We start from the raw sequence: 59205 nt of genomic DNA on the forward strand, positions 1-59205 counted from the left end.
TTGTTAATATAACCATTATAACCTTAAATAACTCTCTCCACACCCCATTGTAATTCAAACGAGCTCTTCACCATACTTACTACTCCACGAACACTCCTACCACTCATGCTCTCAAATTTCTCCCCTCCCTCTGTTGTTCTCTTAGGTTAGTCTTGAGTCACCCACAAAATTGTTGTTATTCCCACCAAATTTTCACTTTAAGAATGGACTCATGTCTTTGGAAGCAACGTTCAAGATAAATTCTCCGCTAAAATCAAAATGATAACTTTGATTAGTGTTAAAAGTGACATGGAGTCGGCTTTAACACTCTTGCAATCAAATTATTATTCCGATGATGAACTTTACAACAATGTTGAAATTAGCTATCCCGATATGACCGAATCATTTACAACAATTGAGGTAATAATGTAATTTGAAAGCTTGTATTTTTATTTATTTTATCAATAACTTAGCAAAAACAATTTTCATCAATAGTATCTAAGATCAAGGGTTTACGCAGGTCTTGAAGATCGTCACTTGTTGATCCGATGGTGTTCGACCGGTTTGTATGATTTGTTGGAGTTGTGGTTGTGATATCAAGGTCCGATAATTAGGGACTTGAAGACCTAGAGTTTTCTTGAGTCACGAAAGGAGTGGAAAATTTAGACCATCCGTAAAAAGCCGAAAATATTGAACAAAAACCAAAGAATATAGGCAATCCGGTTCGAAGAAATGTGGTTGTCCATTTGTGTTGAAAGGGGAATTACTGAAACGAAGGTGGATGGATCTTGAGTGTTATGTGTGGAACTCATAATCATACTATTGGGGAACATCTTATAGGTCATGCATTAAAACCGGAAGGTTAAAAGTGAAGAAAAATTGATTGTTCAGGATTTGTCTTTGAGTGGTGTTAAACCTGCGTGAAATTTTACCCTCTTGAAGCGAGAGAGATGACAATAATTTGTCAAACAAAAGCACTTTATACAATTATCGTCCACAAGAATGGGTTGGTTCGGTTGAGTGGAAGAAACCAAATGCAAGAATTTCTAAGAAATTTAGAAGAATTTGGGTACACACCGAGTTTCATAGGGATAATCCGAAAGCAATGTGAATGTAGAAATTTGTTGTTTGCACATCCCTAATCAATTCATTTGGCAAAGTGTTTTCCCGAGGTCATTGTCATGGATTGCACGTACAAGAAGAATGTCTTCAAGATGCCATTGTTTGAAGTTGTTGGGTTCACATCCACGATGAAGACATTCTGTATTGCTTTTGGGTATTTGGAGATTGAGAAAGAAGGTTCTTACCTATGGGTTTTGAAGAGGTTGCGTGATATTCTGGACTACAAAGCTACTTCTGTAAAGATAATTACGACAGATTGTGAGTTGGCATTTATGAATGCGATAGCTATAGTGTTTCCTGAAGTTGCACACTTCTTGTGTCGAGTTCACATAAGGAGGAACATCGAGACAAAGGCCAAAAAAACATTTGAGAAATTTGTTGAGTATGAACAATTTATGTTTATGTTCGAAACAGTGATAACAGCTTGTACTGAAGTTGAGTACTTGGAACACCTACGTTGTTTTAAACTTGAGTACGGAGATCATTATGGTGTTGTGGAATACATAGAAGACCAGTGGCTTTCGAAGTACAAAGAAAGGTTTGTCTCGGCTTGGATAGATCTCCATATGCATTTTGGTATTTCGAGCAGTAACCGAATTGAAAGTATGCATTCCTCTTTGAAGAGGCATTTGCGTTCTAGAAATAATGGTAACGCGAAACTTTAATTTGATTAATAATCTCTCGACAAACCAAGTGTGAGAAATTGAAAGTTCTTTTAATAGGAGCTTGAATCTACGGGATCATCGTTACAAACAAAACACATATGTGCAACTTAGAGGGTACATTTCTAGAGATGCATTGGATTTGATAGCAAAAGAGCTAATAAGGTCTGTTAGAGTTGGGACGGATGAAATTCATTGTCGTTGTGTTTACAAGAGTATGTATGGGCTTCCTTGTGCGCATGAGTTATGTGAAATTGTTCTAATTGGTAGGGGAGCATCCCCTTATTTTTGATACACCCTAGGTGGAGCAAAACTTAGTAGCACTCGATTGATCTTCCTAATGGGTCCTTTGATATTCAGCCCGAGCTTTGCAGTTGAGGAAAAGAAGTTTGATTATTCTCGGATGAACAAAAGGTTTTGATCTTTGAAAAAGTGTGTAGAACTAGGTGATCCAAAGGCAACTTTCAGGTGAGAGCCTCTCGGTCAACACCAATGTGAGGGGTAGGCCACTTGGAATAAAAATTGGTGTGAAGACTTGTAAAGATAAAAGGGACAAAAAGAGGCCTTGACTTTCGAAAGTATGCACAAGCGGTTGAGGAACAAATTGTAACTCAAGAAAGCAAGAATAGTAAAACCAAGAAGTTGGTACCATGCAAAAGAAAACCAAGAAGAACTTCATATTCAGGTGTTTGTAGATTTACCGAAATTGGGTCTAAATGGGATGATGGGCTATGTGACTTAAATCCATTGATCTGAGACTTCATTGTGGATTGGCAAGATGTTGAACCGAATGGACATTATGGATTTAAGCGATTGCACGATGCTTAGGGTCTAATGGAGGTGATGCATGGATTATTGTGAGGGCTCTTATGTTGATAGAGTTGATTTCCCATGAGGCAAATTATACTTCAATGATGGGTGGAGAAGAGCGAAAAAGAAGCGATCAAGACAAATCTACGATGATGTACAGTTCCATATACGATGAACCCCAAAGAATGGTTTGAACTTCCTTTAATGGGATTTTTAGCCGCTAATACTTTTCAGTGTGTCATTGTCGTCATTGGAGAGAAAGAATGTATGTCATACTTTCCTTTGTGGACTGCTCCTCGATCCAACTTCGTGTCGGATAAGCGGCAATAGGCCACATTGGAGGAGGCACACATTTTGTGAAACTCGTGCTTGAAGATGATAGTCCTATTCCGCCACTTGCTCCAGGGTGGGAGTCATTTGCATGGATAGAAGCTTGGGATTGGGCAACTATAATGGAACCAAGGATCGTGAAGTGGTATAAAAGGGTTCCAAAAAATGTTATGGATTTAGACCTTTCGTAACTATCCTTGTACTGATAGGGTTTTTTGGCTTTAATATCTATTTTGTGTATGTGTGTATATACTGTCATAAATTGCAGAATGTATTAGAATATGTCAGAAATGGTATTAACTAGTTTTTGTTAAGTGCTCTGTAAATAGCATTAAAATGCAAGAATATGGTAAGTGCTTTGTCGGTTTAAAGTAGGAACCAAAGGCGTATCGAGCTTCAGGCCGATGAGCTTTATCACTTGTGTTGTGACAAAAGAACACCGGTACCTTCTGGCCACAAAGTGAAGCGAGGGACTGATGGGTTCTAGAACAAGCTATCTTAATTCGTAATAAATGTTCATACTCTTGTTGGACTATGAACATTCAATGTTCATACCATTGAATTATGAACAGTGAATGTTCATACTCTTGTTGGACTATGAACAATGAATGTTCATACTCTTGTCGGACTATGAACAACGAATGTTCATACTCTTGTTGGACACTTATACATTGTCATTATATAAACTTTCTTTGTTATATAGTGTTGTGCATAGCTTATTCAGTGTCGTCCATATAATGTCGTATATAAGCTCTGCGAGTAGATATGACACTATAATTGTCATACTTATATGTTATGTCACTTCTTACAAAACTGACGGGTCGGTATGTCACTTACTTTAAGTGACATACTTTATTAAGGTAAAAACTCCAATCGTTGACATCTCACTGCATATGTCGCATGCTTCCACAATGCCATTTCTAGTTGCATATATTTGGCATAAAGTATGATATACTTTATGTTTATAAAACTATCCTTAATTCTTATGTACCGGGTAGTAGACCACGTACTCTGTACTCTATGAAATTTTGCATAACATACTATACTATGTATGTTAATTAAAAGCAGATTTACAATTATTTTTACATAATACATTGCGTTGGGTATGTACTTTGTTATGTATGACGGTATGCTATGATATTTTCCATGACATACTATACTATGTATGTTATTTATAATCACATACATCGTTATTTTTACATAGTACCTTCGTAAGGTGTTACTTATGACATACTTTCTTGGCTATGGACTATTCGGATGACATACTATCATCAACATAATGATATAGACAATTATTTGTTTATACTAATTTTTAGTGAAGCGTTTTTAATGACATACTTTACTACGTATGAGCTAGGATTTTTGGTGAACACGGTTTACCTGTCGGTAAAGTTGCAGCTATTTTTAGTGGGGAAGAAGTTGGGTTAGCATTACAAATAAGGATTCTTTGGAACCATCATTATGGTTTGACTAGAAAGATGCCTAAAGAAGGTGATGCAACTGCCGTGCTTAAATATTTTATGCGAGAAGAGTGCGAGAATCCCCGGTTTTACTACGCTTATTGATCTAGATCAAAATGGGACTGCAGCGATAAACTTTTTCGGGTTGATGGGAGGTCTCGAGTGTGATATGAGTATTTCGGGGATGTTGTCTCTTTTGATACCACATAGCGTAATGAATGCATACTCTATGCCTTTTGCCCCTTTCTTGGAGTCAATCGGCATGCGGTCGATTCAGTTATTTGGTTCTTGTATTTGTTACTTGATGAGACGAAGATACATTCATATGGTTGTTTAAGGCACGGCTTGTAGCCATGGGTGGTCGTCGCCATTGCAATCATCACTTACCGGGATAGGCGATGATCGCAGCCATTGCAAAAGTGTTCCACGATACTTCGTTATCGATTCTTGTCTTTGGCATATTATGCAGAAATTTCAAGAGAAGCTATCCTTTACTAAAATTGAGACACGGTGGCGGCACGAATAACACTATTTCTCTCATCGTATTTTTTTTTGCTAAAGGGTAATTGTATTAGATAGCAAAGAAAAAATAGTATACATTTTGTGAGGGCCCTGGGTAGACCACTCCAACATACATTTCCTAAATTTTTAAGAAATAAATCTGAAATAAGTAGAGTGTTGATTCTCTAACCTATAAACAAAATTGGGTCTATTCTCCCACCATTGCTTCTGGCCTTTTGCTAGGGTCTCTCCTCGTATAAGATTCTTTGGTTTTGAAAGAAGATGGTGTACAATAATAGAGAAGAATGAGTTGTCACGCAAATCCTTGGTTGTTGAGAAATGTATAATATCGCGGGAGAAATGGGTTCCTTGTTATCTCTAAGTGACACATTTTTTTCTTTGGTATGCATACATTTGGGAGGAGTGAATCGATGAATTTCGTTATGACAAATTCATAAATTCGAGCACTATCTTTGATGGAGTTTGTACATGGTAATGAGAGATCTTTGGCTTTGATTGCTAGGAATGAAAGAGATCTTTGATTACCTTGACCGAGCATAGTTCACGAATTGTGGCTAAAGATGCTTTCCTCCTTATGCATCTTTGCGAAGGTCTATCGATTAATGCATTCAATATATTTAAGGAGCAATTAGAGAAGGCAAAGATGGAGTACAAAATTGATGGGGGCGAGATTGTCAACAATGGAACCGGAAGCTACATGGTGAAATCGAGAGACCCATGAGAAGAAGTCCGTTTGGAAAGTGAGTTTCAATAGAGGAACCTTAGAGGGAGACTGTGAATGTAAGTATTTTCAGTTTATGGGGTTACTTTGTGGTCACATGTTAAAGATTTTTCAAGCGTTCTGAAATCGAAGAGATTCAAGGCATTTTCTTTTGAAGCGGTGGATGCAAAAGGCACACGCATATAAGCGGAGTTTCATACATTGGATTAGTGGCCGGCCATGAAAACCATGAACTTTTGAGAGTGGCTCATTGTATCAAGGTTGCTTCTCAAGTGGCTTACGATGCGGGGAGTAGTGTTGAGGCTTATTCATATTTTATAGAAAAGATGGATGAAATGGCTAAGCATGTCTCAACGTTGAATATAGCTTCAAACGAAGGAGACGAAGATAATGAAGTTGAAGAGTCTTTCTTTGATACCTCAGCTCACAGGTTATGATTGTGATATTAATGTTTAATTTGATATAGGTTTAGTGTTTAATGTTATTTGATTTATTATAATGTTTAATTTGATAAAAATATATATATAATATATATTTTGACTTCCAAATCTTTATTTCAGATATTGATTTTGAATCCCAACATTTCTCAAACAAAAGGGAGGAAGAAGAAAGCAGAGAGATGGAAATCCCCGGAGAAATAGCCCTAAACAATCCGGGGAAGAATGTGTAGAAGCTGTGGAAAATAAGACTTCGAGAAATTGTCCAAGAGAAAAATAAGGCGTAATTTGTGAAATGTAAGTATTTTTGGTTGCTAGGTTGCTTGGTTTGTAGGTTAATACATAATCTATGATATGTGTTAGAAGGGTGCACATGCTTTGTGCATTTTGGTATTTTTTGACCCTCTACTTGATATATATGAAAGTGATTATCTTTGTGGTTGTTCATACCTATTTGGGGTATGAACAATCAATTATTCAAACCCCAATATGAGCTATGAACACTCATTGTTCATATCTTAACATGACCTATGAACATTCATTGTTCATGTGAACAACCATTGATGATGCATTAGCCAATGCATATGTCATTGAACTTGGCATATGTGATGCGATCTGAGGTTGCCAATGCATATGTCAATGAACTTGGCATATGTCAATGAAGCTGGAAAAGCGGGCAACAAAGTCGGAAAAGACATGGACGCGGCCATATTTGATCGAAGCGTCAAAATAAGCATAACCCATGCTGCTTTGCCGTGGGCACCACCCTCGGGCCTTAAATCCATCGTTTAGGCATTCAAAATCACGTTTTTGCCATTTTAGGAAAGTTTGTTTTTTGCTATATCTTTTTGATAGGAGAGTCCGTTTTTATTTGGCCATTTGTGTTAGTTATATTTTGATTAGTAGTTTCTTAATATGTGGTTATCCCAAAACTTTCCATTTTTGAAAATTTTCAAGTTTTGTGGTAATCGAGGGTATTTCGCCTATATAAAAATTTTGGTAGTGCGTATTAGAGTTTTCAGTTTTGGTTTTGAGTTAATCATATTAAGAGTTACCCATTGGAATTGGACTATGAACAGTTGATATTAAGAGTTAATCATATTATGAGCTATGAACATTCTTTGTTCATATCACAATTGGACTATGAGCAGTGATTGATCATAGTTGGTGTGTGACAGTATTACTCTTATTTATAAGCCCATATAAACTACAGACAATTAAGATCTAACAATTAATTATCCTCTTAATTATCGCTCCATTAATTATTTTTACATAATACATTCATACCGCGTTGGGTATGTAGATACTATGTATGTTCTTTATAATCACATATAGCGTTATGAAACATAGTACCTTGAGGAAGGTGTTACTTATGACATACTTTCTTGGATGACTATTCGGATGACATACTATCATGTATGTCAAACAGAATGATATATATACATTTGCATTGTCTATACTAATTTTTAGTGAATTTTAATCACATACTTTACTACATTATAATGCTTTGTGAGTTTTGAGATTTTTGCGGCTCCCTTGGAGCCTTGGAGAATGAATGAATGTTGCAGCGTCAATGAATGGTGCGAGTTAGGAAAATTTTCTAGTAGGGTGGAGTCAATACAATAGCTAACACAATAGCATTTTGGATAGTGATGGATAAATATGATGATCTATTTTTGGATGATACTTAGGCACCTAGCTTTTTAGGATAAGTGTGTAACTTGAGAACTTATAAATAACTATAAATAATTCCAAAATATAGTATTTGGTTGAATATGGATTTTGTTAGTTGGTTCAAATTTTAGTTTCATATGATTCTTAGGAAATTGAAGAAAAAGAGTGGAATCAAAAAAAAGAGAAGCAATGAAATCTCATGTAATGGCATCTAATTTAAGAGAGAGAGAGAGAGAGAGAGAGAGAGAGAGAGAGAGAGAGAGAGAGAGAGAGAGAAAAGTGAAAAAATGACTTTTTAGTTTTGTGAGAGAGTTAGATATGACATTTTCTTTCCTTTTGTGAGAGAGTTAGAAAACTTTTAGATGGTTTCTTTGAGGTCTTTTGAGAGAGAACATAACAACAAGAAGTACCAAATCCAAAATAAATTCTAACTTCATTAAGTCATGAGTATCTCCCAATAATTACATAGTCATAAAAACCAAAGCACCTAATGAGTAATGAAATCCTCATGAAATTATCCTTAACAAAATTGACATTTTCAGCAACATGGACAAAATGGATCATCACTCTTGTCCCCACATTCTAAAATCTAAAGTATTTGTTACTTACGGACCCCAATTTGTGTTGGGCAGACTCCCACAAAAAAACTATTATTACAAGTGTGCCATTGGTCTCAAAAAATCTAAAAAAAAAACAATTATTACAAGTATGCCATTGGTCCCAAAAAAGTTGAATTCGAAAACCCCAAACTTAAAAGCGACCGGATAGGTCGTTTGGGAATCGATACAAAGCGACTTGCCCAAGTCGTTTTGGGACTTAATACAAAAAGCGACTTGGCCAAGTCATTTGAGACTTAGTACAAGCGACCGGCGGTCGTTTGGACTAAAGTCCCAAACAACAATGGCCAAGTCGTTTGAGACTTAGTACAAACGATCCGGATAGGTCGTTTTTGGACTAAGTCCAAAACGACTTGGCCACACCGTTTGGGACTTAGTCCAAACGACCCGACCACACCGGTCAAGAACCAAAAAAAATAGAACTTTAAATTTTTTTTCAAAGTTCAAATCCCAAAACGACATGGCCATACCGTATGCGAATTTGAGTCCAAAGCGATGTGGCCATGTTGTTTGGGATTTGAACTTAAAAAAAAAAAATGGCCCTGTTTGGGACTTAGAAAAATCCCCAACGATATGGCCACACCGTTTGGACTAAGTCTCAAGCGATATGGCCACACCATTTGGACTTAGTCCAAAAAATGATGTGGCCATGTCATTTGGGATTTGAACTTTGAAAAAATATAAAGTTCTGTTTTTGGGCTCTTAACCGGTGTGTGGCGGGTCGTTTGGACTAAGTCCCAAGCGGTGTGGTCAAGTCGTTTGGGACTTAGTCCAAACGACCTAAGCCGGGTCGTTTAAGTTTGGGGTTTGAAATTAAATTTTTGGGGACCAATGGCATACTTGTAATAATTGTTTTTTAGATTTTTTTGAAACCAATGGCACACTAATAATAATTGTTTTTTGTGGGAGTCTGCCCAAACACAAATTGGGGTCCGCTGTTCATCTAAATGGGACTCATAAACAACCAAAGCAACTAATGATCGAACAAAATATACATTTTCAGCACCATATACAATGGATAATCACATTAGCATCCAGTATCCACATTCTAAATTTATAGGCAAAAAACTAACTAAAGCACCGAATGACCCCTGAAAAGATATGCAGTTTCAGCAACAAACACAAAATGGATCACCACTTTAGTTCCCACATTCCAAATCATTTTTTGGCTAGATGATATAGCAACCATTCCCTCGCCTCTCGGCCTTAACACCATGAACACCCTTGCTTTTTTGTCATCATCAAGGAGCTCTAAAGCTTTAATGAAAGTAATGCTATCTAGGTCAGGCACATTTTCTAATTCAGCAATGATCTTTGCTTCTTCTGTATGTTCAACACTAGAACCAGTAATTTGTTTCTTCATATTACGACCCCTTTTCAGAAACTGCAGCGAGTTTCCATGCCATGAATTGCCTCTTCCATACCCTCTCGGTGATTTTTCGCGGTTTCCTAGCATTGGATTGATTGCTTGATCGCGCGTTGATCGATTCCTCTTAGCATTAGTTGATGGGACTTGAACATTGTTCATCACCTTTTGCCGCCGTTCTAAATAAAAGACATATTTACTTAATCGATCGGTTGATAACCTTAATACGGCGGTGATGCGACATAGAAAATGGCGCCAACAATACATGTGTTTACCAAGTTACCAACTAAGTGCGTGTATAGTTCATTTATCCTATTCATAATCCATAAACCAAAATGACAACTGAAAAGGGGTGACCATTTTGATCCTTACCATGGCCCAAAGCAGCTAATTCTTCATCTACTAAGTTGATCAACTGCTGCATTTGGGGGAGGAATCCACGATGGCTCTGCTTCATTTCGGGCAGCTCTTCTTTGCCCTATCGATATATTGATTCAAGAAGAATCTGCGCCTCATTACCTAGACTGCCTAGAGCGGCGATGATCACGATCGTTGATTTCTTTCTTGAAAGTTCGGACCATTTCCGCCGATTTATGCGAGCCATATTAAACTGAAATAAAAAGTTTTTATAACTCTCGAGGTACCAATCAACCACCCTACCTCTACTAAAAAAATGCGGTTAAATCGCTACTAAGCGAAGAAGCGAGAGTAGTGTGTAAAATATGTCGATCGGGGATTAATTGGATGATTTTTCATAACACTACATTTCTTTACAAATAATTATTAAATATATTTAACTTTGAAATACCAACATAATGAAGCCAATTAAGAACCCAATCAATCAATAAACAATTAAAACACTCAATCAACTAAAATAAATATGATTAAAGTGTAGAACTTTTCTGAGAATCGAGGGTTGGTCGAATCAGCAAAATGTTGAGTTCAATGTTTAACATTGAAATAGTGAACACAATTACTTTCGACTAATCGGGCCCTAATCGGCCGAGTACTTGGGGAGTTTTGAGCCCGATTGTGATCGGGGGATTAAATTGTTAGTCGAATCGGCTAAGCGTGAGTAGCGAGTACTCGCGATTACTTTCGGGGAGTACTCAGCGATTTAATAGCCCGGACTAAAGCTCTATAAAGATGTACAAATGCTCCAAAATAAAATGATTTCCAAAATGATATATTACTTAAGTTTGGTGGCGTGGTGGATTTGGAGAGAGAGAGGAGTGAAATTTCGGTGATTTGAGGGGAAGGAAAATTTTCTTGAAATTATCGTGTCGGAGGGTGGTGGGGAAATCTGCGTTGGTTAATGGAAGAAAATTTACGGAATTTTTGATTCTTGATTTAATCGGGGAGTTAGGAAGATCTAAAATTATTGTGAATATATACTGCTTTGGTTCCTCCTCGTAGGATGAGGACTTGCACGATTAGTACCAATGGCAAAAGGCGATGAAGCCTCACCTCCACTCTGAACCCTAACATCTTCATCACTCAAAGTTCTCTCAATCCAGCGATCAACATAAACTTCCCCACTCAAACTATCGGTCGGTGATTGACATTGCAAAATAAAAAAAGAAGAAGAAAGATCAAATTTTTATTAAAAAGCACGCTTTTGATAGCAAAGGATGGAAAAAATTTCTTTCTTTCTAGCTCGCCTTTCCTTTGATTGAAGAATGAAGGGCGAAAACCTTTCACAAACCGAAAAGGCAAAAACCCTTACCTGCACAAAACCTCGGCCCGACAAAACCTTTCGCATTCCCATGACAATGATGATAACTTCGCCCACAAAACGTCCAACCGTGTTCCAAAACTTTATTTTGGCTTTATTTTTAGGCTAAATCTATGTGAGATGTATCGATGCGCCCTCACATCTGGGCCACTCACACACAAGGGGTGGCGTGTATTGCATCCGCAATCTTGCATCTATGGTCTCTAAGATGTATCGTCTTGAGGATGTGAGGGGCCTTTGGATCGATGCCGTGATGCAATACACACTGACCCACGTGGATGAGTGGCCCGGATGTGGGGTACCATACATCTCGCCGCCGAGATTTAGCCCTAAAATAAAGGGAGCTTGTGTAAACTCTCCGTTCTACACCCAGTACACGTGTCCACACATCAGGTCGTGTTCCACCAGTTCGTACCAAGTCATCAGGTCGTTGTCCCCTAAACACCAAACCTGTACAATTGATTAGGCTATTTCATTATGACTGCTATTTGATTAGGACTGCTACAAACAAACAAATTGATTATGTTCTCGTTTAATTGCAGTATAACCGTACTACATTGGCGTATAACGAAGCTACATTGTTTATTTAAAGAACAAGCATAAGAAACCAGAATCGATAATAAACTAGAAAGATTGATGTCTGACATGAATGGGAGAATGGAGTGATTGCCGATGGTTGGGATTCTTTTGACAAATAACAACTTCTCTTCACTGAAATCGTACCCAAGGATACTGTCGTTGCATTCAAAAACTGCAATATTTTTACGTGGGAAGGTCGGCGAAAAATGGGTGATGGTAATGTAGTGAATAGTGAATACAATTTGTCCAAGCGAATCGTCCTCGGTTCCTCCACAACCTGTTGTAAGTAATCATGTAAAACCCTAAATTCTAATTTCTCGGTAGCATTGTTCTCCTCACCCGAGAACACGAACATAATAGCAATAGTACCATTAAACTGAAGCGGTTTTATGCGACTTTGGTGGGGATTTAGTCTGCGGTAGCCCAATCCTCGTCCAAGATTCGAGGGCAATGTTAAATACCAATATGCCTTCCTCATAAAGAGACCAGTGAAGATATCCTTTTGCAGCCACCGCGGGCTGCTTCCTGATGCGTTCATCATAAAATGCCAAGTCCAAGTCGTTCAACCTTCTCCATTCCAAACTTTGGGAATCAAACAATTCAACATACTTGATCTTGAGATAGCCGTTTTATCTGCTCGGGTAGGCCTTACAGAGTTGAATTTGGGATCTGACAGTCGAAACATAATGGTTCCATTGAATTCACCAACATTCCATGGGATTTTATAAAGAATCTAACCCTAGGAGTATGATTTGATACTCATGACATACTTTCTTGGATATGACTATTCATATGACATACTATCATGTATGTCAAACATATTGATATAGACAATTATTTGTATATACTAATTTTTAGTGAAGCGTTTTTAATGGCATACTTTACTACATTATAATGCTTTGTGAGTTTTGAGTGTTAATGAAGTGAGCTAGGATTTTGCAGCTTCCATGGAGCCTTGGAGGAATGAATGTTGCACGACACACATAATGAATGATAGTGCGAGTTAGGAAAATTTTCTAGTAGGGTGGAGTCAATAGCTACACAATAGCATTTTGGATAGTGATGGACAAATATGATCTATCTTTTTAGATGATACTTAGGCACCAAGCTTTTTGGATAAGTGTGTAACCCGGAACATAAATAATTCCAAAATATAGTATTTGGTTGAATATGGATTTTGTTAGTTGGTTCAAATTTTAGTTTCATATGATTCTTAGGAAATTGAAGAAAATAGTGGAATCGAAAAAAGAAGCAATGAAATCCCAAGTAATGGCATCTAATCTCGAGTCAAGTAAACAATTAGTAGTTAATCTTACTTATCGATTTTGTTTACAATCATTATCTCACTTGTTTTTATTGCTCTACCTATCACTAGTGCGCAGCGTTTTGCAACATATTAATTCTTGAACATGAACTAAGTAAAATACTTTACTCGGGTAACTAATTGAAGTCATAACCATGGAAATTCCTACGAAGAGTCTTGAGCTAGACCTAATGCCCTAGTAGGTCTACGGTTTAGCAAATCAACATTTAGAAGAACATATGAAATGTGCATGTTTAGAATCAATAGTAAGAGCTCACCTGACACGATGCAAAGACAATAGTGTTAAGGTATTACAAATCTAAAGGCTACATTCTATTGACTTGTTCAATAACCCTAGAAACCTAATACAAATATATACATACCCCAAATATATGCCCTTGAGTTGATTACAATACCCTTACGGAATGACCTAAATATCCTTATTATCGTAACAAAGGTAATGCAAGGAAAGATGCAAGCAATAAGCATTTCAAGTTTTTCTGATTCCATAGAGATGGAGGTAATCGATTACAATGCTATGATGCAAAGAACACTTTCGTGCAAGCAATTAAATTACGTTGAGGCGGTAAATGGGAAAGGCTTAGTCAAATGCGGTGTTAAGAGATCGACCTCTTATTTTCTTATAGTTAACTAAAGCTGCAAGAAATCTGAGCACCCTGACAAGCTCAACAGCTTGTTTAAGAAGTGTGAATGCAGTAAATGTAATGTTTTTGTTCTTTTTGTTATGAAAAGGTTAGGGGTTAGGTGACCCAAAACTGCATTCAATGAGTTGTATCCCAAGGCAGTCTTTTTCCCAACAATACTTTGTAGGCTTTCATTCAGTGGAGAGTAGGTACAAAATTTCATTGGTGGCATACTCAAATACATTACAAATTGAAAAAGAGATGAGCGATATGGAAGATAATCAAATACATTTTTACAAATTGGGACAAAACCAACTTGGTTGGAAATCAATCTGTCGATATTTTTTTCTCTTTCTCCTGGAAGATCTCTATTTATCACCCAATTCTCTCTCTCTCTTCTCCACAGCTCCGCTCCTCCCCCTTACCCCTTTGCATTTTAAGCAATATTGAGTATTTGATAGTTTAGAGCATGACAATAGAGCATTAAAGCTTATTATTTTTTTAATACCCATTTTCTACCAATGTAGAATCACTTGCCTTTAGTTAGAGCTATACCAAGCAAAAGCCCGACCTAGCATTGTTCCCAAAACACTATCCTCAATATCATCAATTTACCTTTTTAAGTCTGTTTGAAACCACTAACTACTCTAGTAAGTTAGCCACATATCCCAAATGATGGGTATGAGATACTAGGAACTGCCCAAGGATTAAAAAGAAAAGAAAAAGGTAACTTAAGTTAAAGAGAATGTACATCAAAATCAAGAAATTTAGATACAATTCAAACAAATGGGGATATTATATCCAACCATAATTGGGTTGACCATCAGGTCTGTCTCAATTGCTCCGTCTCCCACATTCTTTTCTTTTCTCTCAAAGAGACAACTCACTAACAAGACAAGTAAACAAACCTAATCTCACCTTCACAAACTTGAGGCGTGGCTATATGCAATGCAACACATCCCGTGCACCTAGTATAAAATGTTTGGTGCGCGAGAGTGGTATTGTATCGACATGGATATAACACCATGACATAACCGATGTGTACCGATCCGGTCAACATATGGGGATTTGGGTCAGCTGTAGCAATGAAATCACATAACATGGAACAATCTATTTATTTTCCATGACTCTTAAGCCTAAGCAATTTATGCATCATTTATATAGAAAAAGTTATCGGGGTCCCCTTTGGGGCATCTTGGTTATTGGGCACTTTTGTGGTGACTTCGATGTGCGAGTCCTCGAACAAGCCAAGTTGCCACCCACAAGGCCACAACACAAAAGATAACACAAGTCGCGAAAGCTTTGTAACAAAACTAAACACCACTGCTTCATCGTGTGGTGCCATTTACCTAAAGTTAATATATATAACAAACTTAAAGAAACTACAAATTGTCCAAAATACATGATGAACAACAACAAAATTATACGACCCAGGAATATTTAATGTAGTCCTACTCTAATTCACGAGAAGTATGGTGGGACCACAGAATGAACACCTAAGTGTAAACACACTAAGCAAACATAGATGACCAAGTGAAGTAGTCCTAGTCTGCATCGGACTCGTCCTGCATATATATAGCGTTTTTTTTAATTATTGGCTAAATATTGTAGATATTTTTGGTAGTACCCTATGCGGGTTGCATATTTATTTTTGCTATGTATACTTTGGACAAATTTATCTAGTTTTCTTGGAATTTAAACCTTTGTACCATATATGTAGAATGTATATGACATGATTTGGTCAGATGGTGAATTTTAACTAACTTAAATACCTGACACATTTTAATATAGCTATACATTTTCTTTACCATGGGTTGCAAGTGAATAAGTATTTGGTTCTACTATCTTGAGGCCTCGTTCTTGTGAGTGAATAGGTCCGTTCAGTACCAATGCTCCAAAGTGGGGCGGCTTGAGGAATGACGAGAAACCAACCAAACTCCCTTTTTTGTCAGCGTAACCCGTAACCCCGGCCTAGATCGTTACGTCCGCTCACTTGAAAATCGTCCAATTTACTCAAGAAACAAGACTTTTTTTTCGCTCTATTATTTTTTAGAGTTTATGCGGAAATTGAAACACCCCATAATTTCAAACGAAATAAAATCATTGTGAAGTAAACACCCTTGAACCAACCAAAATTATAACAGTATGAAGATACTAATTTCAAACAAATAAGATAAAAATAAAGTATCTTCAAACCAAGCAAAACCGGAACAGTATCGATATATTAAATTCACATCAATAACTAACAAAATATAAAACATCCTCGTAAAACATACCTTTGAAGCAAGAAAATCAAAGCAGAATCAATGCAAGCAAAATCTAAGCAACAGAAACGAAAAACCATAAATTAAGAGAGAGATGAAAAACAATTTGTTAACAATTAATGGAGAGATGAGTGGAGTATTCTACTTACCCTAGCTAGTTTAGAATATCGCGTGCAGTTAAAAGAGTGTGTACTAGCCGGTGGTGAGTGAGAGAGGAGAGGAGGAGAGAAGGGAGGTTTTGTTTCCTCATATATGGCGATTGGCGGGGATATTGAGGGTTTCAAAAGGATTCAAAATAATGATAGAGCGGGATTTTTTGGTTTCCAAATTTTGCCAAATTTTCGGGTTGCTTTGGTTTCCCTCTTTTGCAAAATTTTGAAATTTGCATTGACCAGTATGACCCTATGAAATTTGAGTATCAGAAGTCAGAACCGATGGAAATTTGACTAAATTTCGTCAACCTTACCCGATTTGGGTCAAAGTCAGAACTGGTTTTTTGACCGGATCAGGTTAGACCACTAGTTCAAATAAAACCGAGGCGGTTCTTTGTTAGAAAAAAAGCGCCATTAGTTTTGGTACAGCCGCACCACGACACATCGTAGATTTAGCGATATGATTATATAACCTGTAATTATAATGGCTCAATTATAATTGAGGCAACTAAAGGAAGTATTTGGTTGAATCAACACGGCCAGGTTAATTGAAAACTCCAAAGTTAAACACATTTTTTAACATTTGAACAACCGAGTTGACCGGTTCACCAGTTCATAACTTGAATCGGGCAGTTCAAACTTCAAACCATAGTACAAAATATCAGGATATGAGTGTTTATCGATACTCAATTTCTTGATATGTATCGTGGATATATCCCCATCTTTGGGGACATTTTACATTGTTTGATGGGAGGGGTTCAAGGTACATATCTTATCTTAACACTTAAACAAACTCAAAATTGTTAGGGCATTTATAAGTTTTGGATTAGGCTAATTTTTTGTGGATATGATTTTCTAACTATTTTAAACATTGTCACAAATATTTAAAAAAAATATATATATTATAAACTTGCTAAATACAATATCAACAATGGTGAAAATGAACGGTCTACAATTAGCCAAATTTTGTAAATTGTTAACTACATTAAACAAGTTTTGAATTTTTGGATTTTTTTATTATTTGTGAGAATGTTTAGAATAGTTAGGAGATCATATCAACAAAAATTAGCCTAATTCAAAACTTATAAATGCCCTAACGATTTTGAGTTTGTTTTCGTGTTAAGCTAAAATATGTCCCTAGAACCCCTCCCTTGTTTGATATGCAAATATAAGTAGATATATCTAAAAGCAATCTACTATCTATATACTAAAAGCGAGAGACCTATTGTATTTTCTATCCTACAATCCCCATTACATGGGATCTCTTTGGAAGGTTTGAGTATATTTCCAATTCTTATATTTGGAGAGTTTGAGTGTATTTCCAATTCTTATCTATTTGATTAAAAAAAAAAAAATACTAGAAAATATGTGATTTGTAGAAGGTAATTTCCTATTCTGAATCAAACACTTTTAGTGTTCAATTCTTATATATTTGATCAAATAAAAAAAACTATAAATTAGGTGATTTGTAGAAACTAATTCCCTATTACAAATCATACAATTTTAATGTCTATGATAAAAGCACCGACATATTTTGAATATATCCTTAACATGGCCTCAAAACATAGTTATTATACAAAAATAACATCACAAAATAACAGCAAAACAATAATGACAAATATTTTAAAATATGTATTCTAAATGAAACTAACGTCAAAAAACAATTAATGGGGAATCGAAAACTGGATGCAAATGTATCGAACTAACCTCAAATAATATTTAATGATGGGAATTGGGCTGGATGCAAATGCAAGCATTAAACTAATCTTAAAAAGTAATTAATATAAAATCGGAATATGGATACAACTACATTAAACTAACCTCAAAGAATAATTAACATGAAATCAAAACTTGGATGGAAATACATCAAACTAACATGAAAAAATAATTGTTGGAAAATCGAAAATTGGATGCAAATGCATTGAGCTAACTGCTAACCCTCGAAGATTAAATTCTTGGGAAATGGAGGCTGGTTGCAACTGCATTGAACTAACCTCAAAAGAAAAATTAATTATAAATTGGAAACATATAATGCAAATGTGTGGAACTAATCTTATAAAATAAGAGTTAGTCTTGGTCATCTTTGTATGGTATGCATGCAGTATGGGCCTTTGGATCGATACTTCTTTGATGAAATACACCCACCCTGTGTGTGTGTGATCGAGTGGCCGAGATGTATCTCAGCACGATACATCTGGCGCACCATAGATTTAGCCATAAAATAATTGCGGGGAAATCAGAAACCCGGATGCAAGCTGCCTTGAACTAATCTAAAAAAATACAGTGGATGCAAAACCTCAAGAAGTAATTAATTAATGGGAAATCGAGGCTGTTTGCAAATTAATTGAACTAACCTCAAACAATAACTAACCTCAAATAATAATTTACATTTATTGAATTTGGATTAATACAATAATTATCTGGATGCAAATGCATGGACTGACCTCGAAGAACAATTAACATGAAATTGAAAATTGGATGCAAATGTATTAAACTAACCGAAAAAGAATAATTAACGAGAAATCATAAATTTGATGCAACTGCATTGAACTGCTCTCAAAAAAAAATAAATACGGGAATTGGAAATTGGATGCAACTGCATTGAACTAACATCAAAATATAAATAACGGAAAATCAGAAACTGGATGCAAATACATTGAACTAACCTCAAAACATAGTTGGGTTATATGTTGTGGGAATATCTCGATAAGTATAGTTTTGCATTTAAAATGGTGTTTATCTTATCTCTTTCCGTATGATTGGGATATCCTTGCTATTCAAGTAGCTTCAATATATATGAACTTCGCCTTATTAGGTAATCTCACAAAACTTCAATCAAACTTCTATTATTAAACAACAAAATGAAGTTGAGGGGTTTTATCAAAGGTGAGTTATTTTTTTTTAATGGAAGTGAGATTTTCCGTTATAAGAAATTTGGTTGAGTAATCAATATAATATTAATATATAATAGTTATGCATATTTGCAAATATTTTTTAGAATAATTAATATAACAACACCCGTTTGTAGATAATATTTGAAGATTCCACATAGCGAGCCATGCATAATTTAAAGAATAATTGCGGAAAATGGGGAGGCTGGATAATCTTGATGATCCCACATAGTAAATTAAGCATAATTTAATTTTTATGTCATGTTTGCAAGGGCATGCACTACAAATGGATTAGTAGAAGTTGGTATTACACACCACATTGGATAATTATAAGAAAATCGGGCTTCGATTCAAATACATAACTAAGCTCAAAAGTAGTAATTAATGGGAAATCGGAAACTTTATGCAAATGCAATAAACTAAACTCAAAAAGTAATTAACTAGAAATCGGAAGCTGGATGCAATTGCATTAAACTAACGTCAGAGAATAACTAGCGGAAATCATAAATTGGATGCAAATCCTTGAAAAATATTTAGCGGGAAATCGGGAAGCGGTATGCAAATACATCAAACAAACTTCAAATAATAATTAATGGGAAACCGGAAATTGGATACAAATGTATTAAACTTAACTCAAAAAATAATTAATACAAAATTAAAAACCAAATGCAACTGCATTGAACTAACCTCACAGAATAATTAGTGGGGAATCGAAACTAAATGCAAATGCATTTAAATAACCTCAAAAGAATAGTTAGCGGAAATAAAAACCCGGATATAATTGTATCGAACTAACCTCAAATCATAAATAATCAGAAACTAGATCACGAGATCTATTGAACTAACCTTAAAAGTTGAGCATGTCTTTTTAGTGCTTGGAGTCGTATGGGCCTTTGGATCAGTACTTTTGCATTGCAAATACACCCGGCACTTTGTGTATGAGTGGCCCCAGATGTGATGGCACACCATACATCCAGCACCATAGATTTAGCCTAAAAAAAGTTATTAGGGGAAATGGAAAGCTGGATCCAAATGCAATGAACTAATCTCAAAGACTAATTAGCTTGAAACATTGAAAAATGGATGAAACTGCATTGAACTAACCTAAATGAATAATTAATTGGAAATTATAAATTTGATGTAACTACATTGAACTAACCTCAAAAATAATTAGCGGAAATCGGAAACTTGATGCAAATGCATTAAACTAACCTCAAAAGAACAATTAACATTAAATCGGAAGTGGATGCAACTGCATTGAACTAGCCTCAAAGAATAATTAGAAAAAAAAAACTGGATGCAACTATATTAAACTAAAATCGAGAGAGATTAACTAGCGGGAAATTAGAAATTGGATGCAAATGCATTGAAATAACCTCAAAAAATAGTTAACTAGAAATGGAAGTGGGATGTAAGCTGCATGTGACCTCAAAACATAAATGTCCACCTTTTTAGCCTTCTCCGTGAGTAATTAAGAACCCAAAATGAAAGTGAGTTTATGTAAAGCCGTATTTAAAATGGCTAAATCTATTGTCTTGTGAGATGTATGATGCAGCCCTCACATCTGGGCCACTCACCACCTGAGAGGTGAGGGTGTATTGCATCAAAAAATCTTGATCAAAAAAATATGTATTTATTTATTAATTAATTAATTTAATTATTTATTTAAAATTATTTAGCTAAATTGGATTTGGGATCGTGGGCTGATTTATGGGCAGAATGCGTGTTGGGCTTGGGTTTCAAACCCAAATATATATTCATACTTTTCGGATAATAGGGTTCTTAGAAAAATAAAATAAAATAAAAAAAAAGGGGAGATAAAAGCTTGTTGGCTAGGTTTGGGTGTGACGATTTGGATTAGGAGGGATTCGTGGAGCTTTTTTAATCTGAGGTGAGTGGTTATATTTTTAAAGGTGAGTGGTTATATTTTTAAATTGGACTCGAGATCTCTACAACCCGGATGCAGAGATCATCATCTGTAACCGTGTTATCTCGATTGATTGATCGAATCGAGATGTGTGTGTGTGCCTCGATATTGTGTGTGTGCTCGAGATGTGTGTGTGTGCTCCGAGATATGAGATGTGTGTGTGTGTGGTACAGACTATAGAGATCAATCTCTGTACCCGGTTATAGATTAAATCTGAAACTATGTTGTATTTATTTGTCGAAGCTTTATGGCGTTAATGGCGGTTAAAGCCCAACATATAAAAAAATCGGCATGTTTATCTGTTTGAACTTTTTCTTTTTTTGTGGTTTGGAATTTATTGATTGATGTCGGGGGGAGTAAGGGTTTTATGTTTGGTTATGGAGGTTTGAATGGGTGGGCTGTTGAAGCTTAAAAAAATTTTTGTAATGGCGTCCTTAAGATCGAAACCGTCCGGATTATTGTTTGAACTCTCCTTTTTGTTGTGGTATGGTTGGTTGGTTGATGTATGATTGAAATCTGCGGGATTGGGTGTGGGCTGTCGAAGCCTGTGGAAGTCGTTAATGGTGGCGTGAATTCTAGATCTAGTTTTGATGAAGTATATGAATTGAATGATTTGAGGTTTTTGGTTTTGTTAAAGTTGTAGGGGTTTTTATGGGGGTTAAAATCGGTTGGTTGAAATGGGTGGGCGATTGGAACTTGATGGTGGTCGATTTGGTGGTTGCCTGGTTGGTGGTTGGTGGATTTGGTGGTAGGTGATGGAAGAGCCAATTTGGGCCTTGGGCGATTTCGGTTTTTTGGACTTTAGTTTTTAGTTGTTTGGGCCAACATTAGATTGTTTTGTTTGGGCGGTCCACATTAGTTTAAGTTGTTGGGCGAGTTAGTTTAAGTGTTTGGGGCCAATTTCTAATATTGTTTGGGGCGGTCCATAGGACTTAATAGAGATCAAATGGGTCTTTCAACATTTAGACTTTTGGGTTATAAGGTTTGGGGTTTGGGCTTGGCTAGTGGGTCGAACCATAACCATGACCTTAGCCATGAGCCCATGAACCATGCACCTTTGCCCTTAGCCATGAACCATGGCTATGACCCTGAACATTGAACATGGAAGCAGCAGTTTGACTTTGACAATGATGGGTTGACTTTGACCATTGACCGTTGACTATGAAATGTTGACTTTTTCTAGATTTTCACATATTTAAGAATATGGACAAATGTAGTAATAAAATGTTGTCGAAATTGTATGGACAAATCAAATGATAGAATGTTGTGGAAGCTTGTATAAACTTGGTTGTCATTATCTAAGGCAGATGTGGCGTTGATAGTTTGTATTTTTGACTGTGACAAGAGTGAAATTTTAGGAGATATAATATTCCTAAAAGCGCTATAAAAATGTTATCGCGGTATGTTTGGAGCTATTGTGGCGTTATGGGGTATGTTGAAATTGTTGTTACGGTAAAGGATATCATATGATAAGATATCGATTAATTGCAATATCTTTGAAATTTATATAAGCGCTCTATTATTATATATGTGAGATGCTACTATGAGGTAGTATAGTATTGGTGAATATTTTCCCGCGGGATTGTGGCTTAGTGCAATAATATATTGTACGTGAAATGATGAAAGGTGTTATGAGATGTATTGAGATATTTCTAAATAGTGTGGCTTAGTGCAATAATTAATGAGCATGTCTTGGTCTTGAGATGTATATGGTGCGTGAGGTAATGTGGGCCTTTGGAGATGTATTACTTTTGCCATAGTGTGGCTTAGTGCACCCTTGGTATGAGCTGGCCAGATTGATAGCATAATGTGGCCCTTTGGATCATACTTTTGCCATGTGCACCATAGATTTAGCCATAATTAATTGGCATGATATGGCGTGATATAGTGAAATTATTATGAGTCATGAATGTATGACACTTGAATAAATTACGTAGCGAAAATCATAAAACCTAACTACCACAACTCATGTGATTTGGCCCGGCCTAGTGATGGTATGTGATATGATTGTGTCCCGCCGGGCGTTTGATTGAATCTGAATGGCCCTTACGCGTAAAAGTAATGTGATTGGCCCATACGGCGTTGAATGAATCTGAATGGCCCTTTTTGGCGTAGCCGAATAGTGGCTTGATTATTCCGTTAAGCAAAATTAGAGCGAGGCGCCTAGCGATAGTTTATGCGAATAGTGGCGATACTTACATAATGGCTTTTCGTGTGAGGGTTACTTGGTGTGCGGCATCCATTTTTCGAGGGTAGTTCACGCCTACCGAGTGGTTCATTATGTAAGGGGAGGCATGTGGATGTACATGTTCGGCGTTGGGAAGCGATTGTGGTAGCGGGGAAACTAGGTAAGACATAGATCTGGCGTGATTTTAGGGACACGCAAAGAAAGTCTTAATTAATATAATCATGGTAATATGTTGGTTAATGATATATCTTTAGATAGATTATTATATATGGTTTTGCAAAGGGTGGGTCAAACTAATTACTTGTGTGAGAGGCGACCCACTCTGTAATTGAGCATGGAATGAGATAAGTATAGAATATGTTTGAATATGTTGGTTATTAGTTGGTTAGAACCTAAAAAAGCCTCGGTGGAGGAACTAAATGCCTTTTATTATGCGTATGGTTTGTTGTGTGGTTAGTGGGAAGCTAAGGCACCTCAGTGGAGGAACTACCTGCCTTAATTATGGTACTTAAGGATGTTGTATTATTTAATTTGGAGGTTAAGGTGCCTCGGTGGAGGAACTACCTGCCTTATTTATTGTGTATATATATGTATAAGTCTAATTTGTATTTTAGAGCTACTCACACACGAGTATTTTTTATAATCTTGACCCGATTTGCATGATTGCTTATCGGATGTGTTCATTAAATGAACATAGTTGATAAGTCTTGACAGATTTAGTGTTGAAGAAGGTTGGGCTGCTTGTGGTTTGCGTTAGCGTCGCATTTCAAGATAGGTTTTGTTTTCCCTTGAGGTGATATAGATTTTCAGTTGAGACAATGTTATTTGTATTTTCATTTGTAATTTTAAATAAAGAGTTATTGAAAAGAGATTTGTAACCTAAATCTTATTTGTGAATTTTTTTTGTAATGAAGAGGACTTTTGTTTAATTGAAAATTTTATTGGTTTTAATTATCCATATGTAAAAGCTTGTTTATGGGTTTTGGAAGTGGAAGTCGTCACACCTCGGAAATCGAAGAGTCGAGAACAAATATTGTTTTTAGAATTATTGTTTTTAAAGTCCGAAATTTGGGGTGTGACGGTTTATAAAACATACTCTTACATGTATGCAAAGTGTATAGAAATTGTAAACTATCGAACTAACTTAGACAAACAATTAGCGGAAATCTGAAACTAGATGCAGATGTATTGAACTAACCTCAAAGAGTAATTAATGGGAGATTGGAACTTGGATGCAAATGCAATGAACTAATCTCAATGACTAATCTTGAAGCATCGAAAACTGGATGCAAAAATCTTGAATTAATCTTAATGAATAACTAGCGGGAAATCATAAAGTGAATGCAATTGAATTGAACCAACCTCAAATAATAATTAACGGAAATCGGAAACTTATGCAACTACATTGAACTAACCTCAAAGAATAATTAATGAGAAATTGGAAGGCTGGATGCAGCGTGCTACATTAAACTATCCTCAAAGAATAATTAATGGAAAATCATAAACTTTATGCAAATGCATTGAACTAATAACCCTAAAACATATTTGTATTATGGCTAAATCTATGGTCTTGTGAGATGTATGGTAGCCATTACATCTCGACCACTCATACCAAAGGGGTGCGTGTGTATTTAATGGCAAAGTACTAATCAAAGGCCCATATTACTGCTTTGAAGACATGCTCTTGTATTATATGTAGGGGGAATAAATGTCTCGACAAATATAGTTTTGCATTTTAAATAGTGTTTATTATAAATTTTTTAGGCTAAATCTCTTGTCTTGTGAGATGAATGAATCATAAGCCCTCACATCTGGGCCACTCACACACAGAGGTGTGGGTGTATTTCACCAAAAAAGTCTTGATCAAAGGCCCATACAATTTGTGCACCATACAACATGCGCACCGAAGACATGCTCATTTTTTATTGTGATTAAGAATGCCTTGCTATTCAAGTAGCTTCAATATTATCTTCGCCACATTGGGCATTCTCACAAAACTTCAATCAAACTTCTATTATTAAACCTAACAATAAAAAGAAGACGACGAGTTTTATCAAGGTTTGGTGCTTCCTTTTTATAGAGAGCGGTGCGAGAAATTTAAATGAGTAATTAATATAATTTTTATATCTCGTAGCTATGCATAGTTGTTAATATTTGTCAGAATAATTTAATATAATGGCACCCGTTCGTAGGACACGTTCATGTGATAAATCTTTTCAAGTGGGAGTAGTGTAATCTTTGAGGATATGAAAACAATCAATCTGTTTTAGTGATTTGTACACATTAGTACGTAAGCCGAACGGTGATGATATGATTTACCGCTAAATCACCATAAATCTAATAAAACTATTATACAATAAAACTATTATATCAAGCTAGACATGCTCTTAAGATAATTCTATTTGAAAATTACAGATTAATATCCTAAACCACAAAGTGATGATGCTATCTCAATTTGATCCCTTAGTTTCCAAGTACTTATGCACCATAATCACTTGTCATTAACGTATTTCGGTTTATTTTCAATAAAAATATATTCTTATTCGAAAATTTGTGTGAGAATTTTATAAAGCCTTTTCAACACATAAAATATTTAATAGATCACGGGCGTATTGTAAAGACTCAAATTCTCACTAAGGGTATTTTCGTAAATTTCATATTTAACCTAGGGACATTTATGTAATTGGTCGGTCGGGTTATATTTCAAACGTACGTAACTTAATGAAACTTACCTCAGACTTCTAAGCCACGTTAGATAAGCAAATCTTATGAGAAAAATTTGACAAAATGTCGGTTAGCGCTTTTTTAAGGCGTCAAAAGTTGGGCACGAGTTAACAACTTACTGCATGAGTGGGGTTATTGTTATAACTGCGGTGAGATAGAATATAGGAGATTAAATTTAGCGGGATGGGCGGAAAAATAATTACTGCCAGCGGCGTCAAATGAGTTAGTGGTTAGGAGTGAATTAGGACCTTAAGCCTAATTGGGATATATTGGGCTTGGGCCTTAATATATCGGCCCAAACAAAACAAAAAATCGCGAGAGAACAAAATCGCCCAAAATTTTTCCCCAATTAGCCAATTTCAAAACCTAAAGAGAAAATCCAAATTAAGCCCAATTCCATCGATTCAAATCAAAATTCTTCACACCCGATCCTTAGAAACCATAACCTCAAGTGTGGGAGTTAAATTTCAGCGTCTGCCGAAGTGAAATCTTGGCGGACAGGTGAGTTAATTCCTCTCAAATCGATAGTGTAAACTTCGATTTTGATTTAATTGGTTGTAATTGATGAGAGATAATTGATATGGGGTGGTGTTGTTCGATGTAGCTTGTTTGGAAGTAGAGCTTGCAAAATTGGTGGAGGAGAAGCTAGAGTGGCGAAAATTGGTGGAACCAAAAGCTAAGGAGCTATTCTACCGATTTGGTAAGGATTTTTAGTATATTCAATCTATTTTAAAGAATTGATGTTGGTTCTAGGCTTGTTTAAGATCCGTTGAGTATCGGTGAGTGAAAAAGAACACCCACTTAGTATTATTAGCGTCGAGAAAAGAATTACTATGCTATCTACAATATTCAGCGTTAGCATTATTAGTAGCGTTAGTATTATTAGCGTTAGTAATATTCAGCGTTAGTATTATTAGCGTTAGTATTATCAGCGTTAGTATTATTATTAACGTTAGTAATATTCAACGTTAAATTATTAGCGTTAGTATTATTCAACCCACTTAGTAATATTCAGCGTTAGTATTATTAGCGTTGAAAAGAATTTGGTTTTGATGCTATCTACAAAACCAAATCCTTAACGTCGAGATTCTTTTAGACTTTTCGTAGATAAAAATTTCCTCGTTAGTTTGATAAACTCTAACGACCGGCGTATACATCTGATGTTATAGGAGTGATCTTTTCATTATCAACCATGCATGTATATGTGATATCCATGTTTTGCATTGTATTCCTCGATATAAACTATATATATGGATAGCTTTAGGTGTGAAATGGTTTTGTGAAATCGGGGTAGTGGGATTTATTTTCTTTGTTAAAAAGTAAAACTGGTTTTGGGAAGGGTTAAGTCTCTTGTCACCGATAAGGAGGCAGAGATGGATTTTATCTTGGGTAGGATTACCCGGTTGTTTATAACTAGGTGTGAGGGTTACGGTTGTTCAGGGATGGTTGTTTTGCTAAGTTATTGATAAAATAAATAAAAATACAAGCTTTCAAATTACATTATTACCTCAATTGTTGTAAATGATTAGGTCATATCGGGATAGCTAATTTCAACATTGTTGTAAAGTTCATCATCGAATAATAATTTGATTGTAGTAGTGTTAAAGCTAACTCCATGTCACTTTTAACACTAATCAAAGTTATCATTTTGATTTTGGCGGAGAATTTATCTTGAGCGTTGCTTCCAAAGACACATGAGTCCATTCTTAAAGTGAAAATTTGGTGGGAATAACAACAATTTTGTAGGTGACTCAAGACTAACCTAAGAGAACAACAGAGGGGAGGGAGAAATTTGAGAGAGCATGAGTGGTAGGAGTGTTAGTGGAGTAGTAGAAATCACGTGAAGAGCTCGTTTGAATTACAATGGGGTGTGGAGAGAGTTATTTAAGGTTATAATGGTCATATTAACAAAAAAATGGGGTGTGGAGAGAGTTGAGAGTTATTTAAGGTTATAATGGTCATATTAACAAAAAATGGGGTGTGGAGAGAGCAGCACCATTTTTTTTTGGAATAAATTTGCCGTGTGTAGAGAGACAATGGGGTGTGGTGAAGTATTACTCATAAGTTAATATTTCATAGAGTACAGAGTTCGTGACCTACTACCTGGTATTGCATTGTAAAAAGCATGGATATATGTTATAAAAAATGTCATATAGGATACTTTATGGTATATCGTACTCATGTTCTATAAACAGAAAGTATATCATACTTTATGGATGGTACAATAAAACAATTGTTTAAGAGGATAGTATGTCAATAAGAGTTTTATACGTTTGGTAGTAGTATGTCATAAGCGCTACAATCACTGATATATGTGACTATATGATACTCAAATGTTATTTCACTTTTTATAAGCTATGTCAATAAGAGTTTTATACGTTAGGTCTCATAAGCGTAGCAATCACAATTAGATATATGTCATACTCGAATATTATGTTACTTTTTATAATATATGCTAGTATGAGTTTTATACAGTTGGTAGTATGTCATAAGTTCTACAATCAGCGATATATATGATACTATATGTCATACTCAAATGTTATGTGAATGTTGATAAATATGACACTATATATGTCATAATTTGAATGTTATGTCAGGTTTTATAATATATTAGTTTGGTAGTATATCATAAGAATCGGATAGATATAACACTATATTTGTCATACTAGAATGTTATGTTAACATATGACATATTCCTCACGCAAGCGCTCCAACCTTACATTATGTTCATAGTCAATTGTGGTATGAACAAAGAATGTTCATAGCTCGTGACTATGAACAATCATTGTTCATAGTCAATTGTGGTATGAACACTCATTATTCATAGCTCAACACTCATTGTTCATAGCATTGAGTGTTCATAGCCTACCGAACTATGAACAATCACTGTTCATAGCTACCGAACTATGAACAATCATTGTTCATAGTCGAATTGTGGTATGAACAAAAATATTCATAGCTCATGACTATGAACATTGATTGTTAAGAAAATGCGTATAGTATCTGAAAACATTAGGAAAGTAGAATTGTTCATAGTTCGGTAGCTATGAATAATGAGATGTTCATAGTCCCTTTCTCCGCATTACAATCAAGAATTGGTTTCTTAATCTCATTACTGTAATTAGTACTAATCAGGCAAGTCCTCATCATACAAGGAGGAACCGGTAGGTATATTCACAATAATTTTAGATCTTAGACCTCTAGGAGTTATGTCATATAATTTTAGATACTCATGATAGATATGACACTATATATGTCATCTTTCGAATGTTATGTCACTTTTATAATATATATATGTTTGGTAGTATACTTCAATCCTGAGATAGATATGACACTATATTTGTCATACCAGAATGTTATGTTTCTTGTTTATGGCATATTCTCCGTTTATTTGTAAGAGCGAGAAGAACGGATCCATTTATGGCCCGACATATGTCCGGCTGATGGTCTTGTCTCATGGTGAGGGACAACCCCAACATCCTAACAATAAGAAACAAACAAAATATACAAACAATGCTTGTCAATATAAGCATTATAGAATATTGCTCTATTTCATTGATTAAACCAAAGAAAATAAGAAAATAACACCATAGATACGCTACAAAATAATTTAGAAGCCAATCTTGAAATCTTCACCATTGTGCGATATTACAAAAATCTTGTTAGAAGATTAGCAACAAGCTGCTCTAAAGCTTAGCGACATTGTACTCCTCTTTCCTAACGTCAACCATCCGTAATCTGAGGAAAAAGACTCTCCCGTCGTCACTATAAAACTTTCCAACATTGAATTTCTCCGAAACCTTCCTCCCAACCTCATCCACGGGAAGCGCTATAAGTTCATGGGGAGAAAAATAGTCACTCTAATGGTACAATCTAAGTTTAGTTTACTCCTACTAGAAAAATTATGTCGGTAAAAATTGTGTCATACCTTCCAAATCGGGACACCTACACTTTGTGTGCTCCATAGATCGACACTTGCTACATTGCTTGGTTTCGAGATCCTCACGCTTCATTACCAACTTCCACTTCTACACCAAACAAAGCAACATTACTTTTGAACCCCATGAAAATAACAAACAAGAAACATTTTCTTGCGTTTATAAAAAGAAGATAACGCGCAAAATTATCACTTACATCCAGTATCTCTATTTAACCCGTCATCATCCTCACTCACATCGGCAACTCTTGCAGCACGCTCGACATAGTTGCGCTTAGCACTTGGACCTGTAAAATAGTGCACCACAAGAAAGATATTGACGAATACAAATCAGAATCAACAAACTTTTGTAACTATTTAATGTTAACAGACAAGTAAAATATGGCAACGGTATAAGAAACTTACCCCCATCGTTTGGATGCAAAAGTGGACATGTGGGCCTTGTGTGCCCGGCGATACCACAAATGGCCACACTTCTTTTTCTTGTCTCATTCTAACCTTTCAATCTACTACATTTATCCGCCTTACGCCGATTTTACGTGTGGTGGATCATTAACAAATGGACGATGGGCGGTTTTAGGTGGGGTGAAAGGCATCTCTACCTCGGCGGTGCCTTTAGAAGGCGGAATGCCATCCATTGTACCACTTTACGGTGGAATATAAGGCATTTCAAAGGGAACAATGGACTGCCTTGAAGCTCTAGAAAAAGATGATAACATGGATTTAAAACTTCTTTGTTTTTGGCTGTTTGAGAGGCCCACAAACATATCTTCTTGCATTTCCCTATAAGCTCACTGTGACGAATAATGGAAGCAGGCTGCGAAGAAAAACTTGGATCCTTATTTGGAATGACAGATTTAGCAACTTCGTGTCCATCTCCTTAAAAAATAGCTCGGGGGTATTTCGAAGGTCCTCGTGTTTGTAAACTGAAATGATATGTCTACATGGAAATCAAACGACTGAAATAGCCCACATGAACATCTAGCATCCGGCTTTCTAAAAGGTTGTATTCCACACTCGTCTTTTTGCTGTTCGGATGGCGGTGATGGTGTATACGAATATTGTCACCCACATCCACGTTTATCTTCTAAAGTGTATATCGATTCATCCTGAATCTGCTTCATAAAAGCAAGAAAAAGCATTTCGAGTATAGATGGATTACCCTGCTTTGCATATTCAATCAAGTGGCTACCAATGAAAGGCTTCGTCGTTGCAGTCTTACCTCTTCGCCGTGCTGCTCGATTGCGAATATTTGCAACTGCCAATTCCATTTTCCCAAATAGCTCAAACAGCCGCATCCGGGCTTAACATGATGTCTTATAACAGAGTTAATAGACTTCATAGCGTTGGTTGCTACGCAACCGCCAAAGAACTCACCATGAAGATACGATTCTGCCCACCTTACCCGTTTCTTTTGTACCTTCATCACCCATGTGTTATGACTAACTTCGTATTTTTCCACTAGCTGTCTCCACCTTTCTTCGAACTCTCCCCGAGAACATTTGATAAGAGCCCAAAATTGTAGTTTTAACCCCTTAATAATCATACTTTTAGACCAATTATGTGAATAATAAGTAAGAGTTAATCACGATTCACGTGTTTTATGCATTTCAGGCTTCAAAGTCCATTATGTGCAGAAATGTGCCACTTTAGCTAGATAAAGGAGCAATGGTTGGTTGCTAAGGAGTCCTATGATTAAAGGCCAAGATTCAAGAAGACAAAGGCTTTCTAAAGCCCGGTCAAAGCTGAAAAGTCAAAGTCAACGAGGGCTGAAGCTTGACACAAAGTTAGCAGAACTTCCGAAGACCATATCTTTGGACTCAGACCTCGGAATTGGGCCTACCTTATGTCAAAACGACTGGATCGGAAAGAGCTTTCCAATGGTCTAAGCCCTGACCCAATTAGAGGAGCAAAAGTGAACGAAACATCTATCGATGCCAACTACAGCTGAAGAGCCCATTTTGGACTAAAGAAATTGGGTTTTGGGCCTGATTCTCTGGCCCAAAACATGGCTCCAAGCCCATGCACGATTTTTGGATCTGAAAGTATAAAAACAAAAGTTTAGCTCTTTGTTAATGGTAGATAGTTAGACCTAGATTAGAATTAGATTAGTTAGCCTCCATTAATGAGTTTTAGAACTTAGTTTTAGAATTTCATTTCCTTGTTTTAGATTAATTTCTTGAATCATTGAATATCATTCATTAGATAAATAAAATAGTGATTATTCTTGTCATTTCGGTTTTTGTTATTTCAATCTATTAGATCTAGTTTTAATTCTTGTTGATTATCATTTCTTAGTTGTTAATTAGATTTTAATTATTGTTTAATTTAGATTAGTAAATTTCGAATCTTGATATTATGTTTAGTTTAGATTCATATGGAAATGATTGCGGAATGATTCTCAGCTAAACCTCCATTAGAGGGGGTTGAGAAGCCTTGATGAAAGCTTGATTCCGATTATCGTAGAGGCATCGTAATTTATATTCCACTCTAGAAACGATTAATTCGCCATGAGAATGGGTTTAATCGTTCACATGCTAGTTATGAATTGGTAGAAATGTCATGTGTAATTAGGGATTAGGAAAAACCAATTGTTCTGTGTAGCAGTTCAATTCGGATTACGATGATTCGTCGTTAGTGAGTTAAGTTGAGTTAAGGTGGAATCAATCCCCCCTAATTCCTTATTATAGAATCAACGTAGTATTTCCATAGTTGAATCAATTATAGTTTGCATCTTGTGGGTAGTTGCATCGTAGTATAATTCCCCCTCGTAAAACTCTCATTAGACTTAAAACTGATCAATTAGATTAGAAAACACTCCATGCTAGAGAACTAGGAGTGGAACGAATTTGTTACTCCACTCTATTTCGATAGAATTGAGAGTAGAAACTTTGATAAACATAGATTCATAATCAAGTTTTAGTTTACTTACGTTTTGAGAATTATCGTTCATTTCGTAGGTAAATTATTCAATTTTTTATGTTTATCAAATGGCGCCGCTGCCATTTTAGTTTCACTTTAGCATTGTTTTCATAGTATAATTAGTCATTTTTAAGTCCCATTTCACCCACCCACCCTTGTTTGATTCATACTGTGGTTGTTTCGTTTCAGCATTGAAAAGTTCGCGAAAAATTACGAACGGCGAGCGCCCAAAGCGCACTGGCGCAAACGCTGGAACCTTGAAAGCGACCAGCTAAGTTATTGGAACATAGCGCTGACCCGCCCCTTATACAGCGACCAGCTAAGTTCTTGGAACTGGCGAGCGATCACGCTTCAAAGCGAAAGTGCACCCGCTCTAAGCTGAAATTTGCGATTTCCACGGGTTTGTTTCGAATTTCGATTTTTCAGTTTTTTCAGTGTCTTAACTTGTTATATACACTGAACACGCGTAAACAAGATGCTATTCATAAGCGAAGCAAGGATGCAATCAGGTATTCCTTTCTTCCACACCTCGCATCTCCAATTAGAGGTTTCAACTAGTATATCAGAATTGTTTGGAGTGTTGCATGTTTAGTTAAGTTCGACTTAGTCTTGAATGAGATTAAGGTGCGGTGAAGAAAAACAACTAGCGTAATTACTGCGGCAGCGTCAACAAACAAGTCTATCTAGTTTTCCACCCACTACACCTCTAGCTACTATTTCACACACACCACGATATTATGGATGAAGAAAGAGAGACTCCTCTCGACTTTTATAAAGCCTTGGCGATAGCCCTAAATCTTGCATCGTTCTAGCGGACCGATTGGGGATTTTCGCATCCCCAAATATATTTAATTTGTTACCCGCTTTTTTCATGGTTTAGACCATGAAAAACCTTATCGGCTTTATCGTCGTGGGATTGAACAAGTCCTTACAACATTCCACCATCCTACGGTTGGTGCGGAACAAATTAAAGCGGGGTATTTCCCTTCACCTTAGCTGATAAAGGCGATTGTCTTGGTTAACTGCCCAAAGTTTAATTAAATGGACTCGTGGGCCAAACTTGTTCATTTTGTTTATGGAACATTTTACCCACCCCCTAAAGGCGGATGAAATGCTTTCCATGATTCACTTCTTCGGCAGAACCCTCATGAATCATTTTTGAGGCTTGGAATCATTTCACCGATCTCCTTATAGAGTGTCCACACCATCACCTAGCAAAGACCACGTTAGGTCGTGCCTTTTCAAAGGACTTCTACACCACCATAAAGAAGTCCTAGACATAATGAATGGGGGTAGTTTCTAAGTAAAGGAGCACCGAGGCATATAAATTTTGGAAGATCGACTAAAGCGTAATAATAATTGGGGGTAGTGGCGATTACTCCGCTCGCTAGTTCTTCTTCACGATTAAAGGCTACCGGTATGTTTGAGGTTAAATCGGATCACGAGCTTAAAACTCTAATTGAATCCCTCACAAAAGGTAGAGGCCATTTCGTACAACAAAGCCTATCCCGTCATGAATGTAAATTCAAATCCATGTAGTTTCATTTGGAGTCACGAGCATCCGACTCCAGCGTCCTATAGCCTATGAACATTCTTGTTCCATTAATAGTGAACCTAACCCTTGGGAGACAAAATCCCAACCGGTTGGAGAAATAACCAACAAGTCACACCTACGGTACTGATAATCAATATGTTAGGCCAACGCACGCGGTTATAACCAAGCTCCACCACAACAAGGGCGGGATCGTGGTAATTATAATAATTATAACAACCAAGTGCAACCTCGACAAAGTCAAGCACAAGGTCGATGTAGTTATAATAATTATAATGCTAATAGAGGTATCGTTAGGTAAATAATAACTATCACAATCCGCCCATAAATAATCAGCAGCGAGATAGTTCGTCCACACCACCCGTGACTACTACACCTACACAACCGGATCGTCTTGACACCTTCATACAAGTGAGCCAACAACTTTTCCAAACCATGGCTCAATCTAACCAACACATTCTACAATCCGTTAATAATTTAAACCAACAGTTAGCCAAGAGAAAGCCCAACCAAAAGGTGTGTTTCGTGCTGGCGCATACCAAACCCTAGAGCGGCAAACCACGGCCTTTGGGGTAAGCGGTAATACTAGTGCGAAACTACATCCGTAGGTCGATTAAATGCCATCACCACTCTCCGTTTTGGAAGAGTGGTTGATAATAAAAGTAACTATGCCTATAGTTACCCCATCGATACTCCACACGCGGTATCGAACTAGATACCGAAATAGAAAGCTGAAGAACCTACCATCGTAGAGGTACCGGTTAAACCACAACCTAAGAAATAGAAAGCCAAGGTTACACATCAAAGTCGGAGCCATGCGCTAAATATGAAGCGAAACCACCGTTCCCAAAAATTAGCCATGCTAACCGGGGATACTAACTTTGAGGAGATTAGGAGCGTTTTCAAAATCTAACGATAAACCTTCCTTTTTCGAAAAGCTATAAAAAGCTACCTAATCACGCTAAGTTTCTTAAGGAGTTGTGCACTACTAGGCGTAAGACCAACATACCTAAAGGCGCCTTTCTAACTGCTGAGCGGTTCCAACTTTATCGAAAATAATGGAATTGTTAAGTACAAGGACCCCGGTAGATCCTCTGCATAATGCACCTTAGGATATTCTCACCGCGACGACCGTATTTACTAGACACGGGGGCTAGTGTTAACTTACTCCGTTTTATTTGTATAAACAAATAAGTCTAGAGGAGATACAACCTACTAAAATGACATTGCAATTAGCGTCGGTCTATTAAATATCCTAAGGGTGTGGTTGAAAACGTCTTTGGTTAAAGTCCAAAATTTTTTTACTACCCGGCCGACCGTTATCCTCGACCACGAAGTCACTAGCGACTCTGTACCTATCATTTTAGGGCGTCCCTTCTTGCTACTCGCCAATGGCGCTCATAAACTGCGCGATGGTTCGATGTCCTTGTCCTTTGGCCATCTTTACGTTGAGGTAAATGTTTTCAAAACTAGGACCGCGATATCGATTCATCTACAAATGGCGAGGTTAGCATGATCGAGAGCTTAGCTCAAGATTACTTTAAAACATGTTTCGGAGAAACAGATTAACAAATTCCTTTCCTTGAGGAAATTCCGACTTTAACAATGACTCCACGGTAGTAGGCGAAATCGAAGAAGAATTCCTGCAACTCTTTTGCACCGCTTCTTGACCACCGAGTCCCCCCTTGCCAACAACCATTCATCCTTGATGCTATGGATGAAGATGAATTTTTCAATCTCTATCCGGTGATCCTTTTGACCCACCTATTGAGGAATGTCTTGTATATATCAAGATTTTCGATGATATGGACTTGAGAGCTCTAGGCGAGAATCATTCACCTTCCATCACCAATATTCCCCACCCTCCACCTTTTCAAAGGAACCTCGAGTTTGCACTTTCGATCCTTTAGTTTTCTCTGTGCTTCATGATTTTTTAAATCCACCTAATAAACAAATACTTCCCAAGGATAAACCACTTGACACCTTCATTTTCGGACTTGAGGCAGGTCTAACTAACTACACCATGAATGAGTTTTGTGCTAAACCCACATCCTCATTTTTTCCATGCTTTCCCTCTACAAAACTTATCCTAATCCACCATATTTTCCACAACCATTCACTTTTCCACACTTATTCACTAGGACACCCTCTCGTTCAAAGATGAAACATAAGGTGCATGCTTTCGGTTATGTTATAGGTCTATCCGACTTAAGCTTTCATTCTACTAGGTTTAGCCGTCAGTAGGAAATCTTGGTGCTTGATTGTGTTTGGATATGTTTTCTGCGATATTTATTTATGGAGCGATCCACAACTATTTCGGTTGTTGATATATGATAAACTGCATATTCATACATATGTTTAGATAAGTCTAGGAATCGACTTTAAAAGACCAAGTTTCAGTACAATACCAACGCTCGGAGTATAGGCCAAAACAAAATTTTCAAACTTAAAAAGAGTTTTCCAATTTTGTTTGGGGGTAAAAATATTTTGGTATTCATTTCAAATCATGTTGCCACCCTAAGCTGTAATGTTTACTCCGGTAGAGTTTGTGTTAGTTGAAATGCGTACCGGTTTAATTGTGCTTCATATTATCATATCATCTTTACAATATTTACATTACAGTCGCCAATTTTGCCACGTTTCTATGGTAAATTCTTTCCTTATCTCTTTACACTTTGAGGACAAAGCGTTCGATTGTTTGGGGGTGGGATAGAAACATTTGCAAAAATTAGACACTTTTAGGATGTAAATTATGCACTTTTATTTATAAAATGTTAAAAATTATAAAAATTAGTTAGTTACATAATTTAATTATGCTATTGAATTGTTTCATGAACCCCCTTCTCCCAAATTGTTTGGTGGGTGGTATAGAAACACGATGTAAATGTTAAGCACATATTAGGTTGTATATTACATTATTATTTGTCTTAAAAAAAAAAAATAAAATAAAAAGTTTATGCTATACACTTAGGAATATTGGTATTGTTTCTTTCTCTATGCTCTTAATAATCTAGAAGTCTCACGTAGCTTTTGCATTAGAATAGTTTTTAGAAACTTAGGTTAATATGTAGGTAATAATCTTTGCATCTATCTATAAATATATTACATGAGTATCTATGATTGTTTGGCGATGAAGTTTACGAAATCTAGGCTAGAGTACTTATTCTACTGGATCTTGTGAGAATATAGCCTAAAACCTTATATGAGTGAAACATTTGAGAAATGACACAAGGGAGAAGTATATTCGAATAGAGAAATCACTGCGTCCACTTGCTTGACCACTATACCATGTCCTAAGAGAGAATTTAGGCCCTTTTTGGATCGATATAGCTAGAAATTTCGACCTAAGTATATTTTCCGCTAGTTAAATTGAGCCTTTTATTAGCCCTTTCATAAACCACAAATCCTTTCCTAAAAAAAAAAAAAAAAAAAAAAAAAAAAAAAAAAAAAAAAAAAAAAAAAAAAAAAAAAAAAAAAAAAAAAAAATCAACCTACCCAATTTAGATAAGTCGAGAATAGAATAAGGAAGAAAGAAGAAGAAAAACCAATGTAAAACAAAAAGTTAGTTAATTGCTTTAGAAAATAAAGAAAAAAGTTTCCATCCAAAGAAAAGAAAAATAAAAATAGAAATAAAATAAAAACTCCAAAAAAATATAATAAAAGGAGTCAAAAGCTAAAAAAGAAAAAGGAAAAAAAAATATGGCTAAGGATGGAAACAAAGTGTAGAAGCAAAAAGTAAATAATAAGGTTTTCTCTAGTTACATAATATGAAGACTCTATTATCTCAAACTTGTCCCTTTTGAATATCCATTTCCTTCCTTCTTAAACCATCTCCTAATCCCCATGACACCTAATAAAGACCTCTAGCTCAATTAGGAATAGGTTAGTGGGATAGTAAGTGTGAGATGTGTTTGATCAACTTCCGGCTTCCTTGTGTGTCATTGAGATTGTAAGGTATAGTATGCCCACCTTACTGCTTTGGAGTAGCAAAACTTGAGTGGAAAAATCGGAGTGATTTTTGTCTTGACTTTTATGTGAGAACCTACTTGGGGCGTTATTCCAAAGTTTGAAACGGACTGTTACTACATTTCATAGCATTACTCATTGTATATATGTTTATTAAGTAGATGATTGATTATTATGCATATATTAGCTTAGGTTTTCGACTTGATTACTCTCATATGCATTGCTAGTGAGAGGTATAGTTAATTTAGAGCATGAATAAGGAAACAATAGTTTTATTTCTTAGTCATTGTAATATAGATGAAGTTTGTTAGTACCTTCACTGGAAAACTCTCACGAGACTATAACTTGTCCACTAGGGAATTCCTAGTGGTTTAAGGCCTTGTTGCATATGGTTGAATGCAATCGCACTCAGTAAAAGCGAGTAGATAGAACTCCATTTTTTGGTCACTTATTCTAATTTCTCATCTTTGCTTGAGGACAAGCAAAATGCTGTTTGGGGGTGGTTTGATAAGAGCCCAAAACTGTAGTTTTAACCCCTTAATAATCATACTTTTAGACCAATTATGTGAATAATAAGTAAGAGTTAATCTCGATTCGTGTTTTTATGCATTTCCGGGCTTCAAAGTCTATTATGTGCAGAAATGTGCCACTTTAGCTAGATAAAGGAGCAATGGTTGGTTGCTAAGGAGTTCTGTGATTAAAGACCAAGATTCAAGAAGACAAAGCCTTTCTAAATCCCGGTCAAAGCTGAAAAGTCAAAGTCAACCTTGGCGAAAAGACATACAAAGTTAGCAGAACTTCCAAAGACCATATCTTTGGACTCAGACCTCGGAATTGGGCCTACCTTATGTCAAAACGACCGGCTCAAAAAGAGCTTTCCAATGGTCCAAGCCTTGACCCAATCAGAGGAGCAAAAGTGGACGAAACATCTGTCGAAGCCAACTGCAGCTGAAGAGCCCATTTTAGACTAAAGAAATTAGGTTTTGGGCCTGATTCTCTGGCCCAAACATGGCTCCAAGCCCATGCACAATTTTTGGATCTGAAAGTATAAAAACAAAAGCTTAACTCTTTGTTAATGGTAGATAGTTAGACCTAGATTAGAATTAGATTAGTTAGCCTCCATTAATGAGTTTTAGAACTTAGTTTTAGAATTTCATTTCCTTGTTTTAGATTAATTTCTTGAATCATTGAATATCATTCATTAGATAAATAAAATAGTGATTATTCTTGTCATTTCGGTTTTTGTTATTTCAATCTATTAGATCTGGTTTTAATTCTTGTTGATTATCATTTCTTAGTTGTTAATTAGATTTTAATTATTGTTTAATTTAGATTATTAAATTTCGAATCTTGATATTATGTTTAGTTTAGATTCATATGGAAATGATTGCGGAATGATTCTCGGCTAAACCTCCATTAGAGGGGGTTGAGAAGCCTTGATGAAAGCTTGATTCTGATTATCGTAGAGGCGTCGTAATTTCTATTCCACTCTAGAAACGATTAATTCGCCATGAGAATGGGTTTAATCGTTCACATGCTAGTTATGAATTGGTAGAAATGTCATGTGTAATTAGGGATTAGGAAGAACCAATTGTTCTGTGTAGCAGTTCAATTCGGATTACAACGATTCATCGTTAGTGAGTTAAGTTGAGTTAAGGTGGAATCAATCCCCCCTAATTCCTTATTATAGAATCAACGTAGTATTTCCATAGTTGAATCAATTATAGTTTGTATCTTGTGGGTAGTTGCATCGTAGTATAATTTCCCCTCGTAAAACTCTCATTAGACTTAAGACTGATCAATTAGAAAACACTCCATGCTAGAGAACTAGGAGTGGAACGAATTTGTTACTCCACTCTATTTCGATAGAATTGAGAGTAGAAACATTGATAAATATAGACACGTAAATAGTTTTAGTTTACTTACGTTTTGAAAATTATCGTTCATTTCGTAGGTAAACTCTATCATTTTTATGTTTATCAACATTTCATAAACATAATAGAAATTTGAACTCTATTGCAAATCCAGGGATTTTGACATTGGTGATGCAATTTTTCAATCGATGCCAAGAACACGGCCCGGTGTTTCGAATCTGGAAGAATAGATTTCAAAGCTTTCTGAATAATCGCTTCGTCACCATCGGTAATGATCGATTTAGGGTGTTCACCACACATTCGTCAATAAATGATTTCAATACCCACTTATAAGTGTCGCCGCACTCACTTATGATCGAGCAAAACCAAAACTATAGTGCGTAGGTGGTTGTTGATTCCAACAAAACAACGACGATCGGCATCTCGTAATGCGATTGCTCATGCGTTGAATCAAACAACAACACATCACCAAAGCTACAGTAATCTAGGCGGGAGGTGGAATCCGCCCAAAACAGCCCAGCTAACTGCCCACTCGCATTTAACTCATAGTTGTAATGAAATAAAGGATCTAACTTCACCTTGTCCTCTAAGTTGGCAAGCAGTGTGTTGGCGTCGCCATCAATACAGCGACTTCTCCTCTCTTTTCCCATTTTGTTATACAAGTCTTTTTTCATAAAACCAGCATTAAGAAAACCTCCAGCTATATGTGCATAGTGACCCATCACTTGGCATTTACGAACACCGACATCATTTAGGCACGTAGCAAATTCCAATACTTCTCGACTCACATTTCTATGTGACCGAAGAAACATTGAACTCGGATACCGTACAAGTGGATGTGTGTGTTCCCCAATAAACTCTTTCCAAAGTCAAAACTTTGCTTCAGAATCAAAAACAACAACAATGCAGGCTTTACAATTGAACCTAGTGGCCTGTCTGGGTGTTCTTTTGGGTGTCATCGATTGGAGTTTATCTGCATGTCGTTGACCTTGGGATGAACACACAAATCTCCGCTTAATAGCAACTCCATTTGGATGAATTCTATAAACATCCTTACGAACACTGAAGCCAACTGATTTGGCATACTCATTATAAATAGTGTAGGCCTCGTCCGAGGTCTTGAACTGCATAGATAAAAATGTTGCTTTGTCTTCTATATAAGCCCTATATGTATCAGACTCTTCAGCATCGCTATCACTACTGTCAATGTTTTCATTCTCCATCGGGGAAACGATTGATTCCACATCTAGAGAATCACTTTCATCATACCCAAAACTTTGAAACATAGACTTCTAAGAAACTCTTCGTCATCATCGAGCCTTATTCGATTAAATCATAGGGGAAGCCTACCTAAATAAAAAAACTTTTTTTTTAGTACAAACGACCTAAATATGAAAAATTCTAATGTACCTTAAAAAGAAGAGGAAAGATTAAATCGACCCGTTGATTGGATGATAAACTAACCTCAATGTTCGAGCGTATTCAAGCCGTGTAGTGTTGTTGGTTGCTATTACTCTTTTTGCTCTACTTCCTTGTAAACTTTAGAGAGTGAAAGAAGTAAATGATTGACCATGAATTTAAGAAGAGGTGAAAGGGGTGAGAAGATTTGGGCGCGCAATCTAATTGAGAAGAATAGAAAATACGATAAATTGGGGATGAATGAAAATATGTGAAATGCCAACGCTACCCTTAGGTGGGCACTTCGCCACGATTACGGGTTGGAAAATATGTAATGGTCGAATTGTGCGTAGCCATACATCACGCGCACTGAAGACATGCTCTTTAAATATACTAGCAAAATGCACATGCTTTGCACATGAATGACAAATAAATCTTATTGGAAAGTATGTGAGTATGAACACATGTACAGTTGTAATAGATATGCACTCATCCGAAAAAAAGGGAAAATTAACATGTATGACAAATACTTCTTATTCCGATTAAAATTGATAGTTGGGCACTTGGGCATAACTTTTCAAACCTCTTTTGTTTGAAAATGTTGTTAATAATGAATCTTACAAAGTCGTATAATTGCTACATATTCATTTCAGATGTGAGTTTGGCACTGAAATAGTTAGTACATAATCCAAAAAGAATAAAGGATTGTATAAACAAAACATTACAGGGAGTATGGCATCCAATTTAAAGCTCATGTAAGCAATTCAGTAGAACATGAGACTATTGTGCTCCAACGTTCTTGATGGAGTGTAGGTTCTTCATCAGATTACCAACTTATACACCAGACATACAATTATCGTATGGATATCCATGGATTCAAAATGAAGAAATGGTACACACAGATCTATATTGTTGGTCAAAACTCATCCGATAGCATTGAGAAATACCATTGTTGAAGAATTCAGTCTAGACTATAGAGTATAACAGGTGTTACACATGTTGATCTTTGTCAAAATCATCAATGTCGGTCGGGCTTCAAAGGACTGAGCTCCATGATTAATCGAGTTGCTGATGCCGTCAGGTATGAGCACCTCTAACTGACTTGAAGTAGAAAAATTCCATCTCAGAATGTACTAAGAAAATTTATTAAACCAATAATTAAATTTCAAAACAAAACACATACCTTTCTACTATATACTCCCCTATTTGTTTATATCCAAGTGGCGTAAACTCAAACCGCAATGCAAATTGTGTAAGATTTTAAGTCGGAAACATGCAATGCATGTGAATGACAACGACAGGACGAAGTAATTGTATAGTACACATAGGCTGGTTAGAAACTATTATTATGCAACAATAATTTTGAAATTGAAGCACCTAAAGCACCATGGCGGAATGTCTTAGATGATAGCTAACTAAGTAATAATTTATGAGAACTTATGTAGCACCAATTTACCAAGGCCAAGATACCTAGGAACAAATTTACTACCATATAGCATCACCAATGCCACACACTTTGAGAGCAAAAATTTGTAGTGACAAAGTTAACAATAAATCGACACTATCGTGTATAGGCAATTGACACCCAACAATATAAAACAAATAGTGAAGTAAACTTAAATTAAATGGAGATGGTGTAATTTAGTCTGACCTCGTTACCTGATCAAAATTGCAATCCAAGGTTGCTGGATCTGAGCATGTCTTTGTAAACAACATTTCTAGTATGGCATCCATTTAAGTCATGTAAAGCTCCATTCTTGACCACATCTTGGTTTTTATTTTTCTATTTTTGTTTTTTTGAGACTCCTCGTGACTCATGACTGAACACATGGTCCAGTAACTAGATACCAACCTATAAGTATGTAAAAACAGAAAGCACCAGATAACACTAATATAACATGCGATGTCAAAAGAAAAAATAAACATTTAATAGAAATAAAAACTAATTACCTATTGGAAAGTCTTTGAGAGAGGCCAAAAATGGATCCCCGCAATCCAAACACTATATTTTCTCTCGGGGAGGTGCAACCACTTTAAGCTTCATCTTTGCTTGGTACAAGAGCAAATTGATCATGTTGTTTGTACAATCTGTAATGCTAGGGAACATAGTAGATGCACCACTAAGAACAATGTTTCCATATAAAAATTTAATTTTCTAATATCAACATCACACTAAATGATTGAGTTGTAAGTGGTCTCATGAATTCCAGTAGCTTTGATCCCAATTAGTGAGGGTTGGAAGAGAACCTAAGGGCACCTGAAATGCTCAGCTCCAATGGTGATTACTTGACCATGAGGGAGCTCGTAACTCTTTTCAATTGAGGAGCTACTATTTGCTGTTTCAAGTTCCTGCTCGTTGTCAAGAGCTACACAGGCAAGCTTCTCTTTCTACTCACTTGTCTGTCAAATTTTGTTCCACAAAGTCAAGACAACGGATGATATGGGGAGAGCATAACCTTCATAAATGGGGACTGTGTGACGGACTCCCATCACCAGAATCCAGCACAATAACTAAAAAATAAAAGAAATATATTTATCACAGTTCCCAAATGACAGGAGCGAGGTCAGTTAAGGTTGTTTTCAATCCTAAAAACACCAACCTATTGTACAACTACTGTCATAGAGAGAAAAAAAAAAGCTTGAATTGCAACATACATGGTAGGGACGTTGAACGTTTCATACATGGCCTGTGTCATTTTCTCCCTGTTGCCTTTGGGATTAAGAGGTGCTTCATTATGAAGGCAGAGTGTTCCTCTGGAGCCACACAAAGCTCATTGTAAAAGGTATGATGCCATATTTTGAAACAATAATTACATAACTCATAAGCATTCCAAGTTACCAACTAACCGAAACATCCCACTAAAAGTACCGAGATTTTTTCTCTAAATACCATCATGCACAAATTTATATAATAATACTTAAAAGTTCAAAGTGGCACAATGAAAAGGAAAAACCTAACCAACTAACTGAACTGAATTGGTTGACAATAATGAACTAAACAATGTTAGTGCAGTCATAATCTACTTGGGTCAGCGGTTGAATACTCATTCTAAAATTTGCTAGAACTACCCAATTGATTAGCCTGAAATTGCACTGCGAAGGAACCATTATCTTTCACAGTTCATCCTACGTTCTAAATTCTGATCCAACACACCCAAGTATCCAACACTCTCATAAAGCTAAAACTATATAATTTTAAAATAAATTATTTGTTATCAAAATGTGACGACCCATTGAAAGTATCAACTAACATCGAAATTTAGTTTACTAAGATGCTCATGATGTAATATACTAATATGGTCTAAGCTAATATAGATTTTCCAAACTTAACCGAACATAGAGAGGAAGGATCATCTTCCTGGTGGAAGTATTAGAATGAAAAAGAATAAGCGAGAAAAGGTTCCTTTTTTTGGTATATACAGTAACTAATATTCTATATTGGCTGTGTCTCGATTCCAAACAAGCGAGTATTTGTTTTGAAGTCACATAAGATGAATCAAATAAGAGTACTTGTACCCTGGAAGTCACTGGAAATAATATCTGAAGGATAAAATAAAAGAACCAATTATTACGTACTTAAAAAGAGAAAGGAATTGAACCTTCGTTGATGGGCTTAGGTATGAGTTTGTCTATGGAGACCGTTGTCCAGTATTCTTGACTTGTGAATATCCGAAGAGGATTAAAACGACAAACTCTAGCAATATGCTCATATTTTAATCATACTTGAAGCTAGTATTGTTCACTAACACACAAAAGTAAAGAAAGAAAGAGAGATAATTAATGGATTAGCAAATGAGTGGAATAATTAGTTAGCACTCTTATATGTATAATGCACATTAATAAGTGTGCTAGCAGCATGGCAGATCACAAAAACACAGTGGTAGACTTGTAGCATTATTAAGGTGGTGGTTCAACCAGTGGGCAACCAAGTTGCCAAAAGAAAAATAATAACATGGAGTGGTGATAACCGACTAAAAATTGAAGTGTCAAAGCTTAGGGATTCAGGGAAGCAAGCACTGAAGTGGAAAGGAAAACTTTGTTAATTTGATATATTGATATCAATATAATAATATTGTAGAGACACAATGTTAGACACCAATAAGTTTATATTATTACTACGTGATAATCTAGAGCGAAGGCAACGAATATAGAAATGAAACAAAAATTGTGATATTAGGATACTTGGGCAAAGTGTCCATATCGACCAAGTTTTTAATGCATGCCACATTGAGTTGAAAGAGTCCAAATCTAACAATTCTTGCATATCCGGTAAGTTATCACGGCTTACATGGAAAAACTTGGTTCTTTTACCTTTCCTATTTTGGGCCACTCCTTCGACTTGGACAAGCTACTTCGGATATGTGAGGCTGCTCCCTAGCATGTCAATGTATTTGCTACATCATCAAGTCTCAATATATACTCGATCTTCTTCAGTCAGTGGAAAAGATCTCTGAGAGAAATAAGTCAAACCAGTAAGTCGAAACACATATGTGCAGTCGTGTAGAGTTCAAAGTTCATTACTACTACTATGTAGCAAAAACCTTGTGGGCAATTCTAAAAAATTCTGTGATTTACCATGTATAGGAATACTACCAATGTATACTATCATTTAGAAAGCTATATTAGGTTATTGTGCCACGTCGGATGTGTGGGGTTGTGTTAACTGGTGAGTACACAAGCACATGGTGATATAGAATATTGATCTCTTTAAATATAAAGATATAGTGCAGGCAACATATTGAAATGAAGTACCAAGTGTGCATCTTTAATTATGCCCATCTGATACAATTCTAACATGTTCCATGTACTTCCACATAACGTTCAAAGCCAAGAGATTTTTTTCCCATGAATTCCTGTAACAAAGCATTCTAATTAACAATGCATTAGGTGAAACAAAATGACCTAGAAAAAAAAAACTATTCACACCATAAATATTGTGAGCCAAAATCCCAGTATTACAGATTGAACATGCTAATGTAATCCAACACAAAACATCCTCTCTCACTTATAAGAAAGTATAAAAGGGCATGCATCAGAATCCATTATATGAAAAATCAGCTTGTCAGTGATGATGCTATGTATCTCATTGAGTAGCTTACCTTCTTTATTAGTTGGACATCATATGATCTACCATATTTGTTCCTAATAAGAGTTGCAAGATCTACCCCACTAAAGGTCGAATCATCTGTCCCTACAATCCTTTCCAGATCATCACGGAATCCATTATTTAGTTGAAAGAAAAACAGTATAAGTGCAAAGGCCAAAGCTAATATTCTCCATGCATGACGAATGTTAAGTTCAGGTAGGCATAAATAGAACATAAAAGTCAACATACCGCTCCAGTTTCTTCGTTGGAAGATTCTCCATCGTGCTTATCATCTTCCGAGTCACTTGGATCTGTTCCATCATCTAGTGTACTGGAATATACTGGCCTAGAATGCTTAGTCCTTCCACAGTAGTTGTCACCAAAGCAAGGTGAGAACCTTGGCTTAAACATGATCCCGAGGAAAGAAAATACAGATGATATAAAGCTTTATGAGTTCTTCCTTTGACCGCATCATTTTGAACTCTTAAAGACTAACTCTGTAGTTTGCTTGACAAAACACTTGTCATCTCCTGTATCCACCGTGATAAGAGTGCACTTAAGTTAAGGCCGTGACGTCCGCCAGAAGACACGCCATACCTGCACAGAAGCACTTCCAACACCTTAAAGATCTTATAATAGGGGACTACAGTAAGTGCTAAACTCAAACTATATTTATGATACATTGTCATCATCTGAAGTTAAGTATTGGGATGCTTTCAAGAAAATGAACAGGACTCGAATATAAAGAGAAAGAATGGAAGAGTTTTATACTTGGATCAATGCTTCCGTGTGGCATTGTAGAAACATGAAGAATGCAAAGACAAAATTTGAGAGTAATTCCATGTGCAAGCAAAGCCACTCAATGGCTATCTATTGTAGAGAAGAAAGAAAGGCGAGCAAAAGCAGTCAAGAAGATACAAATTCCTCTTCACTTAACCGCTTCTCTTGACCAAGGCCTCTAATTGTAGCCGCCCTAGCAATTGATTCTCCAAAGAGATGGATGACGGTGATTTCGGATGCTAACAATGCGAACAAGTTCCCTGGAAGAAGCCATGTAATATTTCTGCATTCACAAAGAAACAGTTGAAAAAGAGTACATATACTATTTTTTACTAATTAATAGATTGCTTTCACCTTGAGATTTTAACTAACTAGAGCAACAAATCCGTTGAAAAATAATATGGTACAAACAAAGCACGCTAACATAATCAAGTCACAACTGCTCAACTCCAAGTCCCCAACATTCAAAGTTTTAAATTGTGTCAAGTGAGATACACATGGTTCGTATAATTTGATGTAAAAATGGTTGATATATTTGTAACCATGGGAAACATGTTAAAAATATATGGAAGTACAAAACATAGCTATGTTGCATCCTAAATTGAAGAAAATATATACCATAAGAATCTTGTAGTAATTAAATTTATACCCGAAACTCATCTGATATTCTTGATTGCACAAACCTTTCCCAATATTCTTGTCTACTCCATTTCTTGTATGCCTCAAGTGGGCTTCTTAACAACAACTGTGAAAACCATTACATTATCCCCTCTTATTGTGACCTTTAGTCAAACACTTTGCCATTGCATTTGTTGCTGCCTATAGAGCGTGCACTATATTTCAGGTACAACTGCAAATAATTTTTCCAAACCAACAAAGAAGAAAAGAAAGAGAACCCATTCGAAGTGTCCAACCCTTTCAAATTTAATTGCCTCACGATGTTTTCACGAAGGAGCAGACAAACACATATTATACAAATGCTTCAAAGCAATACATCTCAAAACAATGATGTCACTACTTTGATTATGAAATAAAATGAAATTGATCAAGTGACGAATTAAATAGAAGGGGCGAGAGATTTTTGGATTGAACAGCCATTAAAATTCCTAGAAGAGAGAGATAATGGCGAGGGGGAGGCAGCGGCATGCATCGTTATCAATTGGGAGAGATAGATGTAGAAGCCCTAGTTATATTAGTCGAGAAGAAGAAGTGGGGTTTTGCAGAAAATGCAGAACAGTTTTCCTCTGAGAATTGGGATTGTTTTGAAGATTTGGATTTTTTTTTTTGTTGTTGAGAAGCAGGCGAGTAGAGCAAGGGGTAATTTTTTTTTTGTTGTTGAGAACCTTCATACTCTCTCTCTCTCTCCAGTCTTTTCAATTTCCTCTATCCACTCTTTTCAATTTCTACATTAAATGCTATTTATTTATGGTAATTATGGTGTGCGTACATTTCAAATGTGGCATGGAGTTGGGGATTTAATTTATCACCACAGTAAATGACCGATTACTCCCATTCAAAAGTGTTAAGCAATACTTCAATGTGAAAGACATTATAGGTACCATGAATTTATAAAAAGACCAAAAGACCAGTTAGTCATTCTAAATAGTATTTTAGTGTTTTGATTTAAATATTCATTCAAGAGTATTATGCGTAAGAAAAATACCCGAATGAATTTAAACGTCCATGTTAGTTATAGGATATACTACTAGTATATATATATATATACTAGTAGTATATCCTATAATATATATATATCGGATCCAAAACATATCAATATATCCATATCGGGGTATGGTACCTCAAAAAGTCAAAAACTAATATATATTGCCGATATATCGGTCGATATTTTTTACCATGCTTTGAACTACATTGGATGTTCCTAATTAGTGGAGAAGTGTTTCCACGTTCAAAATCCTTATCAAAATATGCAAATAGAGCCATAGAGGTGAAATTTCACAATTTTGAATTGTTGGTAACGGAATTTGTATACTTTTTGATAGATTTTAAGTGGTGAAAACAATTACCAACTTTTTTTTTTTTTTTTTTGTCCGATGAACCACTTTTGTATTCATGATCTAAACCAAATATTACAACAAACATCTAACAACAAGCCATAAGAAATTACATGAGCCAAACACAAAGATGAATAGCGTACAATAAACCCAAGTAGACAACTTCTCCTTTTGTCGGCCATCAACAAACATAGAGTGTTTGATGTACATTCACCAAACTAACACCAAATCAAAACCTTCAAAGCACCTATTTCCAGCCCGATTCCTCCAAAAAGACCCGAAGGTCATAACACAAAACCCGAAAGTCTCAATCGTCAGAGTGACGCTTCCAAATGAAAACATCTCATCAAGTGCACAATTGAGGTGCGGTAGTGGCTTGACTGGAATTCATGCCAAGGTATCGATACACCAAGGCGAACGAAGAGGAGAAAACGAATCCGAAAACATACAACGTAAAGGATGAAATGTGTAATTCAACAAACATAACCAACACACACGATGGTTCCATAGCAGAAACTCATGGCTCAAACTGGTGGGTGTGGACTTGTAACTACGACAACCAAAGATAGAAGAACGGGAACACCAAACCACATGAAAAGCTATATACATGTTTGACTTATTACGTCTTATTAAGCATAACATACTCCAAAGTGGTGAGTAAGAAAACCATAAAGAAATCATTAACACAGTCACAAATAGAAGAACAATCTAGCCCATGACTATTGCCGATCAAAAAGCAATTTATTGACTTCAAATTCAGAACAGAAAAATCCGTTTCTTCTTCTTATTATTCTTCATTGCCGCTACCAGAAGTGATTTCACACAAATCAAAAATCAAAAAATCAAATAAACTAAAAATTTGGAGGACGGGGGGATTTTGATGAATTTGGGGAGGAGATGGAGAGATTTGGGAAGAAATGGGTTACTATTTCGAATCTCTAGGAGAAAGAAAATCGAGAGAACTTAATGGGAACTTACGGGGTATACAAACATTGCCATAATGGGAAAGTAGGATTGTTTTAAATTTTCTGTCAATCTGGATAAGGCGGGAAAGTGGGAGTGTATCAATCTGGATAAGGCAGTAATAAATTTTGGTGAGATTAATGGTAATTTGCTTAGTGAGTGTAACGCCCGTATTTAAAATACATATTTTTCTATTTATTTATTTATTTATTTATTTATTTAAAATTTGATTGGATTGGATTTGGGATATATAGGCCTGGTTTCTGGGCCCGAGTCTGTGTTGGGCTTAGGTTTCAAACCCAAGTATATATTCATATTGTTCTGGAGAATAGGGTTCTTAGATAATAAAATAAAATAAAAATGGAGGCAGAGATAGAAACTGGATTGCTAGAGAGTTGGAGCGCGACAATTCGGACGGTAAGGGATTCGTCGAGTTTTAATACAGGTGAGTAGTTAGTTTTCTACTTCACCGGTATACAGTAACAGTTTTACTGTTCATTCTTCTTCGTCATGTCTCGTTATTTATTAAATTGGTTAATTATTAGTATATTGTTTTGGTTATTATTGAACTGTCGAACCTTGTTTGGGCCCATTAATGGCGGCTAAAGCCCAAAGAAAGTATTGGCCAGTAAATGGGTTGAACTGGTATACAGTCTTGATGGTTGGCTGATGTCGGGGTTTATGGATGGATGTTGGGTTGTGGTGGTACATTGTTAGGGAGCTGTTCAAGCTCTGAAGGGGCGTCAATGGTGTCACCCAGCCAAAGGAACGAAATCGTCCTGTTCATATTTGTTTAAACTATGTTTTTTGTGATGTTAAACGGTTGTATTTTGTTATGGGATTGATTGATGATTGGGGATGATTTGGTGGTGGAGAAAGGGTGCTGTCGAAGCTTTGAGGGAGACGTTAATGGTGTCGCCTGTCTGATGCTGTTTGATATCTTGTCGTTTTGATTTTTAAATTGGTCGGCTTGATTGGGTTGTTGGTGATGGGGTAGCTAGTATAGTGTGTGTGAGGGCTGCAAATGGGTGCTTTGGTTGAAGCTTGAAGAAGCTTTAATGGCGGCGGGAATTTGTCTCAGATCTAGTTTTGGTTGAAGATGTTGAATTCAAGAATTGAGGATTTCGCGTTTATTAAAGTGGTAGGGGTTTTTAACCTCTTCATTTTCGAGTATGTTGGGAGTGGTGGCGATCGGAACTGGTGGTGGCCGATTTGGTGGGCTTTGGAGTCGAGAGGAAGATGATAATTTGGGCCTCGGGGGCGGTTTCAATTTTGGACTTTAGTTTTAGTTGTTTGGGCCCGGTTTTGTTTTAGTTGTTTGGGCCAACATTAGATTGTTTTGTTTGGGTCGGTCCACATTAGTTTAAGTTGTTGGGCCAGTTAGTTTAAGTGTTTGGGGCCAATTTCTAATATTGTTTGGGGCCAGTCCATAGGACTTAATAGAGATCCAAATAGGTCTTTCCATATTTAGACTTTTGGGTTCTACGGTTTGGGGTTTGGGCTCGGCTAGTTGGGTCCGAACCACTTCCTTAGTCATGAGCCCATGAGCCATGCACCTTTGACCTTAGCCATGAACCATGGCTATGACCCTGAACTTGTTGAACATGGAAATGACAGGTTGACTTTGATATTGATCGTTGACCATTGACAGTTGACTGTTGACTGGGGAATGTTGACTTTTTCGAGATTTTTCACATATTTAAGAATATTGACAAATGTAGTAATAAAATATTGTCAAAATTATATGGACAAATCAAATGATAGAATGTTATGGAAGCTTGTATAAACTTGGTTGTCATTATCTAAGACAGATGTGATGTGGATAGTTTGTATTTTTGACCTGTGACAAGAGTGAAATTTTAGGAGATATAATATTCCTAAAACGATATAAAAATGTTATGCGGTATGTTTGGAGCTATTGTGACGTTAAGGTGTATGTTGAAATTGTTGTTCTGTTAAAGGATATCATATGATAGGATATCGATTAAATGCAATATCTTTGAGAAATTTATATAAACGCTCCATTATTATATATGTGAGATGCTACTATGAAGTAGTATAGTATTGGTGAATATTTTTCCACGGGATTGTGGCTTAGTGCAATAATATATTGGCACGTGAAATAATGAAAGATGTTATGAGATGTATTGAGATATTTCTAAATAGTGTAGCTTAGTGCAATAATTAATTGGCATGCACGTGATATAGTGAAATGATTCTGAGATATAAAGGTATAACACTTGAATAAATTACGTAATGAAAATCCTAGAACCTAGCTACCACAAGTCATGTGATTTGGCCCTTGTGATGGGCGTATGTGATATGATTGGCCCTTCTGGTGTTTCAGTGAATCTGAATGGCCCTTCGGGCGTAAGTAATGTGATTGGCCATTCTGGCGTTTCAGTGAATCTGAATGGCCCTTCTGGCGTAGCCGAATAGTAGCTTGATTATTCCGTTCGCAAAATTAGAACGAGATGCGTGATATTTTATGCCGTATAATGGCAGTACTTACATAATGGCTTTCGTGTGAGGGTTACCTGGTGTGCGGCATCCCGCTCAGGGTAGTTATGCACGTTGTGGTTCATTATGTAAGGAGAGACATGTGGATGTATATGTTTGGCGTTGGGAAGCGATTATGGTAGCCAGGGAAACTAGGTAAGACATAGATACGACGTGATTTTAGAGACATGCAAAGAAAGCCTTAATTAATATAATTATGGTAATGTGTTGGTTAATGATGTATCTTTAGATAGATGATTGCATATGGTTTTGCAAAAAGGTGGGTCAAACTAATTACTTGGGCAGAGACGACCCACTCTGTAATTGAGCATGAAATGCGATAAGTATATAATATGTTTGGCTAGTTATTAGTTTACTTAGAACCTAAGGCGCCTCGTGGAGGAACTAAATGCCTTTTTATTATGCGTATGGTTTGTTGTGTGGTTAGTGGGAAGTTAAAGGCCTCGATTGGAGGAACTACCGCCTTATACTTATTGTAGTTAAGAATGTAAATTATTAGTTGTTGGAAGTTAAAAGCCTCGATTGGAAGAACTAACTGCCCTTATGGATGGTGTATGTATATGTATAAGTATATATTGTATTTGAGAGCTACTCACACCAAAGATTGTTTATAATCTTGACCGATTTGCATGTTTGCTTATCGGGTGTGTTCATTAAATGAACATAGTTGATAAGTCTTGACAGGTTTCATGTTGAAGAAGGTTGGTTGCTGCTTGTGGTTTGCGTTAGCGTTGTATTTCAGGATATGTTTTGTTTTCTCTTGAGGTGATATAGATTTTCAGTTGAGGCAAGATTATTTGTATTTTCATTTGTAAATTTAAATAAAGAGTTATTGAAAAGAGATTTGTAACCTAATCTTATTTGTAAATTTTTGTAATGAAGAGGACTTTTGTTAATTTGAAATTTTTATTGGTTTTTAATTATCCGCGTATTTAAACCGCTGTTTATGAGTTTTTGGAAGTTGAGAGCAAGGCCACACCTCAAAAAATCAAGAGTCGGGAACAAATATTGTTTTTCGAATTCATGAAATTCGGGGTGTGACGATGAGTGTTCGTTTGGATCTTATTTTTAAAAAATGTTTTTTCTTAAAAGTACGTTTTTTTGAAAAAAAAAATATTTATTCTAAAAATAAACATGTTTGGTTGAGATTTTTTTAAAAACTATTTTTATTAAAATCAACATATTCGCAATATTTCGAGAAATATAGTGGCATTTGGTCTTAACACCTGGGTAGTTAATTTGCCCCCAAAAAAAACAAACAAACAAAAAAAAAAAAAACAAACAAACAAAAAAAACAAAAAACAAAAAACAAAACAAAACTTGAAAAACAAGTTTTTTCCTATCTATATCTATATAACAAAGAAGGGTAGTTTATTTTTTCGTGTTTATTTTTTTAAAAAAAATATTTTTTTCAAACACTAGTTTATCATAAAACAGTCCAAACGTGTTTATTTTTTCAAAAAATATTTTTTCACTAATAAATATTTATTGGAAATAAATAAATAGGATCCAAACACCCAGTTAGACTTATGGGATAATAGAATAGGATATAAAAATTAATATGGTTAAATCATTTACATTTAATGGGTAATTAGAATTTTATCAAAATTAATTATGTTTACATTTTCAGCTAAATTGGATAAGACATTAACTAATATAAGTTGATTCAAATCACTAATTTTGTTAGTGTCATATAAACATTTGAAAGACTTGCAGGAACATGTCCATAATCAGAAGAATGAGTTTTCTTAGACACTGTGTGACTTATGTCTATGTTATTAATCCCGTAGGAGTACTAATTAAGCGATACTTTTGATTGCTTATGAACTAATTTTCGTGAATGTGTAATGTTCAATATTACAGGTTTTAATCATGTAAATATGTGTTTGTATTATATAATGCAGTTTCATGTTCTAAGCAAGGAGCGACTACGGATTAGATTGCAAACGGAGAAATTAAGGTAATCATTCATAGAGTTGTAAAACTTTTCCTTCCAGAAGGACAAGTAATAATTTCATCTCAAAATAGTGTTTTAGTGGGTAGACAGATTTTTAATTTGGAATAATATGATAATTATCAGGTACGTCCTGCCGTATCCAGCATAAATAAGGACTGCGTGGTGTTTGCAAATGGCGAGACCACAGAAATTTGATGATATTATCTTTGCCACTGGTTACCGAAGCACTGCTAATTACTGGCTCAAAGGTAATACTTTGATTCTAATTTTTGTTCAATCGTTTGGTAGGGATATACTAAATTTAGATCCTATTAATTTTTGTGTGTATACATGTACAGGACTATGATTCCCTCCTTAATAAGGAAGGGATGCCCAAAAATAAAATCCTAGACCACTAGAAAGGATCAAATGGGCTATACTGTGCTGGATTCTCAAGAAGAGGATTGGCAGGAATAAAAGATGGTGCACAGGTCATAGCAAATGATATTAAATATTAGTTGAGACGAGGTAGCTTACGAGTGTTTCCCTCAAGCATCTACTGGATGGATATTATATTTCACCTATGTTACTCCATCCATGGGATGGTTTATAGCATCATCAACGCATTGCCAAATCCCATTTCTAATGTCACATCCCATTTCTAATGTCACAGATGGAAATGATTTTGGCAATTCCGACTCAAAACATGCCGCCTAAAACATGATTTGTATTCTAACAATTGTCAAATTCCAAACTAAATTTCTAAGAAAAATAGAAATGAGCCGCTACTTGCTTAACTAATTTTTCACCAATTCACTCATCTTTCTTCTTTTTTCTTTTATTCTTCACTAAAATTACAAAATGTCTTCACAAAGGTTTAGACGTAGAGGAAGCAGAGGTGGTAGAAATAGTGAAAACCAAAACCAAGAAAATAGCCAACATACTTATGTTCAAGGTCTTTCAAAAAATTTCACAGCCGTAGAAGATGAAATTTTATGTCGTCATAGTTGGATTTTTATTTCAGAAGATGCAGTTGTTGAAACGAGCCAAAATAGCCATTTTTTTTTTTTTTTTGAGAAAATTGCTGATAAAATGAACAAGCGTATGAGCCAACTTAGTCATGTAGGGCAACCACGAACTGGTGGATCGGTTCAAGCTCGTTTTCACATAATCCAACATGCAATAAGTTTATTTTAAGGTTATTATGATCAACAATTGAGAATGAATGCTAGTGGTACTAATATAGATACCAGAGGTCTGGGGTTCGAACCCTGCTACACACAATTGAGTTACTGATCTCTTTAAAACTAGGCTTGCCCACACTTTTATTTTTTTTGCAAGTGCCGACTAGTAAAGTCGGTAAAACCTTTTGGATAATGATACCAGAGGTCTGGGGCTCGAACCCCGCAAGCATAAAAGAGTTACTGATATCATTTAAAACAGGCTTACCAAAAAAAAATGTGAATGATACAATATCACGAGCTCATACTATTCTTTTAATTGCTCAAAATGAACCATTTAAATTTAAGCATTGTTATTGGATTTTAATTTTAAGTCCAAAATAGAATCACTTCTATCAAGCTAGAAGTGATAGTAGTTCAAAAAAACAGAGAATCACTTATAGTAGTGATGTTAGTAGTGGCATTAGTGGTGGATCAACCACTAACAATATTGGAATAATCAATATTTCGTTAGATGAAGAAAGTCAACCGTCGAGGGAAGTGCCCGGATTGGAAAAACGGCCAAAGAGAAGGAAGTTTAAGAAAAGATATACTGATGAAGTTGTGCACCAAATGACACAAACTTTGGATGAGGTAAGAGACAATCAAATTACAACTGCAAAATATCTGCAAGAACAAATAGAGCTAAAACGATAAATGTTCTCTCAATGAAAAAAGAAAAAGAAGACGAAATATTGAGGCTTGAAGCACAAAAAGAACAAGATATCATGATGCTTGATCTAAGCAAGTTTAGCGGTATTCAACTGACATTTTGGGAAGCTAAGCAAGCAGCTATCTATCGTAAGTGGGTTGAACAAGAACAATGTATTCCTGCTGCCCCTTCTATTCCTCATTGTCTAACTTCTTGTACTTCATACATTTCAACCCCTCCTAGTCCATACATTCAAACCCATCTTTCTCAACAGTTTGGGTCTTTTTCTTCTTTTGGATCAACAAACAGTATTAGTTAGTCTCGAGGTGTTAGTCAATCTCGTGGTAGGCGAGCACGCTCTCCTAATCCATTTCTGAGGGATGAAAATGAAAAATATGAAGATGATAATTTTTAGTTATAACGTTTTTTAATTTCAAGTATGTTGTAACATTTTTAATTTCAAGTATGGGGAAATCTTATTCAACAAATCACAATCTTATTTAAACAAAACAAACTTGATGAAAGTACATTTAACAGAAAATACATAAAACACACTTAAGAAACACAGTTAACAGAAAATTTAACTAAGACAAATCAAATTTAAACAAACTTATTAGTTGTTCCTTTGGTTCTGGCATGCACCATAACGTGCCCAATGATGTTTAACCAGATCATTCTTCAATTGTTGATTAGTAGCTCCACAACGAATACTTAATGTCCTGGCTACCATGTTTTGCACAAGCAGATGGTCATTACTCTGCATCTCAACTTTATGCCGCAATCGTCCATCTAAAGGTGGTTTCCACTTTGGAAGTTGTACATTATGCTCATTCTCAACAATCATATTGTGAAGTATAATACATGTCTTCATTATACGAGATAGAGCTCCTCTGTCCCACTGACGAGCAGGCCTGCTAACAATTGCAAATCTAGCCTGTAAAACACCAAAATCGCGTTCCACATCTTTACGAGCTGCTTCTTGTTCTTTTCCAAAGTTAATATCCATGGGAGAAGTTGGAGAAGAGATTGTTTGAATCAGTGTAGCCCATAATCGATATATTCCATCAACAAGGTAGTAGCCCATGTTGTAAGGTTTGTTATTAACTTGATAAACACAAGCTAGAGTGGCTTTTGAGTAAATTATCAAATAAATAAGAATTATCTAACACGTTAAGATCATTACATGATCCAGCCATTCCAAAGTATGCGTGCCAAAACCATAGCTCCTGGTCTATAACTGCTTCTAAAATCACAGTAGTTTTTCTAGCATGGCTCAAATGAGTTCCATGCCATGTAGTTGGACAATTTTTCTATACCCAATGTATACAGTCTAAACTATCCAACATACCTGGCCAACCGCGTTCTTCACCTATTGCAAGAAAGCGTGTTACATCTTCTTCCATTGTGCTTCTCAGATACTGTTCTTCAAAATAGTTGACAACCGCATTGCAGAAATGATGAAGTGATTCACGAGCCATACTCTCACTAAGTTTTATCCAGTGATCCATTGAATTAGTTGGACAACCATAAGCAATCATCTGTATTGCAGCTGTCATTTTCACGAAACCCGAAATCCTAGGCAAACCAAGAGCATCACAAGAAGGCTTAAGATCTGGATCATAATTAGTTACAACTTCCAATATACGTTGAAAAAAGTGGTCTTCTCATACAAAACTTACCTGCTTTATAATTGGGTATAGCAGCAAAATAATCAACCACCAACCGCTCATGCGCCAACACGATTGCGGTTAGTATATTCTTTACCATTAACAGATCCACCCTATCTTGGTACAGATAAAGTGTTGATAGCCAAAATTATTGACGTCATTGCAATTGTATGACTTTGCATTTGAACAATTGCAGCAGTTTCATCATCGTCGTCGAAAATCAGTTCACTTACTCTTTCGCAGCAATTTCTATTATGACTACTAGAACCTATAACAAAATATAAAAAGTTTATGGTGATGAGAGGAGATGAAGAAATGAAAAATATATGGATGATTGACTATTGATTGATTTGATATATAACATAGAAAATGGAGGAAAATGATGGGAACGAAAATGGTTTGGCACCACAGAAATGGAGAGAAATGATGGACGGGACAACTTTTGCCGTTTACAAAAAACTTTTTGTCTGGACAGGACAACTTGTGTCGTGCAAAATCGAAATACGAAATTTAGAAATTTTACGCTGGTACGTAACATTTATTTGACCATTTCTATCGCTAAAAAGTGTTGACGCGTCACAGCCGATTTTAGCTAAAAAGTGTTGACGCGTCA

The 59205-nt window shown here is 36.0% G+C and overlaps 2 protein-coding genes and 1 pseudogene across 2 annotated transcripts; all 3 read right to left on the bottom strand.

Annotated features, from left to right (window-relative positions):
* Positions 1-40729: 40729 nt before the first annotated feature.
* Positions 40730-41170, bottom strand: LOC147502748 (protein FAR1-RELATED SEQUENCE 5-like). The gene has a single exon (XM_086604604.1). It carries the CDS (start codon positions 41168-41170, stop codon positions 40730-40732), a length of 441 nt encoding a protein of 146 aa, XP_086460730.1.
* Positions 41171-43706: 2536 nt separating this feature from the next.
* On the bottom strand, positions 43707-47253 carry LOC147502749 (actin-7 pseudogene; annotated as a pseudogene).
* A 10285-nt stretch (positions 47254-57538) lies between these two features.
* LOC147502750 (uncharacterized) lies at positions 57539-58692 on the bottom strand. The gene is made up of 3 exons (XM_086604606.1): positions 58605-58692; positions 58274-58537; positions 57539-58053 (listed from the first exon to the last, which is right to left on the bottom strand). The coding sequence occupies exons 1-3, from the start codon at positions 58690-58692 to the stop codon at positions 57539-57541; spliced, it is 867 nt and encodes a 288-aa protein (XP_086460732.1).
* Positions 58693-59205: the final 513 nt, after the last annotated feature.

This window comes from Coptis chinensis, chromosome 4, assembly GCF_015680905.1.
Source record: "Coptis chinensis isolate HL-2020 chromosome 4, ASM1568090v1, whole genome shotgun sequence".
Taxonomy (NCBI): domain Eukaryota; kingdom Viridiplantae; phylum Streptophyta; class Magnoliopsida; order Ranunculales; family Ranunculaceae; genus Coptis; species Coptis chinensis.

Coding starts and splice junctions, on each gene's coding strand:
- LOC147502748 (XM_086604604.1), bottom strand. CDS start 41,170: ATGTTTCTTCGGTCACATAGAAATGTGAGTCGAGAAGTATTGGAATTT.
- LOC147502750 (XM_086604606.1), bottom strand. CDS start 58,692: ATGGTAAAGAATATACTAACCGCAATCGTGTTGGCGCATGAGCGGTTG. Junction 58,538..58,604: donor TATACCCAATTATAAAGCAG/GTAAGTTTTGTA, acceptor ATTATGATCCAG/ATCTTAAGCCTTCTTGTGAT. Junction 58,054..58,273: donor TGAAGAACGCGGTTGGCCAG/GTATGTTGGATA, acceptor TTTACTCAAAAG/CCACTCTAGCTTGTGTTTAT.